Source organism: Perca fluviatilis, chromosome 15 (assembly GCF_010015445.1).
Source record: "Perca fluviatilis chromosome 15, GENO_Pfluv_1.0, whole genome shotgun sequence".
NCBI classification, from domain to species: domain Eukaryota; kingdom Metazoa; phylum Chordata; class Actinopteri; order Perciformes; family Percidae; genus Perca; species Perca fluviatilis.
The window spans coordinates 5,950,174-6,011,121 of NC_053126.1; the positions used below are offsets into that span (position 1 = coordinate 5,950,174).

At 41.4% G+C, this 60,948-nt stretch overlaps 6 protein-coding genes across 7 annotated transcripts; 1 reads left to right on the forward strand and 5 right to left on the reverse strand.

Moving 5' to 3' along the window:
- Positions 1-252: 252 nt before the first annotated feature.
- On the forward strand, positions 253-4,337 carry chst12a (carbohydrate (chondroitin 4) sulfotransferase 12a). The gene is given in 4 exon segments (XM_039825195.1): positions 253-672; positions 2,105-2,257; positions 2,562-2,741; positions 3,088-4,337. Coding segments are annotated over 4 exon segments (1,233 nt in total). The 5' UTR covers positions 253-303; the 3' UTR covers positions 3,619-4,337.
- Positions 4,338-9,018: 4,681 nt separating this feature from the next.
- Positions 9,019-17,010, reverse strand: c1qtnf6a (C1q and TNF related 6a). The gene is made up of 3 exons (XM_039826252.1): positions 16,835-17,010; positions 12,345-12,541; positions 9,019-11,371 (listed from the first exon to the last, which is right to left on the reverse strand). The coding sequence occupies exons 2-3, from the start codon at positions 12,526-12,528 to the stop codon at positions 10,818-10,820; spliced, it is 738 nt and encodes a 245-aa protein (XP_039682186.1). The 5' UTR covers positions 12,529-12,541; positions 16,835-17,010; the 3' UTR covers positions 9,019-10,817.
- Positions 17,011-26,374: 9,364 nt separating this feature from the next.
- il2rb (interleukin 2 receptor, beta) lies at positions 26,375-36,734 on the reverse strand. The gene is made up of 10 exons (XM_039824182.1): positions 36,485-36,734; positions 34,584-34,681; positions 33,950-34,094; positions 33,735-33,801; positions 33,454-33,547; positions 32,995-33,140; positions 32,139-32,322; positions 31,607-31,709; positions 31,287-31,365; positions 26,375-29,537 (listed from the first exon to the last, which is right to left on the reverse strand). The coding sequence occupies exons 1-10, from the start codon at positions 36,487-36,489 to the stop codon at positions 28,758-28,760; spliced, it is 1,701 nt and encodes a 566-aa protein (XP_039680116.1). The 5' UTR covers positions 36,490-36,734; the 3' UTR covers positions 26,375-28,757.
- Positions 36,735-41,763: 5,029 nt separating this feature from the next.
- On the reverse strand, positions 41,764-45,016 carry LOC120574101 (testis-expressed protein 33). Its single transcript, XM_039824183.1, has 4 exons — positions 44,877-45,016; positions 44,640-44,763; positions 42,009-42,119; positions 41,764-41,881 (listed from the first exon to the last, which is right to left on the reverse strand). The coding sequence occupies exons 1-4, from the start codon at positions 44,919-44,921 to the stop codon at positions 41,802-41,804; spliced, it is 360 nt and encodes a 119-aa protein (XP_039680117.1). The 5' UTR covers positions 44,922-45,016; the 3' UTR covers positions 41,764-41,801.
- Positions 45,017-45,678: 662 nt separating this feature from the next.
- Positions 45,679-53,827, reverse strand: LOC120574102 (SUMO-conjugating enzyme UBC9-like). 2 transcript variants are annotated; one of them, XM_039824184.1, is made up of 7 exons: positions 53,500-53,827; positions 53,131-53,216; positions 52,406-52,489; positions 51,017-51,089; positions 50,152-50,261; positions 49,073-49,152; positions 45,679-48,221 (listed from the first exon to the last, which is right to left on the reverse strand). In XM_039824184.1, the coding sequence occupies exons 2-7, from the start codon at positions 53,194-53,196 to the stop codon at positions 48,158-48,160; spliced, it is 477 nt and encodes a 158-aa protein (XP_039680118.1). In that variant the 5' UTR covers positions 53,197-53,216; positions 53,500-53,827; the 3' UTR covers positions 45,679-48,157. The 2 variants fall into 2 exon arrangements, with proteins under 2 accessions (XP_039680118.1, XP_039680120.1); XM_039824186.1 differs by having other exon boundaries at positions 53,756-53,823.
- Positions 53,828-56,352: 2,525 nt separating this feature from the next.
- Positions 56,353-58,426, reverse strand: mpst (mercaptopyruvate sulfurtransferase). The gene is made up of 2 exons (XM_039824187.1): positions 57,785-58,426; positions 56,353-57,177 (listed from the first exon to the last, which is right to left on the reverse strand). The coding sequence occupies exons 1-2, from the start codon at positions 58,371-58,373 to the stop codon at positions 56,879-56,881; spliced, it is 888 nt and encodes a 295-aa protein (XP_039680121.1). The 5' UTR covers positions 58,374-58,426; the 3' UTR covers positions 56,353-56,878.
- Between the last annotated feature and the right edge of the window lie 2,522 nt (positions 58,427-60,948).

A 60,948-nucleotide genomic window follows, 5' to 3' on the forward strand; every position in this document is an offset into this window, starting at 1 on the left:
TCTGCTCTAGCTTGTCCAATGTTTTAGACACAGATATGATAATAATAATGGTCCAAAATCATGTGAAATCACTTTTTATTATTATTGAGAAATGTAACATTCTCTTGAGAGAGGACCTCTAAACCCTCCTAAATACGTATACTTAAACCTAGGGAAAACATTGTTTGTTTTAAAATGTTTTTGGTTTCGATATTCTAGCCAGAAGATAATTTTCTGTGTGTGTGTGTGTGTGTGTGTGTGTGTGCGGGCAGGTAACTATTTCAATCTGCTGCCATGGTGATGGTGTAAGAAGCAACAGTCACTATGGGAACGTCCAGGATGTTCCGCGTTTTTGTCGTCCTGGGCTCGGCCTTTATGATCCTTCTGATCATCATCTACTGGGACGACGTCGGAGCCTCTCATCTGTATTTGCACACTCCTGTGTCACCGGGCCCCAAAATCCCACACCCCCCTCCTCCTCATCAGGAGTCTCAAACCTCCCGGACCCCGTCCTTCCTGTCCGACATCGATGCCTTCGTTAACCAGTTCTTAGAGCCGGGAACTGGAGAGCCCACGGACCCCGTCCCCGCTGACACAAGTAACCAATCGGAGAAAGCAGAGGAGCGGTATATTCCGCGGAGGGAGTGGAAGATTCACCTGACTCCTGTGGCAGCCGAGCTCCGTGAGAGACAGGTTGATGTCTGAAATTATTATCATTATTATCGCTGTCTTTAATAGTAGTGGTAGGATTAAATGTTTAAAGGTGCCCTGCCACGCAAAACCGTTTTTCCTTGTATTTTTTGAAATATGTTAGGTCCATATGTGTTTGTGTTATGTGGTGAATGTGAAAATGAACTGCTACTTCCTCTGTCAGCTCTAGCCACTGAACAGAAATAAGCGGAGAAATCAGACCAATTACAAAAGCTGGTCAGTCTGACATCATATTGCCTGAGCTCATTACTATTCATGAGCTCGCCCAGTTGTTCTGGGTAAAGGATGCTGACAGCCAGGCTCTCATTGGCTAACTGTTAGCCAATCAGATTCAAACAGCTTAGCTCGTTGAATATTAATGAGAACTGGCACAAATCGAGCTGAGTCTTCCTGCAGGCTTTCTATACCACGCTAGAATGGCTTGAAACAAGGTAACCAAGACATTTTTTCCACAAAAAATGTTACAGAGTCCATGGTAGAACTTCAGACATTACCACAAAGTAATGAAATACGTGTGGCAGGGCACCTTTAAAGCAACACGCCGACTTATTGGGACTTTAGTTTATTCAAGTCCATACATACCCTTCTCATCTCTGTGCGTGTCGTAACTCTGTCTGACGCCCCCAGCGCTAGCCTAGCTTAGCACAGATCCTGGAGGTAACCGGCTCCATCTAGCCTACTGTTCCCAATAAGTGACAAAATAACGGCAACTAATCCTATTTACATGTTGTGATTTGTATAGTCACAGCGTGTACAAATAACAAGGTCACTATGCTTTTACTATCTAGTAATTGTTGACTCCGTTACTCCAGCTCTGAGCGAACTCTCTGCTCCTCACCACAGGGCTTCAGGTGCTGCAAGCAAATCACTCCGCCCAAGTAGCAGAAGTAGCAGTGCTTCGCCTTCTGAGAATATAGTTCCCAGTTTGTAAACGGTTAGAAGACAGCTGTGTCTCATGTGACCTTGTTATTTGTACACACTGTGACTCTACAAATCAGCAGCAGCTCCTTTCATTCAAATAATGCGAATCTAACATTTATTAAAAGGAGCTAATCGAGACCAAAATCATTTGTGATGTGGTAAGTTTTAAAGCTACGCAGTATTGATGGATATATAATAAACTTGCAATAATTTGAAACTGAACTGAACTCCGCAACCAGAATTGGATTACAGCATTCTTATGTTGTATGTATTGTATGTATGTACAGGGGTGGGTGTCTTTCTTTCTATGTTGTTTTTCTATATTAGTGCCTATACAATATTTGTGTTTCGCCACCAATCAGACCAGACATTATTCATAATTCATTTATATGTACATGAAAGTGAATTCCCGAATGTCTCCTTTACTTGTGCATGATGAACATTTGCTAATCGATAATGCATTTGTCTGTGCTTTACCAAATGGTACAACCAGGATCAGAGGCGGCGGTTACTTCAGGAGATGTGCGCTAATGACAGCGTGGTGTTTCCTGGCAAAAACCGTTCGTTTGACGACATTCCCAACAAGGAGCTGGATCACCTTATAGTGGACGACAGGCACGGCATCATCTACTGCTATGTTCCCAAGGTACGCAAACGCCTCCATCTTTTACTGCTTTGTTAGCATTAACTTTAGTTTACTTATGCACGTCCGGCAGAACTATAACATGTTTAAATCCCTCACGGAAAAATTTTATTTTCTTTCTAAATGATCAAAAACTTTAAGTTAATGGGGAGATTTGTGATCTTTTCTATAAATGGTAAATGCGAGCTGGAACACTGGGTTATTGTTTTTATGCTAAACAATTCCACCAATTTCTTCCAGTTTCCACCCATTTCCCTGGAATAACTGAACATTTACTTTAGACTTTTACGTGTGCTCCCCCTCTTAGGTAGCGTGTAGTAACTGGAAGCGCATCATGATAGTTCTGAGTGAAAGCCTGCTGCGGGACGGTGTTCCCCAGAGAGACCCGCTGGCCATCCCCAGGGACCTGGTCCACAACAACAGCATGCACTTTACCTTCAACAAGTTCTGGAAACGTTACGGAAAGTTTGCAAAGCACCTCATGAAGGTCTGTTCAAATACTTTACATCATATTATTACATCTGCTAGCTTGAATTCAGTCTTCCCACACAAGGACATCAGTTTAATTCTTTTAGTGTTTGGGTGGAACTGCAGAGGTCATTTAATAATGCAGAGGCCACTTAAACAAGTGAAACCCAATCTTTGCCACTATGTGCTTCTGGCCACAAAATAAAATATTCACAAAAGCTCGCTCACCACACAATGAACTTTATTAGTTATTAGTTGCTAATTATTATTTTCAATTTCCTCCACCATCTCAATTAGTTAATTGTCCATTATAGGTGTGATGATAATATGTCATGTGTTAATACGATTTTCATTCATTTTTGAAGGTGAAGCTGAAGAAGTACACCAAGTTTATTTTTGTGCGGGACCCCTTTGTGCGCCTCATCTCGGCCTACCGGAATAAATTTGAGCTGCGCAATGAGGACTTCTATGCTTGCTTGTGTGCCCAGGCGATCCATTCCGCCGTGTCCCGATGAAGGCTTTCGTCGTTTGAGGGCATCCATCCCTCCTTCTCCAACTTCATCCAGTACCTCCTGGACCCCCAGACAGAGAAGGAGATGCCCTTTAATGAGCACTGGCGGCAGGTGTATCGGCTTTGCCACCCATGCCAGATTCAGTATGACTTTGTGGGCCACCTGGAGACAGCGGAGGAGGATGCCGAGCAACTGCTACGCCAGCTGCGGGTGGACAATGTGGTGGAGTTCCCCACCTCCCACAGGAACCTCACAGCCAGCAGCTGGGAGGCCGATTGGTTCAGCACAGTGCCCGTGGAGGCGCGGAGAGAACTCTACAAGCTGTATGAACCTGACTTCAGGCTCTTTGGCTACGACAGACCAGACTCAATCCTCAATGAGTGACTCGCGTTTCTACAAAACTGACCCGGCCACACACAGACAACGTGTTTTTTTAATGTAATGAAATAATGTTACACTCCAACAACAGCGACACCTCCCTCTCGGGTGTCCTACACTGAATGTGCACCTTATTAGGGACTCACTGCTCCAAGAAAAGCACACTTAAAGCCGTTTCATGCTTCTTGCGTTCAGCGCTGTCGGGCGAAACGGACGGCGTGCATGGTCACCGCTAGGGTGGGTTACCGAACTCTGTACTTTTTTGGGTACTGACCGAATTACGTCGGTACTACCGAGGACCGATTCACGCTAAATCAAACGGTAAATTTCGGTACCTGAGAGAGCATAAGCGCAAGCTTATCTGTCCTCTCCGCATATTGACAGAGAGCGGAAGTCCCACGCACACACACGCTTGTGCAGAGGTGCAGACGGAGTAAACTCGAGCAAACTACGTCGGCAGTTTTGTTGAAGTCACAGTGAGTCACGGCGATGCCGATAATGTGGTTTTATCGGCATCGGCAAGTGGTTTTAGAAGTTTTTCAAAACTTCACGCAGACAGCGTTTGCTGCGATATGATATTAACGGCGAGGGGAAAGCGGTTGCCGTGCTGTTGACGTTACACTTCCTCGGAGATGAGCAGGCACAACAGTGGTTTCTATGCCCTAGTGACTGACTGACAGGCTTTGGTTGTAAGGCAAGGCAACTTTAGTTTTAAAGCACCTTTCAGCAACAAGGCAATTCAAAGTGCTTTACATGAAAAAATAAAGAGCAATTAAAAACGGTCATGATGAAAATAAATAGAATAATATACAAATAGAGAATAAAAGAAATGAATAATTATTCAATTTAATAGGTTGTACTGTAGGGACGGGTTTGGGAGGAGAGAGGGAGGGGTTTTATTTTTATTTTTGTGTAATTTCTTTAGAGTGTAAAATATTCTGAATAAATAACATAATGTTCTAAGTAAATAGGATAAATAGGTTTGGAATTATTTTTACAACCAAAATAATTTTTTTGTAATTACAGAGGGAAAGTACAGAAAAAAGGAACCGTTGGGTACCGGAACCGAATTTCAGGTACCGGTATCGGTACTGATATTGGTTCAGATGCGAAAGGTACCCAACCCTAGTCACCGCAAACTCGTCTGGTCTTTCATGGTGATTGCGGTCAGAAAGAACCGACTTCTTCTCTCCTGTCATTGCACCCGTACCCGTTGTTACAAAATATTGGCGATCAGACCCTCCGCGCACAGACGCCCAGTCCGCGATTGCGTCATATCGCCGTCCGCACCGCGCTGAGCGCAAGAAGCATGAAACTGCTTTAACGAGGGCAACCCCGGTTAATAACCATTATGCATTATTGTTTATTGTTTGTAATCACAAAGACAACAAGAAGCGCACAAGTTAGAGTGAAACAGCTGAGATCATGGATTGTGCACATAGCACGTGTCCCTAACATGTGGTGCATCCAGTGTAGTCCTTGACTCGAAACCCCCCCACGCCGAGTGTCGAGCACTCCCAACGTTGATGTCACGCCACGCCACGTCATTTGCGAGGCCACAGCTGTGTTGTGTGACAAACTGTGACGGATCACACAGGCTTTTGTAGCAGGATGTCGAAGAGATGTCACAGAGCCACGCTCTGTTTTGTGATGTCATAGAAACCCTTTTTGGTCGGTGACACCAACACAGATGCAGTGGCCGGGGAAAGGTGGGCGATTCGTTAAAACAAGGTGTTAATAGTGTTTGTTGCCATCTAATTTATTTCGCATTGTGTAAGTGCAATGTTTATGTCAAGCATGAAAGGGATTTGTAGGTTTCTTTTAAAGATAAATACTGACAGCTCGAAACAGGTGGAATTCTTTTATACCTCATACACAGATTAAAAGGATACTCACAACTCATACTGCACATCTCTTCATATAGAAGCATGGCAGCTCCAGTGAACATCAGATTTTTCTCAGCTTGTCTTTCTTTCTACATTATTTTCTAATGTCATCTCAGCTGGACATACACAGGTGAGCCTCTGTGTATATTTAAACACAACTGTTTTCCAAAGGGAACATTTTTTTTTTATTGCTTTGTTGTGTTGCCATGACGCTGTTATTATCAGCATTTAAACACCTTTTGTGTTTTTACACAGACTGTAGCTTTCGACACTGACCTACTGTACATTGGGTAACCCTGGAGACTGCAACAGCGTTGCTATTCCTCCCCCTCTAAATATGATGAACACTTGTGTTCATGTGTCAAGGGCAGCATTTTCTTTGGACGCAGTATTTTGTAGCAAGGAGCTGAGCGCATTAAGTGAAGCCAACGTGGAGTGTTTTTCAGTATGTGCAGTGAAGATACTTCACTCCACAAGTTGGGTTGCTGCAAGATGAGGCTATGGTCAGTATTAATGTCAGATTTTCCAAGTAAAGGAGTGTAATCATGGTTAGAGTCAGGATCAATCACACCACGATCTGAGCATGGATCAGACTGCATGTTTTATATGAGAAGAGCGGGAAGATAAGATAGTGCCTTTGGTTGCAAAAGTTTACACAGCAAAAAAAAAGTATTTTTGTAGAAGGACTCAATTTTTACTTTGAACACAATACAGTGAGAGCTGTGTGAAGCCATTGGGCCTTTGTTTATCTTGTGGGAATATTCTTTGGAAAGAAAAGGAAACTGTCTTCATGGGAATTTGTATGAATTATGATTCATGTGAGGACTCCTTCAGTGTGCTTGTAACCAGCGGATTGCTTTGTGTGTCGTGCAACACACAGGATTACTGTGTGGTTTTTACTCTTATGTGATTATTCTGCAAGATGTACGTGTTCACACTATTGACTCAGTGTTGTCTCACTGCCTTTTGGTTTATGTGTTTTGTAAAGGTGCAGTTCACACCTTGAAATAGTTAGCATCTATGGCTGGTTTTCCCATCATCACTTGGTGCAATTTTTTTTTTACATGTAGCTCTAAATGCACAAACAGAAAAACAGGTCTATGCTAAGCAAGACAATGATAATTTGAAGACACACATAGTCATCATGCACTCCCACCTCACCAGTGTTTGGATTGTCAGATTTTCATATTTCTTTTGTAAATTCTTTTATATTTCTTTTAATTCTTTTTTTTTTTTTTATATTACGTTACGTTACTATGTCGGAAATGTTGCTCTGGGCTGTATTTTCTTTAAAAGTGCAAACAACAACACCTTAAGATGGAATACTTTTAAGGGAATAAGAAAACAGCTTATTTATTGGCAGAATAAAACCTATGAGTACTTGCTGTTTTTGTAATGGGAAAGTCTTTGGAGTGTTAATGAATCTTTATAAAGATTAGATTTGGACTGGTGGTATGTATTATTTTTCGCCCACAGCGGTCTGATGCTTCAACAGCCTCGATGCTTTGAACAGCTAAAAGGCTTGTTGTAGCTTCAGTGCTGCTTGTCCTACATTTTGACCTCATGCCAGTTCATAATATTAAATGCTGTCACGGACCAAAAACCCCAAATCTATTTTTGTGATTCATGTTTTTGTAAAAAAAAAAAAAGTATACATATTTCATAAAGTCAAAAGAGACTTTGCAGTCTGACAAACTCGTTCCTTCTCTCATCGATACAGAAAATGCAAAGTATTCATTCAGTTTCATCAGTGTTATGGTGTCATGCATCATCTTTGTACAAGAGAAATAAAGGATGTGCGGCATAATGGAAACTGTATTAGTCTGTCTTTGTGAAGTATCCATTCTAACTCAGTATTATTTATTACACCATACAGTTCATATTAGATGATATTTGCACAAAGATGTCCCTCATATAATGAATCATGTTATTGTCTCAACACCATGGAGCAGAATAGTCTCTTTGTGCATTGAGGACTGACATGAAAGCCTTGTAGAAATGGGGGAGGGAAATATCCCTTATCAGGAAAACAGGAAAAGAACATGAGACCAGTGCAGCACCACAAAAAACGTTATCAGGAAATGTGGACATCTTAGCAAAATCAAGGAAACATCTGGATCTTTATGCCTAAAGGTTCACATGCCAACCTACCACACGTACATAACAGTTTATAATGTGTATCGTGTGTGAGACACCAAACAACTGCCATCAAAAAAAGCTGATGGGGGTCAAAGAAAACGTAGCATACTGCTAAAGCTACAACACAAAGTTTGGGAAGGGGAACCAGTTCATTACTAAGCAACTCTCCGTCATCCTCAAGGTGTCACTGTGTACATGTTTTATCAAAAGAAATCTTCATTACAAGGCCTTTTGGAGACTAGTATAGACAGACCAAATGGACATGCTCCCTCAGTGGCTTCCCACCCACCAACCTTTTTGCAGGTATTTGGGCGGCTGTGGCTCAGTGGTAGAGCGGTTGCCTGCCAATTGGAAGGTTGGTGGTTTGATCCCTGGCCCCGCAGTCCCATGTTGAAGTGTCATTGGGCAAGACACTGCTCATCGGAGTATTAATGTGTGTGAGTGTTTATCTGATGAGCAGGTGGCACCTTGTACAGCACACTCGGCCACAGTGTGTGAATGGTTCCTGTACTATGTTAAAGTGCTTTGAGTAGTCATTAAGGCTAGAAAAGCGCTATATAAATACAGTCCATTTACATGTTGGGCCAAGTTTTTTTTGCCCTACACCACCAGTGTGCCTGGGGGATTTTTCTGTAGCTTTAAAGGTCCAATGTGTGGGAATTTCTCCCGTCTAGCGTTGAGATCATATATCGCAATCAACTCACTCGTGCCACGCAGTATTACAGCTACGGTAGCCTTCACGCTTTATGCTGATGACGCCGCTCTTTTCAATATCCTTTTTCTGGGCGAAGACTTCTGTTCCTGAAATTTGGATTTTGAATACGTGTGGTCCTCCATGTTTCCTTCTTCAAAGGGCCGGGAAGCTACGATACCCATTAGCATCATTAGCAGCTCCTGTGAGTTTATCATGTGACAGTGAAAACGTGAAAGGCAGAGCAGTATGTCCTGTATGTCCCTTACCGGCTAACGTATTTCAAGATAGCGCATGAATATGGAGCGTCTACCCCAGTTCATGCAAACGCAAATATAAAATTTCAAGCCAATAGGAATACTTGGAATTGGTGGTGGTGGTAAATATTCATGAAAAAGGACACGTTTGTGAACGGGCAACACAGATTTTGATAATGAACAACTAAACACGTTAAACACTGGGGCTTTAAGTCAGGGTGAACTGATACAAACGTGTATCCCAAAATATCAGAAATGACTTTGTTCACATATAGTAAATTAAAACACAGTTTAACATACTGTGAAGCTGCGTTGACTGACTAGCGGGCAGAAAACATAAAACATAACAAGCAGACAGCTACCATCATATCAGTGGCTTTTAGGGGTATCAATGCCCGTGTTAACAGCCTTCAAATAAATAGAAACACTGTCGTCTGTTTTGCTTGTTTTATTTTAAAAGTTTTGACCGAAAGTGAGAGCATTACAAATACTGAGTCACAGTGAGGAACTGCATTAAATTTGTGGCTGAAACACAACTTTAATATCAGTATCAACAATGTACAAACACAGTAGTGTAATTACTACAATTAAGAGTATTATAAAATTGGAATAACTGCATTAATACATAGCATTTTTGGTTAAAAACAAAAGGTAAACATGTCAGACTGAATAAAAGCGATAAGAAACAAACATGAATTGCCTTTATCTTGTTAATTGTTATGTTGTAGTCCCAGTTAGAAAATGTAATGCCATATTTATACTGATTATTGTTCTTTAGTAGTATCAATAATGATGATCATGTTAGTACAATCATAAACAGGTACTTATACTGATTACTCGGATGTAATCAATAATGGCTTTTATGGTCATGTTAGTACCAATGTGAATATCTGTATTAATTGCAGGTAATTGTGTCACAGCTGACATGAGTTTATTTAATGTAATTACTTGTCAGATTACCTATGACTGCTTTATGTTGCACTTTATATTTGGCTATGCTTGACACTAATAAAAAGGTATGGACGGGTGGGGGAGGGAGGTAATAAGCACCTTCTGATAAACTCTCAAGTACACTTTAAAAGTAAAACATAATTTAGTCATTCAAATATCAAAGTTAATCCAATATGTTAAAGATGCAGTACGTAAGACTTATAAAACTAACTTTCTGTCATATTTGCTGAAACTGACCCTATGTTCCAGTAGAACTACACGATTATTAAGGTAATTTAAAAAAAAAATCCAGCTCCTCTGGCACCACCTACAGCCTGTAGTGAGATTGGCAAAAATCCAGAGCTCCCTGTTCCTGCTCCAATCAGGGCCAGGGGGGGTGTCTAACTGCGTGTAAATCACTGCTCAAGCACACACATGAATTCTCCCTTGTGGGGGGAGGGGCTTAGGAGACCGTTTGGGCTCTAGCGGAAAGGGGGGGAGTTGTCAATGTTCACAATCCTACCTACAGCACCTTTAAATGTTATTGAGCGAGAACATATGTTTCCTGCAGTTTCACAAAGTGAAATCCACACACAGTAAAAGTTCAGTTAGCACCATGTATTAGCACCACATACAAAACTCAATAACATTGCAAATGAAAACAAGTGTTTTCTTACCATGTTCTATTAGCCTATACAAACCACTGGTTAGTTTCTTCATTACAGAGTGAGAATATTCAATATCAGACACCTTTCAATTTGCATCTTCTGTCACTGAAAGTAAACAGATTATGTCTTTTTGAATTGCCCTCTGGGCTTAATCTCTAAAAAATACTATTATTATATTTAATCCATCCAGTTTTACACATTTAGGACTGACAAGAGAGCATTAGCAGCTCATGTTTGACATTTTAAGAAATACACTTATTGGCGAGTTAGACGAGAAGATCGATACCACTAGGTTAGAGTCGGTATAAGAAAACAAATTAGCCTATTTCCCAAAATGTTGGACTATTCCTTTAATGAAACCATGCTGTTGTCACATGTATGCAGTATAAAGAGAATGAATCTGCTTTCAAAATTCTGACAATTTTCTATCAGGGTGATGAGTGTACTCAGTTTATTTTTTCTTTAAAGAGGTATTGCTCATTCTCTGGGCAACCATTTTAAATTCCAGCACCACGGTGAAATCAACTTTTTTTTTATCTTTTAAGCATTCTGCTGCCCTGTCAGTTCAATTTGTTTGCTTTCCATCCAACTGAGCTCAACAGTCTCATCCTGTGCCTTACCTTCCCTCTCTTATTCAGTTTCCCTCTACACTGCCTTTGATGAGGTATCCATTAAAAGTGATATAGACATCTACATCATCACTGTAAACTGCGTTCTCCCTCTCCCTCTTGTACAGGCGGACCCACACCTCGTCTTTCAGCTCCAGCTGCAGCATCACGCTCTGACTCTGCATGATGGAGCGGTCGCTGGGCTGGGCGTACACGATGGCCTGCTCGGTGTCGTTGTGCATGATGTGTAGATAAGTCTCTTTGAAGTTCCACGTGTGGATGTTGACGTTGAAGAAGTAGATCCCTGGGACGTGGCAGAGGAACTTCCCATTGAACATGTTAAAGTGGTCGTCAAGGTTGACGAAGACTGTGTCAAACACAAGCGCCTGGTAGGACTCCAGGCTGTGGAGGGATTTGCGGCGGCCGACGGAGAAGGCGGAGTAGTGGACTTTGCAGGGGTCTCCTGGGAGACCTGCCTGGCCCTTAGTGCCTTTTGAGCCTGTGGGACCACTGGAGCCTGGAGGGCCTTCTTGTCCAGCTTTACCCGGTGTTCCTCTGTCGCCACGTTCTCCTTTGTCACCTGCACAGAGGGATATTAGTCATACCACTGTCAAAAGCTACATTTCTTGGTTTCTCCCTGGTTAAGTTCAATTCAAGATAGTCTATGTGGGATAGAGCAAAGAATATCTGCTTAGAAACAGGAGATATTGGATAGGATAGAACAACACAATATAATTCTGCTAAATTAAACATCACATCCACTATTCATTTCACTTGTTTTCATTTAAAAAAAAATGATATCCGAATACAAAACCCATTTTACATGAGCTCAGTTCCATTATTTCAGAATTCTGGATAGTCATCATGGAAACATTAATTGATCATGTGACAAGGGCTGGGAAGATTGGCAGAAAAGGCAGCCACCAATGGAAACCACAGCTGTCAGATTGACAGCAGTCTAGCCCAATGGATGGGGGGCACCAGGGGGACCAATATTATTTCAGGGGGGACCGGTGCCACCCCGTGGCCCCCTAATTGCCCCGCCCCTGGCTGTGGAGGTAGGTCTGGCAATGCGAGAATAAATTCAAGATAACTGTTGATGTGTTTTGGGGTTACCGGTTGGATACTTGGTTATAAAGGCTGGGGCTTTCTCTAAATCACAGAAACTGTCTCAGCTGTCCAATGACCTCGACGGGTTCATAAACATATCTGGAAAAGGAGCTGAGTCCTTTTAGTATTGCAAATAGTACTAAATTCCACCTGTGGGAGCTTTCATTTTATAAAGTGAACTAACCTATGGTTTTGAAAGTCCTATTATATTTATATTTTCTGCATTATTTAGAAAACCTGCAGTATGCTCTTATATCTCTGTCTGTCAATCAGCATATGTGAACCTGTTATATTAATAATTCTTAATTTATTCCAGCACCATTTGCACTATTGTATTGCCCTATTGTATTGGTTTTTATAATACTTATAGAGCTTTATAGAGAGTTATCATGGACATGTATAGTATTTGAGGGTCTGCAAGTGGCATGGCATAGGTGTAGTACCTTTGAGGATGGTCATGTTGATGTAGGTGCGGACCTCTGGCACATGGCTGAACCCTCCTGCGGGAGGCTGGGCTGCGCTGCCCTCCTCTGGCTCCAGGTGATCACAGCAGTGCCTGCAGGGGACCGGAGGAGGCACCAGGGCCACCAGCGAGGGGAGGGACACAAGGATGAGGACGCCCAACATAGCTGTGCCTACACTGTAAACCCAGATGTAGTTGTAATTCAACTTTTTAGTGGTCACTACTTATTCTTTCATGTTTTGTTAAAAACCATCAGCACGGAATGAAGTTCCTAACGGATAAATAAAGTTCTTTGAATCTTGAATATTCATTACTAAATCACAATCAGTTGTTTGTTATAGTCAGATTAAGTATGCAGTGCACAAGTAGCGATAATTAAGGATGTTAAGTTTCTGTGTGGGAGGGGCGGGGTCATTTGGACAGTTCTGCACTGAAGCGATGCAAAGGCTCATGGAAAAAAAAAAAAACGTTCTGAACGGTTTCTGTCCTAGTTAAAGTGTGTGTTAATAATGTTCTGTTAATGTTTTGGGTATGTTACCTGGGTTCTAGTTTTATATGGCTGATTTAGTGTTCATGTTTATCTACATTTATTGTTGTACCATGACGGAGACCTGGGGGGGGGGGGGGTTTGACTGATGGCCTCTGGCCAGTGACAGTATTTTTTTAACATGAACCTAGTCTGGAAATCAGCAACTCTTACTCCTGAGGGAAACATTCCACGCAGCACAGTTCACATAGAAATTTCAGTGTTTTTAAGTGTATTCTTTTCTGTCTGTTTTCTTGAACAAATGCATTGAATAAATAGTTCTTAATATTATACTGTTACAAAGAAAAAACTATATTTATATAGGCCAGTTACTTCATTAGTAGTTATAAGTAGCCTAATGTTTTATATTTTTATGTTTCCGTGCATGTTTAAAGCTATAGTGCGTGGTTTCTGTCTCCCCATGAGGAATTATAGGAAGTATAATTATTAGAAGTAGAAAGTCATCGCATCTACATGATCGAGCCTTTCGTGATCGCGCACCGCCCCTCCTCTCTTAATACATCCATGAGGAGGACACAGAGGATTAAAAAAACATGATGGACTCTTCAGAAGAGGTCATTATCTTGTCATTTTTATGTCCCCTTTGGCTTCAAAGCTGAACGCTGCTGTTGTCCGTTCTCACCTGTGAAGTAGAATGCATTACTGGAGTTTCTGCGCGCGAAAGTATAGCCTAATGAGTTGTTATCAAATGGTATTGCTAACAATGGCTAACCTGGCTAGAGCTATCCCCACAATAAAAAATCTGACTTGTAAATGGAGCGCATTCAACTCGGGTGTGATGTCATTCCCAACTTCGGCTTCCGAGTTCTGAGGTAAATGGAATGCACTATTAAAGCTCACAATGACAATGCTAACATGCTGATGTTTAGCAGGTATAACGTTTCAACCCTGTGCATGTTTACCATCTTAGTTTAGTGTGTTAGCATGCTGACATTTGCTAATTAGCACTAAACACAAAGTAGAGCTGAGGCTGAACGGCATTAGTTCTGAAGGTATTTGGTCAAAAAGCAAAGTAGCCCTATTGGACAGATTAAGATTTTGACCTGATGATGGCGCTATAGATGAAAGGCTAAGTGATCAAAGTCATTATGATTCATCTTCTGGGGAACATGAATGTCTGTAATAAATAATATATCGCAGTAAACCCAATTTCGTGGCAAAACAGTAGACATTTTACTCAAAGCACATGTCAACATCATGGTGGTACTAGAGGAAAAGTCTCAGGATCACCAAAGTCATTAGGATTTAACATCTGGGGACCATGAATGTCTGTACAAAATTTCATAACAAATCATCCAATAGTTGATGATCTATTTAAGTATGACCGACCAACATTGTCATCCATAGATCCATTCTGCTGTATGGCTAGACATTTCACTCTTTACAGGCAGTTCTATAATATTTTAAAATGTCACAATGTCACAGCTGATACTGATACAAAGAGGCAGAGCACAGTGCTTGAGCTAAAACTGTAAATTGAACAGAACTTTTAAAGGCCTTTGGTTCACAGATCTAAGTCGTCTTGGTGCAGAACGTGGAGTTGAGAGGTTTGAATACTGTATAAGAGGAAGCAAAACCATGGAGAGCTATGAAAAAATAAAAATAGGTTTAAACTAGAGAGTGGAAGAAACGCGAGCAGGAGGAGATCAAGGATTAGATGAGTTCCCAGAGGCGAAGACTATTTTATTCAATTAATAAAACATATGTACTAGCCGAAACATCAGTTGTTCAGCAGCTGCTCAGAAGATAGGATCATTATGTGTCATGGATGTCATTCCCAGAGCAGTGGGAAAGAGAAAGAGGAATCTTTAATCCTGAGCCTACGAAAACACGTATCACTCTGAAGAGAAGAAACAGGAGTCGGGAACGGTGGAAAAAACAAATAAAGTGAAGCATTCTTACGACGAAATAAGCACATTTGTCTACGAGTTGGTCGTGCATTCACTTGCATTTCACTGGCTGCTTGAATGAAATGCATGAAAGATTTCTGCGCTTACACATCCACAGAGCTGACTCTGAGAGGTCAAATGGTGCCTCAAAGACACACTAATGAGCTTCTCATCCAAATCCCCAAAGTAAAGAAATTTAAAAATTACTAGGCGTGATGTGGCAAGGATCATAAATCACCTAAAAAATGACCCTGCAGGCCCATAATTTATCACTAATTACCTCAGGAAAGGTTGACTACTAACATTGGCTTATTTTATCCAGAGAAGGTCAGAGGAGTGGTTTTTTTTTCAGCCAAGCTGAGTAGTTTTCACTGGAAAAGTGATGGCCGTCTGCCAGACTCTCAGTGATCAGTCTATATTGTAAGTGGAACAGTGTGTGCTGCCTGCTGTGTTTTTACAGGACAGCTGAATATTGCATCCTTCATACATGACAACTCAGTCAAAGACCACAAACTTAAAAACTTAATTGACTCTTGCAGTTTTGCTATGATCAAAAGACAAAAATTGGACAGATTCTGTTCCCTAGCAATGGAATTCTAAAACTGGACCAGATTGTACTTTGCGCTCTTTTACAGTGAGTTACCAGTTTTATTAGGTACATTGGCTCTAATACAATTCAACTTTTTATCTTTCTGAAAGTTTTTTTTAAAACTGTGTCAGAGAAATATTGGTCATTTGGAGGATGGAGGATATCAGATGACTACAAAGAGACGTAAAATTAATATGAAAGGGATGCAAAATAACTAGAAAGAGATGCAAAATGACTGCTAAGAGAAAATAAATAATTACAAAGAGATGCAAAGTGACTAAGAGATGCAAAATGAATACAAAAAGATGCAAGATGACAACTGAGAGATGCACAAAAAAAGAAATCTGTAAAATGCCCAAAGAGAGACACAAAATGCCCACTAAAGAGATGCAAAATGACTACAAAGTGACGCAAAACGACTACCAGACACAAAAAAAGAGATGCAAACATACATAGGATTGTAGTGGCCATATGTATTTGGCCTTTTACATGTCATGGCTTATAATCTATCCATGCACACTTGCTTCGGTGCCATTTGCTCTCCAGAAGAATCATTTAGAAACAGTGTTTAGAGCTGTTGCAGTCGTCGAAACTCTGAATAGAGATTGTCATCTGTACACGCCTACCACATTCTCAGTTGATTGCACTAGAATGTGTGTGTGTGTGTGTCAAAATATTATTGTTGGTCCTAATAGTGTTTTGTAGTGGGATGTAGTGGGATTCATTATACAGTGGAAATCTGCTGCTTGTGTTTAGGTTCTGTCTGGATTTCTGAACGACACTAACCAGGGATATTACATAACCCATTTGAACTGGAAACTTGTGTAGTGTAGGGGAGTGCCCCCTATTTTGGCTGTAATAGCCCAAATTTGGTGGCCTACTGCCACTATTCCATCATATACAATGATCTTAATTATTGCATATTTTAATGAATGTTCCTCCTCCCTATATTTTTTCGTATATCTTTTTATTATAGCCTATATTAAGTTATTATTGCCTATATCTATGTGAGTCTATCAATCAACGTATGCAACCTGAGGAACGTGCACCTATACCTACCTGTGGTGCGTTCAAAAACCAGCTCAGACGTGTTTTAAGTGCGGGGGACAGAGGGGGCACCGACGTGGAAAGTGCGGGGGGACGTACCCCGTGTCCGCTATAGCCTACTATTCATTTTGCATTTTGACATTATCATCTTAAAAGTTTAGCGAAGACACAAGCCGGGATATCAACAGTGGAAACACAATAGTTAATACAGGCGGCATGTCTCAGCTTGCCATGCACTAGGCGCGTGTTTCTATCTGTTTGTGGTCTCGTGCAGCCACTTGCGGGTCCGCTCGAGCGCAAACGGAGTAGCGATCGGAAGTTGACAGCATAACCCCCATCAGCGCTCCCACGCAGCGCCCTGCCGACTGGTAGCAGATGTTTATCGGAAAGAATCTCACCTCGTCCACGTCTCTGCAGCCGCTTCAGCCCGGTGAGACCGACAGACGGAGGAGAGGAATCCCTGAGTCAGCAGCCCTCTCTCCCTCTCCCGGTTTCTGTGTGGGATGTGTGAAGTGGAGTCCTACCGGTCCCTCCCAGTTCCATGCAGACTCAGGCAACAAGTGTCAATAACATCTGGGGGTGTAAAAGATGGCCCGGTGACCCTGATCTAAAGATTAAGCTACAAAACCGATGCTACTAGGTAGTAAAGCATTTTCTGTTACCTCGGCTGGATAATGCCATCATCATCCGTGTACATTTGAGCATATATAACTGTGGCAGACCACCCTCCAGGCTCTGATTACATAGCTAAACTCCTGGTCGCCCCCCACCCCTGGGTCTGCATTTCCTCTGTGCTGAATTCCTCCATTCCTCATTCCTTCCTCCTATCTGCTGCAGCTGCAGAGAGAGAGAGAGAGAGAGAGAGAAAGAAAAAAAAAAAAAAAAAAAAAAAAAAAAAAAAAAGATAGATAGAGAGAGACAGAGAGAGAGCGAGAGAGAGACAGAGAGAGAGAGAGAGAGACAGAGATAGAGAGAGAGAAAGAAAGACAGAGACAGAGAGAAAGACAGAGTCAGAGAGAAAGACAGAGACAGAGAGAGAGAGAGAGAGAGAGAGAGAGACAGCGAGAGAGAGAGAGACAAAGACAGAGACAGAGAGAGAGAGAGACAGACAGACAGAGAGACAGACAGAGAGAGACAGAGAGAGAGAGATACACACACACACACACACACACACACACACACACACACACACACACACTATAATCTTTCCAGACCTGAAATAAGACTCTGCTTCAAGTTTGTTTTGGCAAGAGGCAGGGAAATGTGATTATAGGACAGTGTATAAAGAATGCATTGAGGGAGAAAGTGAGGGACACAAACTGCCGTGGATGAGCTGTAGAGCATGAGAGGGGAACCCAGACGGAGGACGAACATCCAGCCCTGGGCCTCAAAAGGTGTGTGTTTTAGGAAATGATGGGTTTCTCCTTTAACAATGAATCTGAATGTTCCCAGACCACCATCAGTAACACCAGTGCTCCATGCTACCTCTTGGCACATTAAAAAAGATCAACTGTTATTTGCCGTAGATCACACATTATAAAAAATAAAAAGGAATGAATGAAAGATGTCTTGGCTGTCGGACATGCTACCACTTGGCTTAATAGATGCTTCTGGTGATGGCCCTTTATCATTCTACATAGGGAACAACATGCGGAAGTTCTGGAAAAAAAAGCCAAAGTTAATTGAACCAGGCAGGTTTTTTCTTGTAGTGTACACTTTTTTTTTTGTGTGTGGAATTTCTTAGTTATACAGCATTTTAATAGTAGCCTTTTATCTTTTAGGGCAGTGGCACCTAAACATTATGGTTTGTGGCCCATTAAAGGAACAGTTCAACATTTTGAAAAATAGGCTACACTTATCAGTTTTCTTGCTGAGAAATAGGAAATTACACTCTTCTGTTCTCAGGATATAAGGGACTACTGCCAGGAGCTGGTTAGCTTAGCTTAGCATAAAGACTGGAAACAGCAACTAATCCTTTTCACACAGACGCGTAACTATCTGTAAGCAGGGTAAGCGGTGCTTACGGGCCCAGACCAATCAGGGGCCCGCATCACTGGAAGATATTGATTGACAGCCGGGGCCCCCTATCGCATTTTCATTACTTGTGACAATCCCAGCAGTCCCACGTGTAGCCACTGACCAAGCGGGAGTGAGAACGGGTCAAATTAATTTCTCATCTCTTATATGCTGTGTCTCTATGATCCTATCCTGTTCTATTCATGGTAGCCTACTCGTGCTGTAGTAGGGGGCCCCCGCCTTGATAATCCTGTATAGGGGCCCAGTGTTGGCTCGTTATGCCACTGTTTTCACACTTTGGTTTTTCAGATCAAACAAACAATATAAAGTGTTAATCTGTGAGTTGCCCGAGTGCTTAGCACTCATCAAACGTGTGAAACCAACAGTGAGGACGGTCAAAGTGTGGCCAGAGGGAGCTGACTCTGCACTTCAGCAGCGTTTTGATAACACTGACTGGAGAGTGTTTGCAACGCAGGCCCCCCATGACTCCCGGACACGGACATTGACTCGTATGCCTCCTCCGTTCTGGACTGCATCAACTCAGACACCCTCAAACGGATTACCGCTTTCCCTAATCAGAAGCCATGATGAACAGTGAGGTCAGACTCCTGCTGAAGGCACGTGACGTCTGGTTGGACGCAAACTGCATTTCGCTGTCTTTGTACTTGTACTGTGCACGATGACAATAAAATCTAATCTAATCTAATCTAATCTAATCTAATCTTTAGAGGTGGCGGTAGGTGGATTTTGTTACCTTTGGACAGAGTCAGGCTAGTCGCTTTCCCCTTGTTTCCAGTCTTTAGTACTAAGCCAAGCTAACTGGCTGCATGCTGGCTTTAGCTTCACACAATCTTCTAATCTTAGTCTCGGAAGGAAAGCGTGTAAGCGTATTTCCCGAAAATGTCAAACTATTCCGTTTGAGCGAAGCAACATTTACTGGCAACCCCAGGTCACAGTTTTCCTGTCTGTGAGCAGAGCAGTTTTTAGAGGTGAAGTCATAAAGCTATCCAGTACTTCACAATAAAAATCATAAGATGAGATGAGAGAGAACTCTGAAATACAATACAATAAATAAAGACCTATACAGTAGCCTACATTGTCTCCTTGTCGAAGAAAATTGCAGAGGGTGCTGCAATAACTCCATCTACCTATTTTATGAGCACATGTTGCAGTTGTTGGATATAGAACGCAGCAGTCCTGTCAGGGAACAAGAGGCGGAGGGGGCAGAATTTGTGCACACGTGTAACGTGAGCACAGCTGTTGAACATTACCGTCTTTGGTCCTGAGGGTTGAGCTTTCATACGCTGCTCCGCAGTTACATCAGATGAACATTCCTCTGGTTTGCCGGCCGATGTAAACTACTTACGAGACCCGTCTGAAACCACCTGTGCCATCTTTCTGTAAACATTTACTATCTGTTGTCTTTGGGAATCAGACGCTCATCATTCATAATTCAGCTCTCCAGTAAACCTCAGCTGGTGATCTTTCGGGTTGTATTTTATTTGGAAGCATTGCAGTCATAACTCCCAAGTCTCATTTATCGCCCTGTTTGTTATCTATTTGATGAGCTCCAGCAGCAGCAGCAGCAGCAGCAGCATCTCACAAACACCACATCACTGCACACGTGGAATTCTTCTTCTTTTCTGATCTCGGTGTAAATACAGTAAGTCCCATGACCTTTGACCTATCAGATGAACGATTTGTTCAACAGACAAGTAGGGAGGAAGGCTGAACACATTCTGTCCGACAGCGATCACCCCCTTTACTCGGATATTTCAGATTTTCTGGCTCTAGGTTCAGATTCCCTGTGATTAAGAGTAACAGGTACAATCACTCCTTCATCCCCACAGCCATTGTAGTTTAGTTAGCAATATGATGTGAGTTGTGATGGTGATGGTGATGATGATGAGTAGGATAATGATGATGTCTATGCCGCTGATGTGGAAATCTGATGATTTTTGTTATGATGGAAGAGATGTTGATCATGTATATAACATGTCTGGTCACTTTGCACTTTATTTTGGGTATTTGTAGCTTTGTCCTCATTCTGCCGCTTTTTTTAAGATGTCATTGATGCTGTGCTTTGTACACTCGGGAATGTCAAAGTCGGTCACCAGTGACTATTGTTGATCTTTGTTCGAAAAATTGTGATTCGCATTCTTTCCGTCTCATTAATATTAAAACTGTTGATTACTCTTTTCTCTCAGTTAAATGAAACTGTTTCCATAGTGAGAAACCCAAACACTGCCTGCTCTCACAAGATAACGTGGAACCATTGGCTGTCTTGTCTGAGCACGGTGTGACGCTGAGGAAAGAACACGCACTCCCTGACCAGATAAGGGAGACGTCATCGTCTCTGACCAGATAACAACCGACTCTGTATTATGACTGTGTGAATAAGCCGATGTAGAGGGCTTCCCGTTAGACGGTTTCTGTACTATGAGTAGTGCTTTAAATGGCTCCTTGTTGTGTTCACAACTAAAAATGAACTTTGAGAGATCTTCAGTGGTTTCTGTCTATTCTTGATAATGTAATTAGTAATAAGTTGAACCATTAGCTCTTCTGGGTGTGGCGGCTGCTGACCAGATATTTGCACTCCCCTGTGCTGAGATGGTGGAGACTTTTGGGGCCCGAAAGCAGAACTGTATTTGTCCCCCACAACCTCACCCCCCATTTTCCCAGGCAAAACATATTGTTAGTGGCTTACATAATTATAGAGGTTTGCATTCAAAGTTGAGAACCAGAGGTGGGTTGACATTTCAGACCTCGAAGCATTCTTGTGTTTCAGCTCAGGAAGAACACAAGAATCTCACAGATCTGTTGCTCCAAAAATGGTTATAAATCGATCTCTGCACGTGCACATTTTATTATCATTTGCTATCTTGTAGTAAATTTCAATCCACAATGCGTGCCATATCCGCATAGTTAGGGAATGGCTACAGTCTTATTTAAAATCAGAAACGGACATAGATGAATGGTTCCACACTTAACCGCACAAACTATAAACTATAGACTCACTATAAAAAAAGACAACCCCTGAAAATAAGGATAATCCTGTCATTACAAGTACTGTCAAAATTTGAGATATGACAAAATATCTAGGGAAAAACATTCCACCATATGCACTAATACCACTGACTTATTATGAAGAGTTCGCCCCGGGAGATAGAAATAGAGTTTTTGATATAATATGGCATACAAGGGGGATCAGGCTTATCAGGGATTTATACCAAGACACCACACTAATGTCCTTCCAGCAAGCATTTATTATTTTTATTGAAGGGAAGAGATACAAAACATTGTCGTTTACATTCCTAGTCGCTGATAATTAATGTAAGAGAAACATTGGGGCAGAGATTTACAATTTCTGGGATCTAAAACCTTTGGAGCAACATAGCACAACGTTTGGTTAAGATTTTCTCACAAAAGGGATCAGGCTTATCAGGGATTTATACCGAGACACTACACAATTGTTTGTGAACCTTCAAGTTAGTCATTTTATTCAATTGAGGGTGAAAAAAAACCTCCCGACAGACATTCCTTCTTTTAGAGATAGATTTATTTTTATTGACGGGAAGAGATACAAAACATTGTCTTTCCCATCCCTATTCGCTGATCATCATACTTAATAACATTAATAACCTCTCCTCTTTGTATTAAATGTAATGTAAATGTAAATTGGGAAAGAGATTCACAATTTCTGGGATCTAAAACCTGTGGAGTAACATAGCACAAAGTTTGGTTGAGATGTTTTCACCGGGGCGCCTGGGTAGCTAACCTGGTACCGCAGGCGTCCGTATATAAAGGGTTTACTCCTTGACGCATCAGCCGCAGGTTTGACTCCGCCCTGTGGCCCCTTGCTGCATGTCACTCCCCCTCTCTCTCCCCTTTCATGTCTTCAGCTGTCCTGTATAAATAAATGCCCCCAAAAAAATCATCTTAAAGAAAAGAAATTGTGTTCTCACTGAAAGTTACCAAAGATCCAGGCCTCTTCCTGCCGAGGTCGCCGTCCAAAAAACATTTTCCCCTGAGTAGATGTGACTTCAGACTATGTGACAAACTCCTACTCCTGGCTCGGAGATGTATTTCAAAGCAGTGGATAAGTGGCGACCCTCCCTCAGTCACACAGTGGTGCCGTGGAAGACTAACTGCATGAGTGAAGGGGGTTGGTGGTGTGTGTCTCCTTCTCCTGACAGCAGTGGTTCTGGCTTTCTGTTTCTACTCGACATAAAGAAGGGGGAATCGCACGGTCAGCCTGACCCCACATCCTCCTATTTCACCGTGGGGTTAGATCCAAAACAAGCCCTGTGGTTTTCCAACATCATTTACAAAGCATGTTTTTCATTCTCTCCATCTCTGTCTGGCCAGCTGGGTCAACGCTTCCTCTGTGTGATTGATGGAGCAAGCAGAGGAAATTTAAACAAGCTGAGACTTTAGAAAGCCATCCAGCTGGACACTGTCAGCATACTCAGCAGAAGAAGATAATATCCATTAAATCAAGGCATAGGGAATTAATGTTATAAGGATTGGGGTGCTAATTCTGTTGTACAGACAAAGACAACGGTGACACTAAACAGATCCCAGAGAGAGGATGAGGAAGAAGAAGAAGAAGAGGACGGCTCCCTGATTCATGTTTCTTCAGTTTTCCAATGTCACCTAGTGGCAGAATAAATATACTGCATCAAAGATACTTCAGTCTATTCTGGGACATAAATGAAAACAGACATTTACGCTAAAACCCACAAAATTTGACAGCGCAATGCTGGGCTAATTCATTTTCCCCATGGCTAGAAAACCATTGGGTCACCAATCAAACCCAAGAAGACAGTGGGGTATTTTGACCCAGTGTTAGTGATAGTTTTTATATTATCAATCAACTTTATTCAAGACACAGAGGTCCATAGAGACAACACAATACAAATATATATATAAATATAAAAACAATACAAAACATTTAAGAATGGTGCCGATGAGGCATCATTTATAAAACATATACAGACTTTGAGTCCAATGTTTCCAAAAGCAAGATGTGTACCTTGTGTCACTCTTAGAAACATCAACTATGGACACAATGATCATATTCTTAGACCCTGTCAGTCTGCACATGAATCTATACATAAAATTTCTTAAAACAGCGTTAAAAGTGGGCACATTGTTAGACACAAACATTTCACTGGCACTACTCCCCCTAGGAATTTTAAGCACAATTCTCAGTGCATCATTGTAAGCCACTTGAAGTTTTTATCATTTTTGACTCTAAAGTTACACCACAGGTGGGCAGTATACAGTGGAGTGCAATAAGTTTACTGTTGTGGTACTTGTTTTTGACTTATTTTTTAATAACGTGTATCCTTCACTGTTTTTTTTCATTGTCACATACACGTCGTTTTGTGCAATTCACAATGCATTTGTGACAATTTTAAAGGTCCCATGGCATGACAATTTCACTTTATGAGGTTTTTTAACATTAATATGCATTCCCCCAGCCTGCCTATGGTCCCCCAGTGGCTAGAAATGGTGATAGGTGTAAACCGAGCCCTGGGTATCCTGCTCTGCCTTTGAGAAAATGAAAGCTCAGATGGACCAATCAGGAATCTTCTCCTTATGAGGTCATAAGGAGCAAGGTTACCTCCCCTTTCTCTGCTTTGCCCGCCCAGAGAATTTGGCCCACCCATGACAGAGAGAGAGACATCATGGCTTTCAAACGAGCAAAGTGGCAGTTGGTCAAGCCCTCTCCCCCCCCCCCCGACCTCTCTCCTCCTCTATAGCTACAGACACAGAAATGGCACATCATAAGGAAAGCTCATTGTGGGATTGGCTCTAGTGGCTGTAATTCTGCACCAAGGCTGAATTTCGGGAAAGAGACTTCAGATACAGTATTAGGGGACCACTAAGGTCTATATAAAAGAGACTTCAGATACAGTATTAGGGGACCACTAAGGTCTATATAAAAGAGACTTCAGATACAGTATTAGGAGACCACTAAGGTCTATATAAAAGAGACTTCAGATACAGTATTAGGGGACTACTAAGGTCTATATAAAAGAGACTTCAGATACAGTATTAAGGGACCACTAAGGTCTATATAAGAGAGACTTCAGATACAGTATTAGGAGACCACTAAGGTCTATATAAAAGAGACTTCAGATACAGTATTAGGAGACCACTAAGGTCTATATAAAAGAGACTTCAGATACAGTATTAGGAGACCACTAAGGTCTATATAAAAGAGACTTCAGATACAGTATTAGGGGACCACTAAGGTCTATATAAAAGAGACTTCAGATACAGTATTAAGGGACCACTAAGGTCTATATAAGAGAGACTTCAGATACAGTATTAAGGGACCACTAAGGTCTATATAAGAGAGACTTCAGATACAGTATTAGGGGACCACTAAGGTCTATATAAAAGAGACTTCAGATACAGCATTAGGGGACCACTAAGGTCTATATAAGAGAGACTTCAGATACTGTATTAGGGGACCACTAAGGTCTATATAAAAGAGACTTCAGATACAGTATTAGGGGACCACTAAGGTCTATATAAAAGAGACTTCAGATACAGTATTAGGGGACCACTAAGGTCTATATAAAAGAGATTTCAGATACAGTATTAGGGGACCACTAAGGTCTATATAAAAGAGACTTCAGATACAGTATTAGGGGACCACTAAGGGGGTCTATATAAAAGAGACTTCAGATAAAGTATTAGGGGACCACTAAGGTCTATATAAAAGAGACTTCAGATACAGTATTAGGGGACCACTAAGGTCTATATAAAAGAGACTTCAGATACAGTATTAGGGGACCACTAAGGTCTATATAAAAAGAGACTTCAGATACAGTATTAGGGGACCACTAAGGTCTATATAAAAGAGACTTCAGATACAGTATTAGGGGACCACTAAGGCCTATATAAAAGAGACTTCAGATACTGTATTAGGGGACCACTAAGGTCTATATAAAAGAGACTTCAGATACTGTATTAGGGGACCACTAAGGTCTATATAAAAGAGACTTCAGATACAGTATTAGGGGACCACTAAGGTCTATATAAAAGCATCCAAAGAGCACCACATCACGGGACCTTTAATGTAAAACTTGAACTTGTTGTGGCTAATACTATAGTTTGGGGAAATAACACAACAGTAATATAAAAAAAAAAAACAGCACCATCACTGGGTCAAAATAACCCGTTGTCTTGGTTTTGACTGACTGACCAGTGGTTTTCTGGGTAACAGTTGTAACAGTTTCTGGGTAACCTCCTGTGAACAATCAGTGAGTACATTAACAGCTCTGCACAGGAATAACTCGCATTGGTCTGGAGCGTGTCTTCTTTTAGCTGAAAAGATGCCAATTCTACCTATATTGCCTAATTTTTCCCATTTTGGGTCAGCACATGGACCACCAAATAGGTTATGAGTAACAAGGTACAGCAGGTACATAAAAGTGCTTTCTTTATTGCAAATGTCTCTACGTTTGTGTGTAATTTAAAGAAATGGCTGGACATAATTTGGGTACAGGTTGGGCTCTTGTGACATGGAAAAAAAAAGAGGTGTAGAAACACGGATGAAAAGCAACGTCTTGTGCTGTTTCTTACTGACAATGGCTAAATAGCGTAAATTCTCTTTGAGGTGAACGGATGTCGCAGGTTGTGTCAGAGTTAAATGTCAAACCACACTCTAATACACACGCTCACAGCTCACACACACACCGCCAGGACCACCTGACAGGACATGTAAACACTCAAAACTACATGCGCACACGCACACGCACACACACACACACACACACACACACACACACACACACACACACACACACACACACACACACGCTTTTTCTCACACTTCTCTTGTCAACGCACATGCCCACCCCTCAGCCTTCATTCCACAACGACACAGGAAGTCAAAGGGTGACCCATTTTTACCAGAAGTTTTATTTTGTTTGGTCTCTGCACAGATGTCACTGAGTGCAACGGAAATAAACTGCATGTGTGGCGAAAAGAGCACCAGCATTTACCACTGACCTCAATGATTTACATGAATCTAGAAATAGCAATCTAATAAATATGATACCAATGCTTGTACACACAAAGATCTTTTATTTATTGTAGATAGTAAACTTTACCAGGTGGAAACATGATTAATGATGATTAATTAGGAGTTGATTTGATCTCTTAAACAGCATGAAATCCTTTATAAAGATGTACAAACAAATGACAAACCAGCTGCCTTTCATTTTGACAGTAGATAAGTACAGACTAAAATCTATTCATTTAATGTATTCAACAGCTTGAGTCATGCGAGCCAGTACAGATGTCATATTCGACAAATATGTCTTTTTGCATGATGCGACTCTAAAGTGATGCTCATACGTTCTTCATTAAAAAAAATGTATCACTATTTACATAATCAAAACACATTTAAATCACGTTTTGCTGCTTAAAAAAATCCCAGATCTGCCTGCAGGAATGAAGAATTTTTTATTTTGCGATAATATTTGTAGATTTAAAGAGCTCTTACAATGTAATGTCTTTGTAGGATTTAAGTTAAAGTAATAAAAAGCAAACTACAAAACTGTGTCAGTCATTAATAACGGACAGTAGCATTTAGTTTAAAGTAATGTCTACTTTCACGCTCTGATTCGTGCAATGTTTAATATCTATTTAAACACTAATGCAAATAAAGCCAATGAAAAAAAAGTTCAACGTATAGTATTGTACACATTCAACAATTAGGTACCATACACCATTCTACAACAGTATACACAACTGGTTGATTTTTTAAAGATTATTTCTTTTGGCATTTTGGGCCTTCATTTGTGACAGCACATGAAAGCGTAGAGAGAGGGCGAATGACATGAAGCAAAGGGCCGCAGCAGGTCCATATCGAACCTGCGGCTGCCACGCCAAGGACTGAGCCTCTGTACTGTATATGGGCGCGGGCTCTACCAGGTGAGCTACCCAGGCGCCAAACTGGTTGATTTTTACTCGCCCTCATATATCTGGTAGGGGTGGGCGATTCTGGGAATTTTGGTATCGATCCGATACCAAGTAAATACAGGGCTGGTATGGCCGATACCGATACTTTTTACTTGTAACGTCACGATCATTGAATAATTTTGTGATTTTGCCTTTAGTTAGTTGATTATGATTATGATAAAACACAGGACAAAGATCCTTTCTTCTTTGGGTTTCTCCCCCCTCCTCCTCCTTCCTCAACTTTTTTTGCAGCTCGGAGTTCTCTCTCGGGTGAACTGCTTAATGTGTTTATGCAAATTGGTGGTGTTACCACAGTGGCAAATTACTTTTTTTGCACACATCACATGTGGCAGTGTCCGTATCAGAGTGAATAAACTCCACACAGCGCTTCGCTTTCTTTCCGCCATCATCATGGGCTTCTCTCACTGTTCTGACTCTTCACTCTCTGCCTGCAGAGCAGGGAGGGGGAGGAGGCAGAGAGAGAGAGAGAGAGAGAGAGAGAGAGAGAGAGAGGTATCGATCTCATCACGACAGTATCGATCCGATACCAATACTCATCTTGGTATCGATACTATCGATATTTAGATCAATACACCCAGCCCTAATATCTGGCTCTATCCCTTCACATTGGATTCAAAGTCAGGTTGTTCTTTTAAAGTCAGGTTGTTCTTGAACCTGCTGTGGCAGACCGTCCCTCGGAACTCTTCATTTACACCAATCTCATGAAGACAAATTCCTATTGTTCTTAGTAAGCAAAGTCAATCAAATGTTGATTTGGAGTGAATATAGCAACAATGACAGAACAATGTCAGTTTTTATAAGTTCATTTAAAAGCTGCTCCAATCATTTTTTTTATCAAAAGACTGTGTAATGTGGAACGTCTTTTATTGCGTTGTACCAGCACAGAATTATCACCCGACCCTGCAGATTTCCAGCTCCACAACTTTACTGTTTTGGTTCACTCTCACTGCTTTTATTAACGTTGTTTGCTTTTTTTCAGCAAAAATGCAACAAAAAGTGAATTAATATTGGATTTACATTAATCAAGTGGCCAGAAACACGACTCAAAAGGAATGCTAATATAGCCCAGTCTTGTTCTGCTGCCCCCATGTGACCAACTGACGAATCACTGCAAGTTTGAAGCTTGAAAATCATTGAATTTGCATGAATGCATTTCTTTTTCTTTGTCAAAACTGCACAACGCTGTTGTGTCAGAGATACTCACTTTCGCAATCAGATTAGAATAAACAATCAGGTCGCTAGTTATGCAAACACATTCCATTTTAAAATGATCGCACAGGGATTCTTCCAGGTACGTTTTTAGATGGATTTATTGCTGAATGTTGTCTGGAGCTCTTTGAGGGTCAGATACCCTGTTTTACAGGGCTCCACAGGCATGGAGGAAGACCTGCACATGGCATCAGCCATAGGCCAGGCCGCGTAGCTGCCACTACTAGCCACCACAGGTACATCTTCCTGTTCGCTATCAGAGGGTATCAGAGTTAAACTGGGAGCGTTAGGAGGGGGTGGAGTAGAGGAGGGGGGGCACATCCGGGAAGGAAGATGGAGAGGGAGAATGATAAGAGGAGAGCTATGGTGATCATTCGAAACCTCTTTCCCTTCCACATCCACGACCATTTTATCGTCCTTGCCTTCTTCATCTTCCTTTCCGAGGCCAAAGCCAGAGTCTGGACTCTGCGGCTCCCTCTTCAAGCTCTCAGACCTCAGAGAGTTGTCGAACGAAGGGCAGAGGGAGATGTGAAGGTTGTGGCTGTTGTGCAGATTGTAGAAATCATCATTATAGGTGAAGTAGGCAGGATTGGGGTCAGATCGAGCTGAGCTCCCGGAGGAGGTGGACATGAAGTAGCCCTTGTTAGAAAAGCAGGATGAAGAGGAGTAGGAGAAATGGTCAACAACCCCGCTGGTGGCTGAGCTAGCCGAGGGGTATCTCCTGAAGTGAAGCAGGGCGCTGGTGGTGCTGGAGGAGGGAGAGGTGGAGGTGACCACATCCCAGCTTTCGCACAAATCAACCGGGGAGATGCTGTCGCATGGCGGGGCCATGAAGAACGACTCAGAAGCTGAGAGAGGATTCAGCCATTTCTAGGAAAAAAGAAAGAGAGATTTAGAGTAGAAAATACACCTGAAGAATGACACAATAGTGTTTTTTTTATATTTGGAGTCATGAGTCCTCAGTGTTTTTTATGTATGTGAGAGCCATTATCTCTGATTTTCCGAACGTGCTCTGTATTTAAGTCTGAGTTTATTCTCGGGGGTTCTTTTGAATACAAGCAAGAGACAAACCACACCAAGAGGTCGTTTTTTTTGCGGTTTAAAGAAGATACACGCTGTCCTTTTTCCTGGTAGTCAGTGGTGAGCGCGGAGTGACACGCCTTTACTTCTTATTAACCTGAAACCAAACTGAAAATAAGCAAGAAATTCATTTAATAGCGGAGGGGTCCCTAATAGCAAAGTCTCTACTTCCTTGGCCCGATCTGCTTGATGGTAAATGGTCTGCATGTATATAGCGTCTTTCTACCTTACTGGACAAAGTGCTTTACAATTTGCCTCTCATTCACCCATTCACGCACATTCATACACGGATGGTGACAGTTTAGGTGGTAGGCTTGCAGGGGAATTATGCCCATTAGAGGACAAAAGCAGTTGTATTGAATTTATGTTTATGATGTTGTGGGACTCACACAAGACAGATTAAAAAAAAAAAAAAAAAAAACATTGTCAAAATTGAATCAGCAGAGATATGTCCCCTGTATGGGTCAAGCTCCAAAAACTCTGGATCCTACAATTCCCATAATGCAACCATTAACATATTTGTCTCATCCCCTACCTTCCTGGTAAACACCCACATCTTACATCCTACACACCTGCTCTGTGTAACACAGGATTTTGGTTATAAATGAGTAGTCTACAAGCCCAAATTCGATAACCCTGATGACATCACTATGACATCATCAGGGTTATTTTCTCAGACTTGACAAAGCTCCTCCAGAGCCCCAAAAGATATTATACTGTTTTCACAGGGCAAGTACTACTCCTCGAGGCTAATAAACTGACTGGTACTTTACTTAAGAGTTTACATTTGATGATACTTTTACTTCAGTACATTTCAGAAGGAAACATTATTTTTCGACAGCTATAGTTACTTTAAATGCAGGACTTTTAATAGAAGTGTTGTATAAGTAGTATTGCTGGTTTCACATAACCAAATAATCTTAATACTTGTTTCACCACTGGAGCGTTAGCAGTATGTACTGTAGGATGTAGCCATGAGTAAGCATACTGTGTACAGTGAGAATCAGGTAGGTGTGAATTGGTCCCAGCATTGAACCCTGGGGTACTCCAATTAGGAGAGGGGAGACACATTAGACACAAAATCTATTTCTGGCATCCCAGGTTTCCAACCCAATGCCACAGCCTATTGATTGGTTTGTGATGAGTAGCTAAATGTCTCTGTTGTGGCTGTGAATCACAGTCTTGATCTGCGACGTATTATCATTTTAGTCTATGTGAGCAGACTAAAAAGCCAACAATGAATCGATTGAATCATTGTCTACAGACAAATGTTGAATAGAAAGCCTAACAAGTTTCTTTATCATATCTCACAGCTGGAAAGAAAAGGAAAAAAAAGTGTAATTGGAGTGAAAAGTTAATCATACTTGAATGTTGCAAGCAAAATGAGTATCACAGAGTTATGTTACTTGGGTGTAAAAATAGTTCATGAGATTTTGTGGTAAAGCTTGCAGTCTGTGAAGCACATTTGTTCAAAATGTTCTATGTGGTAGGATGTAGTGGTAACAATGCTCAATGTTTTGTGAGAACATTTAATTTTACCTTTAGATTTCCTCCATGGACAGAGTGGAGAGTGTGGAAGTATTTCGAAGGGTTTGGTACTGGCTTCCCTTTGAAGAGCCTGAAACGGCAACAGGGATTCATTAAATTAGACATCCTGCGTGCAAACATGTACATACAAACACACACACACACACACACACACACACACACACACACACACACACACACACACACACACACACACACACACACACACACACACACACACACACACACACACACACACACACACACACACACACACACACACACACAGACAGACAGACAGACAGACACATACAAGCCAACACTATACTCACCCCCTGCTTGCACAACTCCTGTAAACGACCAGCATTACAATGATGAGACCCAAGCTCAACATCACTCCGCATATTACCAATGATGTCCGAAACAGAAGCCACTCTGAAACAGAAAGCTGCCGTTACAATGTGTAAAATGCATGTATACAAGTAAATCAGAAAATCCATTTGTTCTCCCTCAGGTCTTACTATTACAACTTGTTCTAACGTTTGAATCTTTTTGAGCATCTTGAGCATCTTAAGGGAAAGATGCTGTGTATAAATGGCTCTTGACATTATTTCATTATGGGTTTCAAATGTAAAAACCTCATAAAACGTCTGTGTGTGATTTACTCCTTTCAATTGATCCAATAATTCACCAGAGCCCTACTAGAGCCTACGAGGAAGCAACCCCAGATGTAGTTTTTTTTTTGTCTGTGCACGGTGAATGACTACATTTCCCCAACAGGTCTGGGATCATCTGTTCCCTCTTTACAGTGAGAACTGTAAGCGTGTGTCCCTCAAACAACCTGGAAATGCAAAGTGTTGTTACCATGATCCTGTGATGTTTCCACCATGTCTGTCGCTCCCACCCAGGCTGTTGTTGGACTCCAGTTGCTCCAGTGGCAAATGGCTGGTTCAGTGGGTTTGACTCGCACCCTGACCTCGTGGTGCCCCTTTAGTTTCCAAGCAGATATCCTAAGCTCTTCTTCTTGTGTGTACAAAGTCCTGGCCTCCTGATAACAGAATCCAATATCAAAATTAGGGTGTATCTTAACAAACAGAAAGGATTTGTCAAAATGCTTCAGCTCAAAACACTCCCCCCCAAAAAAAAAAACAAAAAAAAAAAAAAAACCCCCCAACCTTTTAGCACTGGTGCTGCATGCTGCATGGCAAAGTCGTTATTGCAGGTTTAACTTCAACTTTGAGGGCGCCTGGGTAGCTCACCTGGTGGAGCGTGCGCCCATGTATAGAGGTTTACTCCTCGTTGCAGCGGCCGCGGGTTCGACTCTGACCTGTGGGCCTTTGCTGCGTGTCATTCCCCCGCTCTCTCCCCTTTCATTTCTTTATCTGTCCTATGAAAATTAAGGCCTAAAAATGCCCCAAAAATAATCTTAAAGTGCTCATATTATGCTGATTTGCAAATAATATTTTGGATATTTCTGGATTTTCTACTTTCTTTATTAACAATTTGGTGGCCTCCATGCAGTAACTCTGAGGTGCCCCTAGGGATCCCGGACCCCCAGTTGAAGATCTCTGCTGTAGGGTCTTAATCTTGTTATTTTGTGCCTATGATATACAATTATGCTCATATAGCATGTTTTGAAAAAAGAGTATAGTAAATATGAGCTGTATTTTTTATAAAATGGCCATTCTTGCATGCAAGTGAATGATGAAAGAGCACTCACGTTCCATGTCTGTTTTTTCTCTTTGATCTGAACTTCGAAGTGAAAGGATGTGAAGAAGTCAGAGGGACGACTGCCTTGACTCCATGATATCCTGGTCTCATTGGCAGTACTGCTGACATTGGGAACTCCTGGAGGATGCATTTTGACTGTATGCCCATGTGTTCACGCACATGCACACACACACACACACACACACACACACACACACACACACACGCACACACACACACACGCACAAACAAACACATGCACACACACGGAAAGAAAAGCCCGCAATTAATTAATTCCTGCTCTTTAGCACTTTTTTGAAAACCACCAACATAAACCTATATACAAATCCTAAACATGTTACCCTGGTAAAGACTTTAAAAGATTTCCTTGTAATGAATTATGTCAAATGTCTTTTATAACCAGATTTGTGAATAACTTTTCAGGAGCAACTAAAAAAGGGAAACTCACTGTGATTGTATGGTGAATAGTTTGTGATGTTCTCCACCAACGTCCCGTTACACTTCACACTGATGTACGGCATGTCTGAAAAACTGTTGAATTCCTGGAGGGACCCATAATATATATTCAATTAAACAGTGAAGACAGGAGTTGACAGAGTGTTGTGATTATTGTTATGGATTTATTCTTTTTTCCAGAGCAACATTTGCGACTCAACAGGGTAAGATCATGGGGGTTAAGATAGATATAGATGTTGAAATGTTCTTATGAATGATGTGCTAGTGACTTACTTCATTTTCAAAGACAAAACTGCAGCCTGGAAGAGAGTTTCTGTGTTGTTTTAGCTTGCAGCATCGACTAAGTAAAAGAAAAAGGACAAAAATCACCACTAATGGCTGCAGAAGAGCTGCTGTTATCACGTTTTCCACTCCAAAGATCCACTCCAAAATAAAAAATTAAAATGGAAACAAGCATATATATGCGTATAACATTTCTAACATCTTACCTCATTTTTACGCGTAGTCTCCGGTAGTTCTCAGAGATCCAGGTTGTCTTCACACCAACGATCCAGCAGTCCACACCAGGAGCCACTGGAGAGCTGTCCCATGTACAGCTGACATTGTTGACAAAGTCATTTACGCAGGAGAGTCCTTGAGTGACAGAGACATAACAAAAAAAAAAAATGGAGATTAGATTCTCTCTCTCTCTTTCTATCAGTGTCATTGTACATACTTGAGTGGCGGTTACAAGGTTGAACGTAATCAGTAAATTTCCCTTTTGAGGGATTTAGTTTTCAACTTTGAAAATGGTCATGTTTCACTTATTTCACTGTAATTCATAAATGTATGTTATGACATGCAGAAAAGAGACTTCACTTCGCTGCAAACATAACAACTTCACTCGGAAGTCAAAATGAACAAGCTCAATGAAAGAAAATAATCTTTGGAGCCTTGTGATGGCAATTCTTGTTTAAATAAACGCTTTGAGGCAACACTTGTCTTTCCGTAGGTTTATTCAATTATCTGCAGATGGACTCAAGTCAAGTGCATGTTTGCTCGAATGCGTGAGGGTAGCTGTGAGAGAAAAGGGCAGTAATATAGAGACGGTTTCAGTTGCAACCGCACTCGGTTATACAGTACCTTGCGAGCCTTTGTGAGATTGGGCTGCGTGCACTGAAGCCAGAACCAGCAGGACGTATGAGGACACCAGGATCTCCATAGCCTTGACCACAATATGACTGTCAACAGAAAGGATCGATACATGCTGTACTTTAGAATGATAATCTGAATCAACAGCGTTAAATACTAGGGATGGGAATCACCAGAGGCCTCACAATACCATACATATGATATTATTGCGATTTTAAACATATTGCAATATTCTGCAATATTGCAATTTGATCTAAAAAGATGCATGTCTCTGTTTGTTCATCTCTGTTAGAAACATTATCCTTAGAGCGGTTTTTGCTGGAGTTTCTTACCATTTGCATCCAATCTGCTGTTTTAGTATTTCTCTGTCTTAGTATTTCTGTCCTTCATGTGTTAATCATGAAAGCTGAGTGACCTTGTATCCCTGAGGGCAGAGTGCATCATGTGGAGGAGATGCCGGGGCGTGACCAGAGATAAGAAGAAACCTACTGATCGCATGAACCGAATAACTACCTTGACTCCTTTAAAAAGACACTGTTGTGAACAATCTTCAGTCACTTTTCTGTACTTGCGCTGTAAGTGCTGTAAAACTGACTCTCCTTGCAAGTAAAAACGAGCTTTGAGAGAACGCCAGTGATTTTGTCCATTCTTTCATAAATAATTATCCTAACAACATTGCAATTTATTACCTTTTTTTTCCAACTTCAAATTTTTCCACAAAAGGAAAATTAGTCAACATCTGTTTTATCTAAAAAGATACATGTCTCTGTTTGTTCATCTCACTTTTATTGCTGCGAAATGGGATTGTCAAGCAGACAGACTGACCAACACATACGTATATAACAATAGATCGATACTTGGCGTGTGTGTATTGATACAGTATTGCCACGGAAAATATCGAGACACTATGCTGTATTGATCCCCCCACCCCTATTAAATACATGAACGTATTCGTCAGAAAAATGTTCACATGAGACTTAACAAACAACAAGGGCTGTATGTAGCGCTTACAGCATAAGTAACACACGGTAATTTGTGTTTAAAGTTGACAAATTTCGGTGGTTACGACCACATAGCAACTGGGCGGATTAAAAACAGTAACCAAACAAGTTTCTACCGCTGTATGAAAATGTTTTTGCATTTTTTTATTGGAGAGAAACTCAGTTCTGAAACTGCATCAGTTAATCATCATCATCAGAAGAGTGCTGTATAGTTTTGAGAGTGAAAAAAACAATAGTAGATCCACACTGAGCAGCCCACTCATCCTGAGAAGGCGGCAACTAGCAGTTATAAGTGAAACTTGAGTGAGACTAAAGGCAGCTGTGCTGGTGCACTACAGAGAATATATTAACTGTGTGTCACATTAAGAACTTTATACCGGCCATATTGATAAATATTAAGTGTCATGCTTAGTTTAGTTTATTGTGGCTGACTTCATGTTATACACAAAGGCATTTCTGCTAATAAAACAGTGAAGAATGTAACAGAATAATGTGATTATATATACAAATTATAAATATATGACCCAAAGAAAAAGAAAATAAATTTCCTCAACGTCACACAGTTCGTCACCAGTCTGACTCATCGGTCGTTGCCTTTCCGTCAAAGCCTGAACTAAGCAGGACTGGAAGTAACTTTATGGAAAGTGCAGATGAGTCACTGTGATTGATATTATAACATAATATACAGGAGAAACAAAACCACTTGTTCTAAATAATAACAGCAGATCGGGGAAATGACATATCATCAGCTACAGTAAATGCAATTGAACAGCAGGTGCAATACTGTACAAAATTGAAAGTAGTACAATGCATAGACTCAAGTTGTTACAACATTACAACACTTGTATTATTTTTGGATAGCATCAGTGTATATAGGAAGTGATACAGTACCTCATGAGCCTTGGGTCAGTTAGGGTAGCAGGGGGGTCTCTGAGAGGAAACACATTGTCCTCTCCTCTGCTGGACAGACGGGTTTAAAAGATGTCCTTTTTCTTCTGTCTCTTTCTGTCCCTCTGTCTTTTCTACTCGCACATTACTATCTCGCTCACTTGTGCAACTCTCTCTTTCTCTCTCTCTCTCTCTCTCTCTGTTGCTCATCCCTCTGTCTCCTCACTCTCACCCCTCTCTCTTCTTTGAGTGCCCAGTGACATTTAACACTTTTAACCACAGCCTGTGTCTGGGGCTTACAGGAAGCCTCGCGTGAAGCTGTGTGATGGTGTGAGGGGACGGGTGGGGGCGGAGGGGGTGGAGAAGGGGACCGTAGAGCAGAGCACTTCCTCCAGCTCACCAGCAACAGCAGCAGCTATACCTGGACACCGCTAGGATACTAATTGAACTAAAATGAGAAATACAAAGCAAACCACATCCTGTTTCAATCACAACGTAAAGTGGGTTGTACAAAGGGAGACTCGTACATCGTCTTATGAAGTGGTTTATGTCAATGAAACTCATCTTAAAACTGAAGATTCTGAGGATTACAGTGGCTAAAGCTACCAGATTTGGAACCTTGGGGGTTATTTAAAATACAAACAGCGCACACACACACACACAAAAAAAGTTGCATAGCGTCAAAACCGCTGCTGTTATAGCCACAACCACTGCAGACACATATACACATACATATACTACTCATGTGCTTCTGTAGCGGGAAAGAGACAATGAGGTTAAAAGTTAAAGCAGCAGCCTGCTCTTCACTTAAAGGTCACAAACCATTTCATTTCATAGGGGAATAATACAGTAGTTGTATAAAAAATGATTAGGGGGAGGTGGTGTTATGTGTCTTTCTGTTTTTGCTAAACGTAGGGTGGTCTGATATTTGAGGGCAGGAAATGGTCTTTTTTTTATATCGTATTTACCCTTTTTCTTGCTAGAGTTGCTGTAAAAGAAAAGATCACGCAAAAAACATGCCTAGTGTGTGCTCTTATGTACATTCACAGTGGTAATAAATAGCTCAGTAAACATAATGCACCATTTATGTTTCCCATCATTTCTGCAAATGTCACTGTAATCCCACGAAAAGTGTGTGGTTTGGGATATGTAAGAATTATTGTTCCATAGCTTCAAATCAGGGTTGAGTTGAGAAATAACGGGCTGTTAGCTTGTCATATTGTCGCTGTTAGAGTCTAATACATTAGGATACAAAAGGATATTACTGCTTTAGTGGAACATCTGATTATCTACTTTGTTTGAATAGACAACCAATCAAATGCATTTTTTTTCCAAGTCAAGGGGAGGATCCAAACCAAATACTAATATCCCTGAGGATCTTGATTTTTTTTTAAAATTCAAACATAAAAGTTCAGCCCGCATCCCACCCCAGTAATTTTCGCGCAGTCCCTAATTATCAATAACGTGCTTTGGTTATCCTGTCAGTGCCTCCGTGATGTCATAAAAATATGATGTAAGACTCAGACATGCTGCTGGGAGAATCTGATCGACAAAAAATATCCGTGCAAATGAATCAGTCAAACTAAATATGGAAAATAAAGTCATGTTGCGGATGGAGAGGGGAGAAAAAGTAATGGCGAAACAGAGAAACATTTGTAGGAGTATATTTTCACCCTTACTCAAATGCCAAAATGTGAGTGCAGTAAATCTGGCACAGCAAACAGAATAGGTGTGATCAATCTTCTAGTATCTCCAAGTGTTCATCTTATACTTAAAGTTCAATGAAGGGCCATTGTGCAACACTCATCCATGCTGTACAAAGGCCTTCAACCACAAAGCAACAACAACCGTTGCAACACAATATGACTTAGGTGTCAGCATCAACTAGCAGCGGTAAAAGTAGAGACAAGGGCAGGGGAGGGCTGAAGCGTGCAGAGGATGTGCAAGAGAAGGAAGAGCGTACGTATCTCTCGCCGAAAGGTCATAGTCCGCCGTGCCTGAGGCGGGATGCTGCTAAGACGGCTAGTTATAGATAGTTATGTGTGTGTCTTCATCAACAGACCACAAAGACAAGGGGTGGAGGAGGTGAAAAAGAAGGGAGGGCACAGTCATATTGAGAAAACACTTTAAGTTTACATAAAAAAACATGATGCAACTGTTACATTTTACTCCAAAGTCTGCACAATTCCTGTAGAAGTAGAGGCCAGAGTTGACTAAACTCAAGAGAGGCTGTTGTTGTGGTTAGCATTGAGCTATCAATGCTAACAGGCTCACAATGACAACGCTAGCATGCCCATGTTCATCGGGTTTAATGTTTACCGCGTTCACCATTTGAGTTCAGCGTGTTAGCGTACTAACCTTTGGTATTTAGCACAAAACACAAGTGTAGATGAGGCTGACGGGAATGTTGGAATTCTAGTTTGGCAACTATTGAGTTGGACAAATTACAACTTTGACCATATAATGGCTAAATGCTAAATATTCAGAATAATCCTACATACATCATATGTGTTTAATGTCATGCGCACGCACGCATGCGCACACACATTCTTTGCTAAACTGAGGCTAGCAAAGGCATGTAGAACTCATACCATGTACCTAAAATAAGATAACCTATCAAACTAAAACATACTAAGCTAACAATATAATTGGATTCTGTGCAAGAGTTAAAATAGTTCCCATTTTGGTTTCCTAATATCAAGCATTGCAGGAATCACACAGTGTAACAGGCACATTACAAATATAACGTGCAATTCTGAATAGTGAAGTGTTGGCTTTCATTTAATCCCTCTTTATAGGTCATTTGACATGATACAGATATCTGTATTTCTGTTTCAGCGTCTCTGTGTCCCAACCATAGACTGTAAAATTAGTGGACAGAGCATGTGTGACTGTAGTGGAAGTTTCCTTTGCAGCAGGGGGGAAAGTTTTCAAAGTTTAGTATAATGAAACAAATAAGACAGACTGAGACTAAAACCAAGTTGGGTTTTTGTATTTTATTAAAAAAGATATATTTGCAAATATAGGAGCAACATGATTTCACAAAAGGCCGCAGCCCAGTGTGGAGTCAGTGTCTCAAATGAATGAACAGAAACACCAGGCTTATATGCATCTTCAGAGTGACAGCACACACGCACTTGGCTTGGTATGACGCTACAATTTTTACATGCAATCTGATACACATGAAGACAATCAGAAAAAACACAAGAGACATCTCGGAGCCATTTCGCCTCCTCCTCCCTGTACGATAGTTTTAGGGTGACCTTGTAGCCCCTATCTGTTCAGACAAACAGCGCTCACATTATGTTCCAGACTGGACGTCTCAGCAGTTAGAATCAAAATCTGCATGTGGGAAATGAGATCAACTCTTTCAGCATTTGTGAGAGAAGTAAAGTACGAATTAAACATAAAAATATAAGGAATTAGGCTTAAATGTAATTTGACGTACATGACGTCACCCATTGGTTTGTGGAGATCTGCTATCCGTCATCGAGTTTGCCATTACGGGCGCAGCCATCCTGGTTGCAGATGTGACGATTTTAGACGAGAAGGAGGAGTGAGGGAGGGAGGAGCCACGTTACGTTACACACTTTCACTGGCAATCAAATCATTGCCACGCCCTAAAACACGATTATCTGTGTTTTTTTGCCCTCAACGATGCCTACCAGGCAGCGCTACCTGGAAGGCACCGTTGGGAGGCACTGGTTAGGGTTAAGGTTAGGGTTAGGGGATTAGGGTTAGGGTTAGGGGGGGGGGTTAGGGGTTAGGGTTAGGGTTAGGGTTAGGGTTAGGTGCCTTGAAGGCAGCGGTTGCAGCGCTGCCTGGAAGGAGCAGTTGGGGGCAAAAAACACCATCAAGCCTAAAACACCCCCTGCTTTAGCGCCGATTTTTTAATCAACGAGACCATTATTTAAAAAGTGAACATCATTCTGTGAGGCAGGAGACTTAAAAATAGTGATTGAGACCATGAACTCTGATATTTACCGAGGTAATAAATCAAGTGAGAAGTGGATCACTTTCTCATAGACTTCTACAGAAACCGACCTCCTTTTGCAACCGCACGTGCTGCCCCCTGCTGGAATTCAAACAGAATGCAGGTTTAAGGCACTTCCGCATTTGCAGCACTTTGCCGAACCGGAAGCGTTGTCCATTAATATGCTACAGTCTATGGTCTCAACCAGCAGTGGCAGATGGCCGCCCACCAAGAGCCTGGGTCTGTCCAAGGTTTCTGCCTAAAAGGACGTTTTTCCTCGCCACTGTTGAACTAAATGCTTGTTCTCGAGGGAATTGTTGGCTCTTTATAAATTATAGTGTGGTCTAGACCCACTCTATCTGTAAAGTGCCTTGTGATAACTCTTGTTGTGATTTGATACTATAAACAAAATTGAATTGAATGGGAGAGCTGCTGTAAACTGTCTCCACCTAACATTAGGGTCATGTGAATATCAGTCTGTCAATGCTACCAGCGCAGACTGATTTTGTCAGTTTTATTGTGCGTTGTTGAACCATGTGCAACTTCAAACAGTACCCTCAACCTCCTTTCTGTGTGTAGTAAAGGACAAACCAGATCACTTCTACAGATACTTATATAGTTCTGGCTTGGTGGAAGCGCCAGCAGTTTGTGACAAAAAGCAAGTTTCAGTGGTTTTTGTTGAAACCACCTCCATTCTGTTGCCTTTACACATCACAGAGAGAGTAGCTGCTGCTACTAGCATTCAGCGGTTTAGGCCCTTAAGTTTTAGTTTGAGTAGGGAGTTTTAGTTTTAGTTTGAGTAGCTGTGTCTGTGTTTTATATACGTTTTATACAGTCATCTCTGTATCTGTAAGTGTATTTATTTTATTTTATTTTTCTGTGGCTAAGGCGCTATATGTACAGCACTTTGGTCAGTGCGAGCTGTGTTTAAATGTGCTATAAAAATAAACTTTACTTACTTAATTGCTTATCCCTCATTGATGATCTCATCTTGAGGTAGGAGTAGAAAAAGGCAGTTATAAGATACAAATTAAAAACACACATTTTAAAGTGCATAAATAAATGCACACACATGATATTGTTGCGGCCATGTGGTAACACAGAAATTATTACAGTTTGGTATACCCTAAACCAAAGGGATATGTTTAGTCTAACCAATAATCTTTTTAGTGGTATTTCATCTCTAACATTATCCTCCTTTGTTTGTTTGTTTATTGTTAAGCAACAGGACAACAACATGTAAGGTGGGAAATCACACTTTATTTCAGCGTTTCCAAAGAAACCCAAAGTGTGAATCACAAGGGCGCAGCGTGTGTTGTGGTCTCCGGGTTGGTAAGCAGGGCTTAATTATGCGGTGCTTTTTTTTTTCATTTCCGTCAGTGACTTGTCGAGCTTCTGGTTCACGATGTTTCTCTCTGTCCACTGGACTGCAGACGCGCCACGTATACGCAAGTCACAAACAGAGAAAGATATACAAAAAGCACATCAGAAAAGATGGACCAGAACAATAATCAGAGAGAGATGGAGGAATAGGAGTAAAGAGAGAGCACCTACCCATTTCATCGGTCTTGTGGCCGTACCAGAGGTGGGGGTCTGGAGGCCAGGCAGTCGGAGGGTGGCTGATGTAAGAGTCCCTGGAGAGGGATTTCCATGTTAAAGGAGCACCTAGAGACAGAGGGTTCAGTGGGTTCAATTAAAGATGGGAAAGAATTAAACAGAACTTACTAAGAATTTACTGCCATCTTGACAACTGTGAGTCTGCACTTAGGCACATACACCTTGAGCTAAATGCTATCGTCAGCATGCTAACATGCTAATGTTCAGCAGGTATAACATTGACCATGTCTGTGCCATCTTAGTTTGACATGTTAACGTTTGCTGATTTGAATTGAACACGTTTGCTGAGGCTGACGGGGAGGTCAATGTTTTGCAGGTCATAAACCAAAGTATTAAACAGATTAATATTTTTGAATTGATGATAGTGTTAGATGAAACGTTAAAGTTGTTACAATTCATCCTCAGTAGGACATGTTTGTTCTGATCTCAAATGGTGGAAGAAGAGTGAGTGCTCCGCTTAATTCAGGATTCCGGGGCCAAACATCAAAAGATGGCTTAATGGTTTAGATATAGACTGTTTACACTGTATACATTTATATTGTATTTTTTCAATGTTGTCAAGTATTGTTGAATGTGACTGAGGTCATGATTATGAGCTATTTTGAATTCATGAGCCAAGTCAAAATATAGCAGATGACATCAGCCACTTAACAAGCACATTGCTGTAATAACTGCATTGTTAAAACCCGAGGGGTGGTGATGATGCAGTGGATATGACACATGCCTTTGGTGTGGGAGACCTGGGTTCAATTCCCAATGTGTTCCTGAGGAAGACACTTAACCCATAGTTGCTCCAGAGGCGTGCAACCTCTGATGTAAATAGCAATTGTAAGTCGCTTTGGATAATAAATGTCTTGTGTTTTATTAATAAACATAAAGACAATTCTAAAAGAGGAGTACATCATCTTTTTTTTCCTACACTGTTTAGTTGTGGCAATACAGATTTTAAAGACTATGTAGCTTAACTTTTGCTGAACAGTCACTTGCTAAATTGTAGCCTAACAGCAGCACAAGTAGAGAGTCATTAGGCTAACTGACTCGTCTAGTTATATAGCAGTATCTAGCTAAATCTTGCTAAAATTAGCCACCATAAGCTACTGCACTGGTCATACCAGACCAAGTAAGTCTATAGCAACAAAACCTCTGAGGGTATTGAATTGAGAATGGGTGTTTTTGTTGTTGCTAATTTAACTTTTCATTAAATTATTATTATAAAATAAATTATTTCTTCTTTTAAAAGTAACATTTTATCAATTTTTTTTTGTAAGATTATTTTCTGGGGCACTTCTTTATTTGACAGGACGGCTGAAGACATGAAAGGGGCGAGAGAGGGGGGGATGACATGCAGCAAAGGGCCGCAGGTCGGAGTCGGACCCTGGCCCGCTGCGTCGAGAAGTAAACCTCTACATGTGGGTGCCCGCTCTACCAACTGAGCTATCCGGGCACCCACACTTCATTGATTCTTGACAACATACCCAAAGCTGAAACTTTGGGTGCTATATTGGGTTTGAGATCAAACACTTCATTTCCTGCATTCTGGTGATTGTTTTTCTGCAAGAATGTTTGCCTTTTCTGCATCCAGTTATGGTGCAAATGTATTTATTTATGTAAAGGAAATTAGGTAACTTTACTTGACGGTTGACACTATCATATGTTACTATCTAGTGTTACTTGACACTATCATAACTATGACAAGCATTGACAAGTTGACATTGACAATTTGTTTGGGATGTCTTTGTAATGACAACTTGACATTAACCAGGATGACATTACCAGAAGATGTCTTTGTCATCACAACTTGACATTACATTTCTTTGGAGTGTCCTTATTAAGACAACTTGACATTAAACAGGATGACATTATGTCAACTTGTCGTGACCAAGACAACTTCTGGTAATGTCACTTTGATTAATGTCAACTTGTCATAATCAAGACAACCCAAACAATGTCAACTTGTCATGACAAAAACCGAATGACACTTGACAGAAGTCATAAACGCTTATGACTTGTTTATAACGTGTATGACAGGTTCATGACAGTGCCATGTCATAGTTAGGACAGTGTCATGTCACGATTATGTCGATACCTTCAAGTAAAGTGTTACCGGAAATTATTATTAGATATTTGAGGGGGTTGCACTGGCCAGTTTTGATTATGGGGAGGGGGTTGTAACCAAATCACCCCTGTAAATTACACCTCTGAACATACCAAACATGGCATACAAACAGCACGAGTAAGTTAGCGTGTCACAAACCGTGCACTTGGCAACATTCAGAGCTGAATAATTCAGCAGGACAAGACAGATCGTGTTTGGGCTACTCAGAATTCCCTTGATTTACTATCAACGTTGTCCATATGGCCTTTGCCTTTAAAATGATGTTAATGTCATGTTAACCGTACAACATATTGACAGCACGAGTACTGAATAACTGGTTAATATCACAGAAGCTGTACTTTGGACAGCTGAAGACGTACTGTGCACTACTCACACCCATGGTAGTCTGCATAGAAGGGGGCTTTTTATAGAACTAAACGTACTAAAAAGAGACTGGATGTTGATTTACAGACCTGGAAATATGTTGGTGCGAAGACAGCAGCCCAGGCTGTGATAGCTGCACAGAAAGGCTGGTCCAGGATCAACACGCTGAGGCAGCGACAGGGACAGTACCCGAGGGCTTTCTACTGCCCTCACCTACAGAACAGCATGTTCAGAGGAAATCATAAGTAACAACAACACATTGTTAACACGCAGCAGCACAAAAAAGAAAAAAAAAAAAAGAGAAAAACCAAGCCCAATGTTCTCACCTCTGTCTTTGCTGGTTTTGTACCTTTTTGGCCAATTGAGGTCATACTGAGATAACACACCGTGGGAGAGGCGAGTCAAACGAAAAGGTGTTAAATTTCTCAAGAATGTCACGCAAGACACCCAAGATCAGGTTTCACCTCTGGACAAGAAATACAAAACACACAAAAACTGACATTTTTAGAGAAATGGTCAGCTAACATCCTCGTTGTGCCACAGATCGTACGCACACGCACATCTATGTTATTTTCTATTCAGAGCGCCAATTCAGAACAATTGGAAGAAAAATGGTTTGTTAAATAGGGTGCAGGATGAAATCGCTCAGTTAAAATTGACCCGTTTTCAAATTTTGTATTATATCAGAAAATATGGGACGTAGAAATAAGCGCTGAAAATGTGTAGAAGAAAAATTTAACAGGACAAAACAATGGAAAAAGAAACCAAAAAAAAAAGGGAAAAAAAGCTGTCAAAAATGTTGAAAAAAATAGTTTTTTTTTCAAGGTTGACGGACTTGTAACTCACCAAGGTTTAAAAAAGAAAAAGAAAAAAAAAAGAAAGAAAAAGACTTCTTTCGGTACCCTGCCAGTGAAAACTGAAACGCCAAGGGTTTGCAAATGCACACATTCTTGGCCACTGCATGCAAATATATTTCTTATATCATTCATTGCATTTCATTTAATTAATTTTATCAGTTTTCCAGACCACCCCCAAAGCCCAGCCCCAGACTCCCCTGTAATTCAGACCCTGGACTTCTCCCATAGAAACTCCAGTTATGTTGAAAAGAAATTCACAGGAAAAGAAAACCCCAAAACATTCCTTTTATTCAACTTTATTTCACAATTTTATGCCATTTATTGTGTTCTTTGTTATAATACCACACACAAATGTCAACTGGCTAAAACAATATAAAACATAACTTCCACAATTTGTCATTATTTATATTATGTACATGCACTCGTATATTTAGAGGCAAAAAAAATCTCAGGCCTGCGATTACTCTCAAGTGCACTTTCACATGTCGTCCTTGCTGGTTGAGAGGCCATTCCAATGAGGATCCTTCAGCTTCTGTTTGCCAGATCGACTTGAACATTTAATAGCTTCATGATTTATACAGGTTTGTATTCATTTTGTGAGCATTGTGGGAGAAAATAACCACAAGTGATGGTATGCTAGGCTATGTCTAACTGATTGAGCGTCAAAACAAAAACACACAGCAAACGTTTTTGTCACAATGCAACTTCTCTATCTTACAACGCAACTTCTCCTCTATCTCATATTGTAGCGCTTTGGGAAGCAAATGACAAACTGGTGTTGAATGTGCATGTAGTTCAACACTGAAACTGTAATTGACAAATAGCTTTTCCCCCAGTTGGATTCACAAAAAGAATCTGAACACTCATGGCGTGTTCCCACCCAGGCATTTTCACCCGAATTCGGCGACACCATTACATGCAAAGTCAATGCAAAGACGCAAACCTGCAGCGAGAAATCCGCATGGTGCTGTGTCGCGAAAGCCAATCAGTGTTTAGATCCTCCTGATGTCTTGACATTGTGGAATCAGAAATGAAGGGACAAACTGTAGCTGTCTGCTGGCAGAGCTCTATAGTACCTCATTATTTGTACAGAGAACGGACAAAAGAGAAGGGAAAGTAAGCAAGGAAGTTGGACTACCTGGTAAGCTCTACACCGGCACGAGCAACGCGGGTAAAGTGAGTAAACAAATGATCCCAGTGTGATTCTGCGATCAAACTCACGCGATTAAAGTAATGTGAAACATCGCTTCGCCTGGGTGTGAACACACTGTAAGCTTATCTTAGCTCCGCTGAAATAAAAGATTATTTTAAAGCAAAGCCCTGGCTCACGGGCCCCATTCATCTCTCGCATGTCTTCCCTTCTCTGAGGTGGTTTCGCTAACAACCAATATAAAAAGTGCCAGGATTGTCTTTTACCTGAAGTTGGCGACTTGACAGTATTCTTTTGATGCCTTTCTGGGAACTCAAATGTGAGGCGTATGTGACGGGAACAAAAACAAGGTTGGGTCAACGAGCAAGGTTGGGTTTTGTTTGGATTTCAACTATTCTGATGCCGATTCTGCTCATCGATTCAGGTTCTTAACGATTCTTGATTACCGATTATTTGATGGGCGGGGTGTACTTTTTTTAAAAACTTTTACACAATTCATATTTATTCATATCATTACTACACCTGCTTTTTCTCGCCGAGACTTTGCGCTCCCCTCTGCCCGTGTCTGCTCAGAATGCTGCACAGAGACAGACACAGGCAGCCACGTTTACTTCACACACGAGGTGGCGGTCAATAAAAACAACATACGAGTCGAAATGCAAAATAACATTCACTGCGTCTTTGGGGGGAAAAAAAACATACAACTGGGTTGAGAATGGTGATGATGTATGTAGTGTGTGTTTAGTGTGTGAGGGGGGGGGAGAGAGAGAGAAAGAGAGAGAGAGAGAGAGGTGGGCTGCGACGACAGCAAAGTAGAAAAAGCGGCCCATGGCGCACAGCTGACTCGCATGCTTGCAACTCTTCCCAATACTGTCTAAACAACACAAAGTGTAACGCTTTGCCAATGGGTAGTTGTTTAGGAACAGATAAGCAGAACCAGACTTTTTTTTTTTTCTCCTCCACACCCCCACACACACACACACACACGGTTCTTGGCATCTTGTATTGGGTTCTAATTTTGAACCAGATTTCGACTCCCAACCCTGACAACGGGAGGACTGACTTCCCTTGTGTGTCTGACTGCTTTGTCCCTGTTCACGGTCGTGAAACACTATCTACAATACTTCTGGGGTTTGATAAAATAAAAATAAAAAAAAACTGGAAGTAAGAATAAAGAAGAATAAACAAAATCTCCTCCTCTGCCACAACCGACTGAACTACACACACAGTGGTCTCTACAGCTCTGTCGATAAATTATTAGGACTTACAGAATCAATGGGAGGCAGGAGTGAGCTGAGCAGCACTCATGACAAGACCGGAGATATGAATTATACAAGAGTTACAAATAGCAAAGGTTGTGTTGACAGCAGAGTTCTAGGATCACCAGCTATGCATTCAAAATGCATAAATATTTCTTATTGAACGTTTTGTTGTTTTCAAAAAAGAAGAAAAAAAAAAAATTCTCGTCACCTGCGTAATAGTATAATACTCTAAACTGGATTCTTATTGGAGTGGTCCATCAGGTGCTGCCTGCCTCCTGTTTGTAACCTCCAGCAGTCCGTCCAGGCTGCTCAGGCGGGAAAGAGCCCAGCTCTCCTCTCTATGTGGGGGCAAACTTCTTGGCCTGTGCCCTTACCCGCTTCTCATAGTCCATCCTGTTCTGACTGGAACACAAAAGAGATAAAGACATTTTAAACCACGCTAATGCACGATGCAAATTTATTTAGAGTTTCCATTTCCAAGAGAACATATCAGTACTAAAGAACAAGAAACATTTTGCTCATCTTTTGTGTTATGACTTGCCTTCAGTCTCAAAGGTCTGTGACATACTGCCCTGACATGTCATGACCGTTTGTAGGGCAGAACCGAATGACATTTAATTTTTTTACATTTAGGCTACGTTTAGACGGAAACGAGCTGAAGAGAAAACGTAGAAGTGGCGTTGCGTTCTCACTTTTTATTCCACACCTGCGTAGAACCTTTACTTCTACTTGTCTCCCTCTCCTCTCCCTAGTAGCACAAAGCGATCAACAAAAGCTGACAATTTTGTCTGGACAGACGAGGAGGTGGAGTTATTGCTCCAAACAATGCGCACACACACACACACACACACACACACACACACACACACACTTTGCTTAAATGAGGCTAGCAAAGGCATGTAGAACTCATACCATGTACCTAAAATAAGATAACCTATCAAACTAAAACGGCGTGCGGGGCACGCACACACACTTTTTACCCTTTAGACAGGAACAAAACGGTGGACCATTTTTAAGATTTCCACTCTGGAGGGTGGTTTCACTTTTTTGCGTTTTTAAGCCCCAAAAATGACGTCGCCGTCTAAACGAAAGGCACATCTGATAAAATATTTTGTCGTTTTCACCCGCGCGCGTATTCGTGTAAACAGGGCCTTAAAGCTTTTACTGAGGTTTTGACTGAAGCCTCGAATGTTCGTCGTCATATTTTGGCGACAACGTTTTTTTTTCCTCCTCATCAAAGCAGCCACACTTACCAGTAAATTGTGTACGCCTCTGCTTGTGCTGGGTCTTGAATGTTGGGCTCATTCAGCAGCTCCTGGATACCCAACAGGATCTGAAAACACAGTCAACAATCCTCCAGTCAGAGTGCAGATAGTCTGCGTGATAGTCTGTTATTTGAAAGCTCACTAGCCGTGCATTCATTTCTTCACAGCACTTCCACCTCCTGGATCCACACAGTACGAAGAAAAAGTTGTGTTCAGTCACTGCAGTGTACAATTAGAGGTCCCTAGTCAGGGAGCAAATGGCCACAGTTGCATATAGCCTGATGGTAAACAGGTTAAAAAGTAAACCAACCAACTCCACTGCTGATACGTTAAGCTCACGAGACGAGGAGAGACACGAGATTGGGTTCACGAGAACGAGACAAGATTTTAACACCATTTAGAAAAATAAAAAAAACTTAAATTAAGAAATATGACTGGAAAAATAGTCTTCTGTAATGTAACCAAGTGTTTCATTGCAGCGGTAAACAAGGAAGTAGGCTGCTCTTGTATTGGTTTATGACCATTTGAAGACCAGGGGAGAACATTTCTCTTTGTTTAATATCATTAAAAGTAAAGTTAGGTTTTGCTTTCTGCTTCTGACTCATTTAAAAAAAAAGAGAGAAAGACAGCAATCCGCGCGAGTCAGCGCCACACTGAACTGCACGCTGCAGTCCGTGCGTGTTGTGTGTGTGTGTGTGTGTGTGTGTGTGTGTGTGTGTGTGTGTGTGTGTGTGTGTGTGTGTGTGTGTTGGGCGCGAGAGAGAGAGAGAGGCCGTACCCTCTTAAAGCTGGGTTTTACCGGCAGCTTTTTACAACTGCAACTCCGCTACCGCTCTGCAATAGTGGACTCAGAGTCAACTTTGGGGGGGGGGGAGATTTAGAGGTCCAAGCCAGACTCATCTTCAAGCCAGATATATTCTAAGACCAACCAGGCCAGACTCAGTCTACTGGCTGCTGCTCTGCACTTGTGACAGCGAGACAATTTTGACCTTGTCATGTTTTAATCTCGAGAGATCTCGTCACACCTCTTAACGTTTAGCAGAAGAGAGACTGTGTACTGTTCCGACCTGTTTGATGGTGATGGCAGGCCTCCAGTCTTTGTCCTCCTCCAGGATGGACAGACACACTGTGCCAGATGGGTAGACATTCGGGTGGAATATTGGTGGCTCAAACTTGCCTGAGTGAAAAGAAAGTGAGTACTGTAAAGCTTGAGAGACTGACATGGGACAACTGAAGATTTTAATGACATAGTAGGATAGTCCTTGTAGAAAAAACCCCCGTCATTATCAGAAGTCAATGTCTCTAAAACACAAAAAGGACCTGTGAAAGTGCTGTTGGTTTGGGATCAGCTTTCTGAGCTTTCTCTGTACACGTGAATACCATATAAGTTCACCAACTAGTCTAAAACAAGACACCTGCTTAGTCTTTTAGCTAAAATTGCAGTCAGCAGTGTTTGATTGGCACCAGACTGAAATCTATTCTGTTTTGAATGTGTGGTTAACAGTTTTGACAGCAGTATGTTAGCATTTGAACAAGGTGCTGTAATCCACAGTGTTGTGCACGTTGTGGTTAAAGTCATGGGATAAGTGTGCAGAGTTTTGAAAACTGTGTTCAAGCAAAGAAAAACGAACTAGAGTTTGGTCCACATGAACTGCTGCCGTGCAGACTGGAGTCAGAGTTTTGCACGTGTGGCTCCAGTTGAGCCCACGGTCGTTTGGCAATCGAAAAAAAATAAAAATAAAGTGTCATCTTTTGCTCAGGGTTCATTGTTTACACAAGGTGGTGTACCAACTAAACTCGCTATACTGACTTTGTTGCTAAAACTCCTATTTCCTGAGCTTTTCTCTTTTATTTTGAATATACAGCTGCATGTCAATGTCTGCCCTTAGAACATAGAATCAAACTACGTACCAGGTGTGGAGTGGTACTTACATTTGGGTGGTGAAGAAGGGTAGTCATCTTTGAACAGCATTCTGAGTTTGTAGAGTCCTCCCTCCCACAAGGTCTAAAGAAAGAATATGGAAACAACTGCTTAAGCAAATACAAAATGATAGGAAACGACTGCAAACGACTTACCAAAAGACAGGATATAAGAATAACCTTAGAGGCATATTTCCATGAAATTCACCTTGTCTTTTGCCTTTCTCTGTATGATGACCCGAGCAATTTTTGTTTTGGATGAAGGACTTGGAAGCTTGGAAACTTCAGAAACCGCTCCTTTTATTTCTACTTTTTTTCTAGTGCAAGGTTTAAAAGATAAAATGAGCTTTCTGTATTACAATTTCTTGCTCATACAATAGACCGTTATTGTCTTTGTGCCTAAAACAATGGAAATAGTTTAGTAGCTCTTTAGCGTTGTGCAACACAAAGTACAAGTAAATAAGTAAGTAGTAATGAAAGTTCAATAAGAAAATCTAATTAAAGTAAATAGAGAATAAAGGAAAATAAAAAATATATATATATAGGCAAACTACAAAAACAAGATAATGTGTTCAATATGATAGTAAAGTGCATAGTGCGTAATGAGTGTGAGTGTGTGTGTGTAAGTAAAGGTACATCATCTTTGTCACAGACTTCCTCAGTAACACTGTGGAAAGGTCAGTAGGCCTGTCTATTGGCCGAAATAATATATAATATAATATAGTATAGAAACTTCTCCAGTCAAACAATACCTGCATTCAATCCTTTCTGTACCCAGATAGTAAAGTGCATAGTGCGTAGTGAGTGAGTGAGTGAGTGAGTGAGTGAGTGAGTGAGTGAGTGAGTGAGTGAGTGAGTGAGTGAGGGTGTTAGTGAGTGAGTGAGTGAGTGTGTTAGTGGAGTAATTGTCAGTCTTTGTCAGTCTTTTGCAGTGGGGGGTGAACTGAGGTTACAGCTCTTGAATAGCAGATTTTTTTCTATGACACAGCTAGCTTTCTCTTGTTGTCGGCCAGTGTAAATGTCCCTCAGAGGTGGCAGTGTAGTGCCATTTGAGTGTCATATTTGTATGTTGTTCTTGGCTAGATCTAAACAGGAAGTGTGCAATGAGCTGGCTCTATCACTTTCATGCCATATGATGTGGTTATTATTACAAATGCATGAGACAGATATTAAAGCATGAGCTGTAATGTGTGTTGTTTAACATGCAGAAATACCAATACCATAATAAAAGGACAATCCTGTAACAATCTGCCATTAATAAAGTGATCCTGAATGCAAATGTGAAAGCGGCGGACAACATAAAAATATATATACAACTTGCTAAAGTATTCTTAAAGTATTAAAGACTCTACTGTTGGTCATTCTGGAGTCCACTTTGATATGCAACTGTAGCTAACTTACTCCTTTCTTCCCAGGAATGGCACACTCCCAGTTCATCAGATTCATGGTCCCATCAGGATTCTTCGTGGGCACAGCAACAAAACCCTGTGTGGTTAACAACACACACAGAACATCACTGAGCGCTTGTTAAAGGTCCCTTGGCATGAAAGTTTCACTTTGAGGTTTTTTAACATTAATATGAGTTCCCCCAGCCTGCCTATGGTCCCCCAGTGGCTAGAAATGGTGATAGGTGTAAACCGAGCCCTGGGTATCCTGCTCTGCCTTTGAGAAAATAAAAGCTCAGATGGGCCGATCTGGACTCGGTTACCTCCCCTTTCTCTGCTTTGCCACCCATGAGAGCGAGACATCATGGCTTTCAAATGAGCAAAGTGGCAGTTGGTCAAGGCCACACCCCCACCGTCCACCTTGCCCCCCCCTCTCTCCTCCTCAATAGCTACAGACACAGAAATGGCACATCCTAAGGAAAGTTCATTGTGGGACTTGCTCTAGTGGCTGCAATTCTGCACCAAGACCGAATTTCGTGAAAGAGACTTCAGATACAGTATTAGGGGACCACTAAGGTCTATATAAAAGCATCCAAAGAGCACCATGTCATGGGACCTTTAACTAAACTGTAACCTGCTTTGTGTCAGTAGCTGTAATGCACGTCTGGAAATAAACCTATGAGATGTCAGAAACGGGGAAAAGAGTTGATATTGAATAGGGATCAAGGGGCTAATGCTTACAAACGGATGGTCTTTCCTCCAGGCTTTGCGCTCCTGGGACAGTCTGCTAAGAGCGATGCCAGACATTACTGCTCATCAACGCCTCCCTGTGGAAAAACAACCCCAAAACAGATTAATTATTCAATTAATACTATCCACAGACTAGTAACGTAGCCCAAATAGTTTCTTCTGAACATTGCAGAAGACGTTAACGTTACATGTTGGCCATTTACGAGATATCGTCGACATTGATTAATTGGTTTATAAGACTATGAGAAATTACAAGGTAACGTTACATTTTGCCACTGTAATCCCTTAAACAGAAAAAAATATATATATACATCTACAACACTAACAATCGATACACGGCATCATTTCAACTGAACTTACCTCTTATTTTGTTTGGCTAGCTAGCTAAATATCAGAATTAACGTTACGTGGGTTTTGAGAACGTTAGCTTGGTTGCTTTGCTAACGCTACTGCTGTGTTGACGGCGACCGAAAAAAAAACACACCCTTCGACGTTATAAAACAACACTACTGGGACAGTTAGGGCGTAAATGACCAAACCAAAGGAAACTTCGATTTTATCAACATCCCCAAAACAATCTAATCGACATATATTGGTGTTATTTTTGTTAATTTACCACAGTTGTGTAAAACAATGTGACTCGTAACACCGTTTCGACAGCTAGCCTATCGCAAGAAAGGACCCCAATTTGTTTATTTCGTAAGGACCTTCAGGCAGTTTTCGGGACATTCCAGTGTCACACGTCAGAGACGGTCGGCCATCTTTGTTGTGGCATTTGTTTTGGGTAGTTCAGGTCTTTGGATGATTCAATCATTTTGAATCAAGCCCCCTTAATGAATCTCCTTTCACTCCCTGTTTCTTATTTGTTTAGAAATGAAAGGGTCTGTACTCAATATTCAGAATATATATACAAAACAAATATTTGCTATGTAAAAATATAGTAGAGTAATGGCGTCCTGAGCAGAGAAAAAGCAGCCCCCAGGAAGTGTGCCGGGCGTTGAGGCTAAATTGACATAATGTTCTCTGAATCAGACATTAAGAAATTTAGAACCAACTATATCAAGTATCCTGTAAGCCCCAAAACAAAAGAAGTCCATTTTAAAATTATGAGTAATATTTATCCATCCAACGAGCTGCTAAGAAAGAGATTCGGCATTGATCATAATAACTATAACTTTTGTGAAACTGAAATTGAAACTACTGATCACCTGTTTTTCCATTGTATGTACTGCGAAGCCTTTTGGGAGGATTTACAGGACTGACTCTCAACCAAAATCCAACTACTCACTCCTCTCACAAGAGAAAATCTTGTGTTTGGTGTTACTATGAAGGACATTAAGACTGACTTGATTTTGAACAATATGATATTGATGGCAAAGTTTTTCGTCCATACCTCCAAATGGAGGAAAACAAAGCCCCTTTTTCTGTTTTTAAGCTTTGAAACTAATGAAAGGGAAACATGCAAGATCTTTCCTCCATGCTTATAAGGAGATGAAGGTGTTTGAGGATCCCTAGCAACCGCAAAAGAAGTCAGATTCACTATGATTATTATTTAATTATTTATTTTCAGCATTTTTTCTATATGCTTTCATTTTTTACATATTATTTTATTTATTTATTTTTCTATCCTGTGTGCCTCATATGTATGTTGAGAGATGTTAACATCATGTTTTCTATGCCTTTATATTATAAAATTGACATAATGGCCAAACGGTGGAATTACAACTTCTGTGTCCATCACGTGATGCCATGGGTCCCAAAAAGACTTTGCCCTATAGACTTACGTAAGACATGTCTGTAAATCAATGGATCATTTTTTTTCAAGCGTCACAACCCCCACAAAATCAGAATTTGAGGCATTTGGTCTGAAGCGGGGCAAGATTAAATCGTTTGATCCCCTTTCAAGTTAGCCGAAGCGCTAAACCAGACGTAGCCGGCTCTGCTTCACAAATGTTTGATCTTATGTCTAATACAGAATGCAAAAATGATCAGTCAAAATAATACTGCAGCAGTATGTTTGCCAATCACCTTGCCATGTATCTGCAGGCCTTATGCACTTCCACCATTCAGTAGTTTTATTTTGCAATAATTTGTGAGCGTATATAATGGGTTGATGTAAACTTCACAAATATGGGTTCAGTGCCTACATTATTTTAATGTTAATACATGATTACCAAAAGTTTATACTATCAAGCTATTCATGTGTTAAGCTGACGAATGCATCAGTGAGGGTCAGAAGTCAAATAGACACTGATGAAGCTGCTGTACGTTACAGAGAGTGAAGTTTGATTTATTTAAAGCAATACATACCTCTGCAGATACAGCAGGCAAAGTCCACAGCTCCAGAAGAATTGTTCAAAAAGAGTTGTTCGTTTCTCTTTTGCCCAGTGGTAACGCTGTTTTGTTCTTCTCTTTTTTTCTTTTCACCCCAATGGAACATTGCAACAGCTGACATCATAAACCATGATTATGATAACTCATTATTTGCAATGTTTAACAGTTTAAAGATTAAAATGCCAAATTGTCTGTAACAAAAGACGATAATGCAGGTTGGAATAAGTCCACACCTTTCACAGCAATCTTAAGCCACTCTCAAAATGGGACCTCTTTAAAAAAAATGTTTTCACATTAGTACACATTTCTGGTCGCATAAGAGTTAAACTGTTTCTGTTCATTGTACAGTTGCACATAGTACCACGATGGTATAACAAAAGCTAAAATACATAAACTTTGCTCAAAAAAAAAAACGGGCATATTGCCAGACACCTCAAATCAAGCAGGAACCAGACTGAACTGGTTTTGATTTTCTTTGCGTCAGCGTCCCATCATTTAAAAACCTGTTGTACGAAAGCTGCAGTCTTTTTGTAGGCCTATTATCATGCTTCATTTTTTAAATTTATTTTTTGGATTCACATCAAGTTACATTTTAGTAACTTTGCAACGATTAAAAGGTTTTAATGTGGAAATACAACAGCAAAATATTTGGACTTACATCAAAATAGGCATAAGACTGGAAGAAAAAGCAAATAGTTTCCTATAATCCCATAGATTGTGAGGGATCAAGACTTCAATCTATATTCGTCCTTCTGTTCCATGGCCCTCTAACAAAGCTAAATATTTACTTTGCTGGTTACTGAATAAAGGAGTTTTCCGACCATGTCATGAGCTAGACATATTTTAAAAGGGATACAAATATATGACACTGAACCCATATGTAGCATAACAAAACAAGGACCTTGCCATTTATTTTAACAAAATAATTCATCTATATCCACATGACCTCCTCCTAAGTGCACTTGTTCCAAGAATTAAACGTCCCCTATCTTAATGCCCTCTTGAAAAAGAGTCCCATAACTGAACTGGACCATTTTAAACATGTCGAGACATAAAAGTGACAAACAAAACCCTCATTTAATTTCAGGATATTGTAAAGCTTTCTAAACTATGCAATATTTCTTAGGAAAGTCAGATAATCTGCATAAGTAAAGGAGATTTCCATTACAATTTTCTGACAGCTGCTAAAACTTGCAACAGTTAGTGATTAAATTTCATAATAAACTCACTGTGCGCAGCCTTATGCAGCATGTACTATATCCTCAGTATAAGTAGAGAGTACACTATGAGGTTAGTTCTATAGTGTTGATCCATCACTGTTGTTGGCAGCAAACACACTGCTTTTTTCTTGTAAAAGCAGCATCACATCTTTGCTTGTAGTAGTCCACTGCCTTTCGTCTTTCATTTACACCTTCTTTTCCTCTCCTTCTGAGATGATAAGCTCTGCAGATGCCCTTTTAAACCATTCAGACCAGGAGCCGTCATAAACACAGACCCCAGGGTGTCCGAGCAGGTGAGCGGCCAGAACAACGTGACACGCTGTGACACCGGACCCACAGGAAGCCCAGAGTGGTTGTTTCAGGTCTACCCCGGCCTCTCTGAACAGTTTGGACAGGCCCTCAGTTCCCAGCTCCTTTCCAGAAGCATCCAAGAACGAACTGAACGGCATGTTGATTGCACCGGGGAAATGGCCTGGCAGTGTGTCTGCGGCGATGAGACGGAGGAGAAACAATGCAAAATTTTAGGGCAATAATGACAATTCAAATTTTTTTAATAAAAATAAAAACACCCCTTTCGGTTCACTTACTAGTTTTATTCTCCTTCTGGAGCTTTCAGCCACATTTTATGGCCTTCAGATGGAGTTAGCTTTGTTGTCATGGAGATGGTTCAGTTGTATCTATGACAATTAAACCATATACAACTGAGCAAACTCCATCTGCTGATGAAGACCATGGTATGTGGCAGAAAGCCCTGGAGGAAATCTAATAAGTGGACCTTGAGTAAAGTTTTTTTCATCAAACTACTAGAATTGCAGCTTAATATTGTGCTTGATGGAACTGTCACTGCATTAATCACTTTTTGATTAATCACAAGACCATAACATGTCAACAATAATGAAAAATTATATTCGTAACATTTAAGAATCATCATGAATGGGCTACTAAACTAAATGTGTAACCAGAAATAGCTTAATTCATTGCTAAAACCTGCAGAATAGAAATGTAATATTGTCATGCAACTTTCTAAGCTGTGCACTTTTTTAAAAAAATCCTGCCCACTGAAAACTTTTTGGTTTATAAATCCTTCTCACCGTCTCTGGGCTCTGGCTCAGTTCCCCTGAACCTTCCTGCTGACCTGGCATCCACAACCTGGACCCGCTTGGTCCCGATGTTCTCCAGCACGTCTTCGTAGCTCTTCACCCACGACTGATTTAAAGTCGCCTTGAACCCTGTACACTCGGGCTTGGAGTAGTCTGCGGTCACCGGATAGCCGTCAGCCAGCCAGTTCCTCATGCCCCCGTCCAGCACCGACACCAAACTGTGTCCGAACAGCCGGAACATCCACCACACCCGGGGCGCGCAGAACAACCCAAAGTCGCTAGTGTCATACACAACTACGTGCGTGTTGTTCCCAATGCCCAGATCCCCGACATACTGTGAGAAGTGGCTGCAAGTTGGCAGCATGTGATCAAACGCAGAGGTCTTGTCACAGCAGTCGTCCAGGTCAAAGAACGAGGAGCCCGGTATGTGCTTTTGCAAAAATTCAGCTCTCGGGTCCCTCTTCGTTTTCGGGAGGTACCATGAAGCATCGAGAATGCGAAGCTTAGGCCCGACGAGGTTATTTCTGACAGCATCTGCCAGCCACTTACAGGACACCAAAGCACGGGTCTGAGCCGCCATGACGAGGCGCTTAGATAGGCTAATGCAAGCTCCGAACGCTAGAGGGAAATGTGACTGTGCTCTTAACCCTTGTGTGTTGTTCGGGTCTGTGCTGTGGGAACCGTTTTCAATGTTTGATAAAAGAAAAATTATGCTATTCATTATTTCTTCTAACTCAAACTCATTGGCCTTGGCTCATTTTCTGTGAAGAACTTAACAAATAACTTATTTTTAATGACTGCACGCGGTAAACTCCCCTACTATTAGGGTGATATCAGGTAAAATGGGCCATCAGGTAAAATGGGCCATTTAAGGTTTGGGGGTCCCAGCCCCTCTGGAATTTAGAGCCAATGACTGCAAAGGATTTCAAACTGTTGTCATAACTGTACTTGACAAGTAACAGGTGATTTGATTGGTTCATGGTTGCTATGGTGGGCAGTGCAATAATTCAAATCAAGACTGCACCAGAAAGCTGCATGGTGAGTAGCCTGGCATACCAAATCTAACTAAACTATTATAAGGATGATAAATCTGTAAAAAAACAACAACATGCCCATAAAAAACTATGCATAATATCTGTCTTGATGGCATCAATCAGAAATAATGTTGTTAGTTTGGTATATGAACATATTTTTTGAAAAGTGATGCTTTTTGGGGGCCCAAATTTACTTTACCTTACCCTTGAGGTAAAATGGGCCACATGGTTTCAGCTAAAATGGGCCATCATTTGTGTCACTCACAAACACACATACACATGTGTTTGAGTGTGTGTGAGTGAGTTTGTGTGTAAGGGTGTGTGTTTGTGTTTGTATGTGTATGTACGTGCATACACACACACACACACACACACACACACTCACACCATGACCCCCCCCAACAGTAATAATGGTAGTATTTTATTTACAGTGAGTATGGCAAACGAGAAGGAAGCGAGAGGAGAGGAGAGAGGGAGAAGGAAAGAGAGAGGAAGTGAGAGGAGAAGGAAGGATGAGAGAGGAGACAAGCAGAGGAGACAGGAAGTGAGAGAACAGGTGAGGAGAAAGGAATGCAGAGGAAATGAGAGGAGACAGAACGAGAGAAAAGAGAGGAGGAGCAAGGACCAGAGAGGAAAGGATACAAAGATAAAACAGGGAGGGAAAGGAAGGCCAAACAACTACAATCTGTGGAAAGAGGAGAGGATGAAGGGTGCCTTAGATGAATACAGGGAGGGAGTGAAGAAAGGAATTACAGTGAGTGTGCACTTCTTATCACGAGCATGGGGTGTGCCGCGATCCACACTGCAAAGACGCATCAGCGGAAAGGTGACTGGCAGTGAACATGTGTCAGGGCGGAAGCCCTACCTTCCAGAGGAGGCGGAAAGGGAGCTTGCTGCCACCCTCAAGACATTGGCGCAGAGGGGGTTTCCCTTCACAAAGCGTGATGTCCAGCAAGTGGCCTTTGATTTTGCAGCCAACAACGACATATCTGGTTTCTCCCTGACAGCAGGAAGGGCCGGATATTACTGGTTTCAGAACTTTCTAAAGCGAAACCCAGAGCTTGGGATGCGCAAGCCAGAGGTCCTGTCTGCAGCACGGGCTGCTGGACTTAACAAAGAGGTGGTTAGCCAGTGGTTTAACCAGTATGAGAACCTTTTGGTCGAGCTGGGTATTGAGGGCACACCGTCACATATATGGAACTGTGACGAGTCTGGGCTTCAGGACCAGTTCAGTTCGACAAAGGTTGTTGGACAGGTTGGCCAGCCATGTGTGGAGGTGTGTGCCGGAGAGAAGGGGGAGACAACAACTTGTCTGGCAGCGTTCAATGCAGAAGGTACATACAGTCGAACAATAATTATTTTTAAGGGGAAGCGTGTTCGTTCTGAGTGGCTACAGGGATGCCCGGAGAACACCAGCGTAAGGTGTTCAGACAATGGCTGGATTACCTCTGACCTCTTTCTGGAATGGGGTCAAATGTTCATTCAGTCCCTCCCCAGGGATGACCCCAGGCCCCATCTTCTCCTCCTTGACGGCCACAGTAGCCACGTCTATAATCTGGAATTTATTAAGCTACTGAAAAGCAAGAATGTGCACATCATGTGCTACCCTCCCCACACAACCCATGCGCTGCAACCGGCGGACAAGGCCCTCTTCAAGAGTCTAAAGCACCACTGGGACCAGGAAGGGAGGAAGTGGACAAGGATGATGGCTGGGCAGAAGCTGTCAAGGATGGAGTTCTTTGCGGTGTTCAGCAGGGCTTGGGCAAAGGCTGCCACTATTGAAAATGCCCAGGCAGGGTTCCGGGGGACAGGGATGTTCCCTCTCAATAAAGATATTCTCCCTGAGACTACTTTTGCTTGCCCCCCAAGACCACCGAAAGAATGCTACCATCCACTCTACCATCCCCGCCCACAAGGCTGCAGTCTCTCCCACCCCCGCCCACTAGACCATGCGTGGCCGCCCCTGCTGACCTTGACCCACTCTGCCCGCCAGCCATCAGCCCTGCTCTCTGGACCTCAGCCCTCCCACCCGCCAGCCAGACGTCAGTCGCCTGCCGATCCGCCAGCCAGACCTCAGTCCTCTGCTTCCCTGACACCCCTGCTACCTCGGGAACCACTGCA

What these genes read in the sequence shown, in the direction of transcription:
- mpst (XM_039824187.1), bottom strand. Translation starts at nt 58,373, where the DNA reads ATGGCGGCTCAGACCCGTGCTTTGGTGTCCTGTAAGTGGCTGGCAGAT. An exon ending in TGAGCCAGAGCCCAGAGACG is followed by an intron (nt 57,178 to 57,784) that starts GTGAGAAGGATT and finishes TCATCGCCGCAG; the next exon opens with ACACACTGCCAGGCCATTTC.
- LOC120574101 (XM_039824183.1), bottom strand. Translation starts at nt 44,921, where the DNA reads ATGACCTCAATTGGCCAAAAAGGTACAAAACCAGCAAAGACAGAG. An exon ending in CAAAACCAGCAAAGACAGAG is followed by an intron (nt 44,764 to 44,876) that starts GTGAGAACATTG and finishes GCTGTTCTGTAG; the next exon opens with GTGAGGGCAGTAGAAAGCCC. An exon ending in TCGCACCAACATATTTCCAG is followed by an intron (nt 42,120 to 44,639) that starts GTCTGTAAATCA and finishes CTCTGTCTCTAG; the next exon opens with GTGCTCCTTTAACATGGAAA.
- il2rb (XM_039824182.1), bottom strand. An exon ending in AGACTACGCGTAAAAATGAG is followed by an intron (nt 33,802 to 33,949) that starts GTAAGATGTTAG and finishes TCTTTTACTTAG; the next exon opens with TCGATGCTGCAAGCTAAAAC. An exon ending in TCCATGGAGGAAATCTAAAG is followed by an intron (nt 29,538 to 31,286) that starts GTAAAATTAAAT and finishes CTTTTTTCCTAG; the next exon opens with AAATGGCTGAATCCTCTCTC.
- LOC120574102 (XM_039824184.1), bottom strand. Translation starts at nt 53,196, where the DNA reads ATGTCTGGCATCGCTCTTAGCAGACTGTCCCAGGAGCGCAAAGCCTGG. An exon ending in CCATTCCTGGGAAGAAAGGA is followed by an intron (nt 51,090 to 52,405) that starts GTAAGTTAGCTA and finishes TTCTTTCTTTAG; the next exon opens with ACCTTGTGGGAGGGAGGACT. An exon ending in CCCTTCTTCACCACCCAAAT is followed by an intron (nt 50,262 to 51,016) that starts GTAAGTACCACT and finishes CTTTTCACTCAG; the next exon opens with GCAAGTTTGAGCCACCAATA.
- c1qtnf6a (XM_039826252.1), bottom strand. Translation starts at nt 12,528, where the DNA reads ATGTTGGGCGTCCTCATCCTTGTGTCCCTCCCCTCGCTGGTGGCCCTG. An exon ending in CAACATGACCATCCTCAAAG is followed by an intron (nt 11,372 to 12,344) that starts GTACTACACCTA and finishes CCCTCTGTGCAG; the next exon opens with GTGACAAAGGAGAACGTGGC.